Raw genomic sequence first — 72,089 nt, 5'->3', positions numbered from 1 at the left:
TTAACAGGTACATTTTATAAAGCTTCAAGATGTCAAAGGTACAGCATTATATTTACACTATATATATATATATACACATTTTTTTTTATAAAGAGTGCTTACGTTTAAAGGGGGCCTGTCACCCTAAGAAATATTCTAGATAATTTTCTATGATGTTAGTTGAGCAAAAGAATTTATATAGTGCAAGTAAAGTTTATTTACATTTTTCCCTTACGTCTTCAAATTCACAATCACATAAGCAGGCAGGTACCATTTTGTGGGCACTGTTAATACGGTGTTTTGTATTGTATCACTCCAAATGAGCCAGAATTGGGTACCTATTTCCCCTGGCCATACACAGGCTACATAATTATAGAATCTGAGCAGCAACATCTAGAAGGGCTAATGGAAAAGCAATTGACTGCCCAGACTTTCTGCTTGAGGCATGGAGACGGGCCAGGCAATACATGATTGACAGCTCAGATATGAAAATACATTTATAACAGTTATGGACGTTTTAACTAAACAAAATGTAGGTTTCATGTTTAAATTGCAAAAGATTATCCAGATTTTAATCTGTGGGTGACCGGTCCCCTTTAATGTAGACTGAGGACACTTTATATATGAGGTGTAAAGGATGCAAATAACAAAGGTTTTTTGTGGTTTTACAAATAGTTTTTTTTTTTTATTGTTTTGTTTTTAGCAACAGGCTCAGTTTACCAATCCTGAAACACCAGGATATGTTGGATTTGCCAACCTTCCAAATCAAGTTCACCGCAAGTCTGTAAGGAAAGGCTTTGAGTTCACGCTAATGGTTGTGGGTAGGTATGATCTTAGTCAAATTACTTTTCTAAATTTTTTTTTACAGAATCCTGCTCCACATGTAATCCTATATACAGTGGTTTGAGAAAGTAGTGTCCGGTTTTCTCATTTTGTTGAATAATAAGTCTATATCTGCGATATTTTTTTTTCAAATCCCTGTGATGCCGGTTTGTTAAAATCTTAAAATATCGTAAAATATGGCCTTGTGATTGTGACTATAATCCAGCTAAAAATCACTTTTAAGTTGGTTATCTTACAGTATTTTCCACACAAGACTAGTCCACTCCTCTGTGCCATTTCATATACAGTATATTCCTTGATGGGCAGAGCTGACTGCTGTCATTTCTCTAAGCACAATTTATGTAAAGGGTATGTAGTTAAGGATGAACCAACTCCAGGATTCAATTTGGGATTTGTTGTTTTTTTAGCAGGATTTGGATTCAGCCAGATCTGCTTTGCCGAACACATGAGTTTTTTTTTTTTTCCTTAGCCTTATCTGCATATGTTAATTAGCGTTAAGATTTGGCCAAATCAGTCGTATGGTTCTGAATCTATTTTTGTTCTTGCAGGAGAGTCTGGGCTGGGAAAATCCACTCTGATCAACAGCCTCTTCCTAACAGATCTGTATCCTGAGAGGGTAGTTCCTGGAGCAGCAGGTAACTTTCTCTTCTACAGGCATGTTAATATGCTTGAGCAATTTCCACAATGTTGTAGACCTAAAGCTTTGTTAGACACTGATACATAAAGGGATTCTGTTATGATTTTATAGTGCAGTTTTTATTTCTAAATTACACTTTACACTGCAAATAATTCACTCTACCATGTAAAATGTAATTCCTGAACCAGCAAGTGTAATTTTTTTTAATTAATAATATTGGTGTGTAGGCGCCATCTCGGGTCATTTCGCCTGTTCATGTGCTTTCAGAAAGAGCTAGCACTTTAGGATGGAACTGCTTTCTGGCAGGCTGTTGTTTCTCTAACTCAATGTAACTGAATGTGTCTCTGTGGGACTTGACTTTTTACTATTAAGTGCTGTTCTAGGATCTACCAGGAGCTGTTATCTTGTGTTAAGGAGCTGTTATCTGGTTACCTTCCCGTTTTTCTTTTGTTAGGCTGCTGGGGGAGCGAAATCACTCCAACTTGCAGTGCAGCAGTAAAGAGTGACTGATGTTTGTCACATGACTGGGGGCAGCTGGGAAACTGACAACGTGTCTAGCCCCATATCAGATTTTAAAATTAAATATAAAAAAATCTGTTTGCTCTTTTGAGAAACGGATTTCAGTGCAGAATTCTGCTGGAGCAGCACTATTAAATGATGCATTTTGAAAAAACATGTTTTCCCATGACAGTATCCCTTTAAAGGGGTTGTTCATCTTTGAGTTAACTTTTAGTAATATGTAGAGAGGTATATTCTGTGACAATTTACATAAATTTGCAAAATTTTTTCATTTTTTTATTTTCTGTAGTTTTTGAGTTAACCTTTTGTTCCGCAGCTCTCCAGTGTTCAATTTTAGCAATCTGGATGCTAGGTTCCAAATTACCCTAGCAACCGTGAACTGATTTGAATAAGAAACTGGAATATGATGAATAATGAGTAATAAAAAGTAGCAGTAACTATACATTTGTAGCCTTGCAGAACATTTGTTTTTAGATGGGGGTCAGTGACTCCCATTTGAAAAGTGCAATAAGTCAGAAGGAAAAAGGCAAATAACTTTAAAAAACAAAAAACTAATTATTATTAAAAATAAATACATAAATAAATAATGAAGACCAATTAAGAAGTTGCTTAGAACTGGCCACTTTATCACATACTTAAAGTTAACTTAATGGTCAACCACCCCTTTACGTGTTGGCACAATATTAGGTGTATCACCTTACTGTAAAGCTTATGAATGGCATTTCTAATGTAGTTTTATTATGTAAAGCCTTACAAATGAGTCTTTTTTTTTTATTAATTCAAAATGGAGACGTAACTTGTTTGCAATTCCAACCTGGATGTTAAATGTGCATGTTTGTTCATTTTTAATCTTGTAAATATAGGTTAACGCAAAGTCCTTCTGCTTTTTTTATTTTTTAGATAAAATTGAAAGGACAGTGGAAATTGAAGCTTCCACTGTAGAAATAGAAGAGCGGGGTGTGAAGCTGCGTCTCACAGTAGTTGACACTCCAGGCTATGGAGATGCCATGAACTGTGTGGATTGGTGAGTGTCGCCATTTGGAAGTCTTTAGGGTAGGGCCACACGGCGTGATTTCGCCGCGATTCTGCGCTGGGCGAGTTGCGATTTGCGAGTCGCTGCGGTTTTTAAGCCGAAATAGCTTTGTTAACTTTGGCGCTGGCGTCAATGCAAATCGCGGCGAAATCGCTGCGCTAATTCACACGCGGCGATTCGTTTTCTATTGTCGCCCGAAGTTGCCTCGCTGGGCGTTTCCGGGCGACAGTAGAAAACGAATCGCCGCGTGTGAATTGTGCTTGAATGTTCTTTAATGACCAAACGGTAGCAACATTCCAGCATTTGTCATGCAAATCTCACTGTAGCTAAGACCATGGACTTTAGATAAACACCCAAAATTATTATGTACCATATATCTAATATCTTGTTTTTTTGTGCAGTTTTAAACCAATCATCTCTTATGTGGACAACCAGTTTGAGCGATATCTGCATGATGAAAGTGGCTTGAACCGACGGCACATTGTAGACAATAGAGTTCATTGTTGCTTTTACTTCATTTCCCCTTTTGGACATGGGTATGTAAAGGGATATATTATGGAATGCAATTCTGCTGTTACTTATCTTTAAGTATCACATAATTCTGCTTTTGTGTTATAAATATGTGTTATTCTGTTTGTTAAAGGGGTTGTTCTCATTCTAAACTTTTCTTTCAATTCCGTGTCTTCAAATTATTCAAAGTTTTGTTGTTTTTTGTAGTGAACTATTTAAAAACAACCAAACTACAAATACATAATCAAAGTGTATTAGCACCATAGAGCTCCCTGCTTTGCATTGTTTTCACAAAACTTAATTTCAGACCTTTTTCAGTTGTATATAAACTAAATTAACATATTCACTGGGGTAAAGTGTTTGTACACATTTCAACACTTTTTTCAGTTTTGTTGTTTCAGATAGAAGTCTAATTTTTCACCTTCTAAAGGAGCTCTGGGAAGGGGGGTCGCCGACCCTGTAAACTATTCTAAATTGATACATTTAGTTGATATATTTCTTATTTGTCCCTGCTGTGCAGAATCCCTGAGTTTCATTAAAGCCAGCTGTTAGAATTGATACAATAGTTGCTAATATTGCAGAGATGTTGCTGAAAAATCAACTAATTGTATCAACTAAATGTAGCAAATTGTAACAGTTTAAAATGCACCTGGATCACTGAGCTGCCAAACTGAAACACCAGAGACGTTAAAAAAACACCAGGGACATTAAAATTTAAACTTTTTAAACCCTAGAATATGAATAAGTATGAAGTTTCATTACCATTTTTGCAAGAATAAACTGAATTAAAAAAAAAAATGTGTGTGTATATATATATATATATATATATATATATATATATATATATATATATATATATATATATATATATATATATATATATATATATATATATATATATATATATATATATATATATATATATATATATATATATATATATATATATATATATATATATATATATATATATATATAAAATCCAGCGCACTCTGTTCACAGGTACAATATAGACCCAGGTGCTACCTACTGTGGCTGTAGTATCCAATAATCCAAGAAAAGTAGAGGTGCACACTGGGATTTGAAAAACAGTTAAAACTTCAGCTTTATTATAAGTTACATTAAAAAGGAACTGGTCGACGTTTCGGTCTCTGTCTAAGACCTTTCTCAAGAAAGGTACATATATACACACACATTTTTTTGACGAATTAAGCACTGATATAACCTCTAATTTTATTTTCATGTTAACCTTTTGTAAATAGACCCCATATGTAATCAGCAATGTGGCTCCCACAACTTACAAAAGTGATGTCACGTACCCCTGACCTCCAAAGCTCTGCGCTAGGCACAGCCCTTCGGTTGCCTATCAATTAGTACGGCCCTGCATTTAATAAAGGCATAATGTTTGCCCAGGTGAAGTAACCCAGAGCGACCAGAAAGATGTTTGTTTTAAGCTGATCAGACCAGTAAATGCTACCTGGAAATTGGTTGCTATAGGTAATAAGAAGTGTAGTAAACTTTGGACCTTCTATTACATAACCCTTTTTTGTTTTTCATCAGTTGTAGTATAATTAACGGTCATAGCTTTTACGACAATTACATTTATAGGGCAAACAATTTATAATCTATTAGAAACTCTAGCAGAGAACCCCATCAGATAATTACCAAAATTGCACCAGTCACCAGAACCATAGGAGAGAATGGAAAACAGCATGCAAAACTACAGTACTCAGAAACACACTTTTTTGCATTTCTTTAGGTTACTAGACTAGAAACAAAATTATATTGTTGTTTAGACGATATTCAGCAGTTTCAGAAACAGGTTGTGATTTTTACCTATTCAAAAAAGCTTTCATTTGTTTCAGAAACAGGTTGTGATTTTTACCTATTCAAAAAAGCTTTCATTTGTATTATGTAATTATGAAAATGCATTTTTCAGCCTGAAGCCTCTTGATGTGGAGTTTATGAAGGCTTTGCACAATAAGGTGAACATTGTCCCAGTCATTGCCAAAGCTGATACTTTGACGTTGCGGGAACGTGAGAGGCTAAAACGAAGGGTAAGAACCACAAAGATGCAGTTGCTGGCTAATAGCCTTGCTTTTATAGGGCATTTAAATAAGTAGTCCACAGATCATCTCTCAGCATAATGGACTCCTGCTAATAAACCAGTCACAACAAATGGTGAAGGCAAGGGCTTTACAGACAAAAACAAAGATTTATTGTGATTTAAAGAGGAAAAGTATGTTAAGTACAAGCCCTATTCACTGAACAAAGAGCTATACTGCCATTTTAACTGATGGTTATACTGCATTGCCCATGATGTCTGCGGCATTAAAATCCTTTTGTGTTCTAGCAGATTTGGTTTGAGCTAAATACGTAGTCCAATGATGGCAAATGTAGATGGAAAATCCGCTCACACCTGACTGTGTAATTACTAGTTCCGGTGCAAAAAGAAGCAGTGATGTAAAAGGCAGTTTGTATTTTCAGGTACTGGATGAAATAGAAGAACGTGGGATCAAAATCTACCACCTGCCAGATGCAGAGTCAGATGAAGATGAGGACTTTAAGGAGCAAACAAGACTATTAAAAGTATGTGGATATTTTAGCATATGTCTTAAAAGAAAAGGATACTACAAGTGTAGCTATATTTGTATACATGCTTTATTATTTTTACACAAGCACACAAATGATTGATAGTAAAAAAACACACATACACACACAAACAATATTCTAGTGTGTCTAATACATGTTATGTAGTTGAACTGCAGTTTACACTTGGTTTACCCTACAGTGGATGCCGCAAAATCAATTAAAGCAACGATTCAGTGTAAAAATAAAAATTGGATAAATAGATAGTATGTGCAAAATAAATGTTTCAAATATAGTTAGTTAGCCAAAGAAAATATAATCTATAAAGGCTGGAGGGAGCAGATGTCTAACATAATAGCCAGAACACTACTTCCTGCTTTATATCTCTCTAACTCTTAGTTAGTCAGTGACTTGAAGGGGGCCCATATGGGACATAACTGTTCAGTGAGTTTGTAATTGATCTTTCTCATGGCTCTCCGATTCAAAAGGAAACAGTTATGACCCGTATAGCCCCCCTCAATTCACTGATTGGTTGCTGCTTGGTAATCAATCGGTGGAAACCAAGAGAACTGAAAATCACAAAGTAGTGTTCTGGCTATTATGTTAGACATCCTGTCACTCCAGATTTTATATATTACATTTTTGCCTAACAAACTATGTTGAAAAAATGTTTATTTTACACAGCCAATCTATTCCAGTTTTTATGTTTATAATGAACAATTCCTTTAAGACCAATGTTGTGTCTGGAATGCATTGTTAAGAAGCATCGTAGAAATCCTGTTTCTGTTCCAATTTTTACACTGCCTATATCACTGTCACTTCTTCTTGTGCATGGACTTTTCCTGTTTTCTCTGTAAAAGTCAGTGGTGGCCCTTCAATTTTCTATATATATCTCTATGTGAAAGTATGCATTTTCGGCTCAAAAGCTGCTCAGTGTAGCTGCACACAGACCAGTGGTGTAACTATAGAGAAGCAGACCCCACAATCACAAGGGGGGCTGGGTCACAGGGTCTGCTTCCTCTGTAGCTGCTATAGTTCAAGAATATTGGACACAAGCTTGTGAGCCATCAGGGAAGATTTTTCACATAGCGTGCCCTAAACCTAACTTGTAAGTTACAGTTTCAGCCTCCATTCGACAACAGTAGGAACTGAAAGAGTATGTAATAACCGCCATGGGCTTCAGGTTATTAAAAAACATGATGATCAAAGAAGAATAGTGAAAAGTAATGCATGTTCGTTAAAAGATTTTAATATGTCTTGTAGGCCAGCATCCCTTTTACAGTAGTTGGATCCAACCAACTCATTGAAGCTAAGGGTAAAAAGGTGAGAGGCCGGTTGTACCCCTGGGGTGTGGTGGAAGTAGAAAACCCAGAACACAATGACTTCCTTAAATTGAGGACCATGCTGATGTAAGTGCTGTTTTGTCATAATATATATATTTTTTTTTTTTTGTTTAGAAACAGAAATACAAACTGTTGTATAAAAAAACGTATTTTATATAACATACACGTGCAGCATTTAGACTATTGTTTTAAAAACTTGTAATTTGTTCATAAGTTATAAAATGTCTTTTCCATGAAACTTGCATTATTTTTGAAGAGGGAAATTGAATCCAACTTTAAAGAAAAAAAAAATTGCATATGTTATATTTTATATACAGAGTTTACTTTAGCAGCCTGGATGTTACTTAGCCCTATAACATTAATGATCCATGCATTCAAAGCTGCCCATAACAGCAACTTGACTTGGATATTGTAAGGCCAATTCTGAGTTTCCGTGACCATTTACATTCTCAGTGGGCTGCTGTTGAGAAGCTAGGCTTTAGGAACGCAACTTATTAGAAGGAATTACGGTTACATATGTCATAGTAGCTTATGCTACAGTGCTGATTATTAATCCGTTATGATGCAGAATGCACTTGTTTTTGTGTACCATGTAATGCGAGTCTCAATTTATATTGTTAGTCAGTCACTAAGCGGAGGTAAATGACAGCAGCCCAGAGCATGTTGGAGGCATCTTCGGAGTCCTCAATCTTCATTAAGTCAAGTCCTATGGCATAGTAACAGGAACCAAACCTGTTGGCATGTATTTCCTTGGCAAGGCTGGAAGTTCTATTCCCTCTGCAATTGTTGCCATGGAAACCATCCTAGAAATTAAACATTTACTAAACAAGCTGATGAGTTCTCCTGGAAATGGGAAAAGTCCACCTGTGTGCTGCGGTGACGGTTCACACCGAAACATTTGCCACGGTTTTCATGTCTGCCATGATGATGTTTTACAAGGTGACCGTTGCAAAGATTAATGTAATGGGTTTCATGCTAAAGGTTGCCATGATCAGGGTTTTGCGATAAAAATGGTTTGTATCAAAACATTGGTGATCATGTTTTTTTGTTTGTTGTTCGCAGTTTTTGCTACAAGTTTACAAAAAGATCATTTGTGACAAAAGTGTGTTGTGCCTTGTTTTTTGTAGTTGTTTTTTCCTGAGCAATCTGCTTATACCCTCTTACTGTAGCACACACATGCAGGACCTGCAGGAGGTAACCCAGGATCTGCACTATGAAAACTTCCGCTCGGAACGTCTAAAGAAAGGTGGTGCCAGGTACAGTGCAGAGAGTTTCTGTGACTATTTCTTGATCATGTTTAATTTGCAGGAGCCATTTTTACGTAAACTGCTATTGGTCAGCTGCAGACCTATGGCCTTGGTGCAAAGTATGGTGTTATGTTCCTTAGCCTCTTACTAACACATGGAGTTATGACTTCAGCCATTTTCTGAGAGCAAATTGAAATGGTCAAAACATCCTTAATCACCTCTTTCAGATGAAAAGGGTAAATGATTTACCTATTGAATATTCAGGCAGATACTGGTAAGTCATTGGGTGTTCCATTAGTCCTAGCACTGTGTTCCATTTCCTGTAGAGCGCTCTGTGGACTGTTTTGGTGCAGTACGCTACATGCTTACTGTCCTGTAATGTAATGTGTTTCTTAAAAATAAATACATCATTGTATGTTTGCAAGACTTATTATAAAAATTCTAATATTTTTCCAACCTTTTTTCAATTTCCCTGCAGCAAGGTAGAAAATGTGGAAGTGACAAAGGACCAGATGCTCCAGGAGAAGGAAGCAGAGGTAACTATAAGCCTACAAAGTACTGGCCTGTACACTGAGTTTTCTCCTTGTCACCTTTTTTTAAAACTATATATTGTTGATGTTCAGCATAAACATTTCCTTCTATTGCTGCATTTCCAGGCAAATCTTTATGAAAAGGCTGTGAGCTGTAGTTTTACTGCAGGAGGAATGCCGTTTTGATATACTCTATCCGGTCACCTATACTAGGAAACAGAATACATTCTTAGTGTTCGTGGAATCAGTAATTTTTATTTGTACGTTGCAGCTCCGTCGCATGCAGGAAATGATTGCAAGGATGCAGGCACAGATGCAGATCCAAAGTCAAAGTGGAGATGTATAACATTTGTAATGGTGAGAAAAAATATTACTTATTTTTAAAGCACCCGCATATTCTGTAATGCTGTGTATACACATAAACTAAGCCAGCCAAAGGGGTTGTTCACCTTTAAATTAACTTTTGATATAATATATAGAGTGAAATTCGAAGACAATTCACAATTGTTTTTTATTATATATTATTTTTTATATGTGCAGTTTTTTTTAATGTTTTTATTCAGCAGCTCTCCAGTTTGCAATTTTTAACTATCTGTTTGCTGGGTCCAAATTACCCTAGCAACCATGCACTGATTTTAATAAGCAACTGGAATATGAATAGGAGAAGCCTAAATAAAAAAGATGAGCAATAAAAAGTAGCAATTACAATATAATTGTAGCCTAAAAGCATTTGTTTTTAGATGGGGTCAGTGACCTCCATTTGAAAGCTAGAAAGAGTCAGAAGACAGCAAATAATTAAACTATAAAAAATGAAGGCCAATTTAAAATGTACTTAACTTTTAGCTTTTAAAGAATGGCTAATTTTAACATTTTTATGTTACTCCCCAGTTTCATTTATTTTATTTTTTTTTTTTTTACATCTAAATTGCTTATGGGTAAAAAAATAAAAAATAAGGTGATCTAGAGCATTCATCCCATGTATGTTTTTTTTTAACATACTTAGATTGTTGCGTCACTTTAATACTAATACCATAATCTGGTAAAAATCCCAATTAATACATTTTAGTTTTGTGTTGTGGCCCAATACATGGTAGGGAATACATATGCAAGGCACTGTACATCTCCTAACACCCACCGACAGCCTTTGGAGACAGCCTATTAGAGAATGTTTAGTTTTTTTTGGTTCAGCATTGGTTAGAGTAATGCAGGTAATAAAAGAGGTAGTTCACTATTAAGTTAACATTTTGTGTTCTAGAATGTCCTATTAGCAACTTTTCAATTGACCTTCATGCTTTTAATAGTTTTTGAATTATTTGCCTTCTGTCTCATTACAGCTTTTGTCAAAAACAGCTTGCTCTGTGAGGCTACAATTCGGTGGTTGTTGCTACATTTTATTACTTATCTTTCTATTCACTACCTCTACTATTTATATTCCAGTGTATTATTCAAGCCACAGACTGGCTGATAAATTAAGTTGAGTAAATTGGACCCTAGTTACCAGAAGGCTGCTGTAATTCCAAGCTTGAGAGCTGATGACAAAAAAACTACATTTTATTAAAAAAAAAAAAAACACACACAAAATAAAGACCAATTGAAAATCATCAAATTATAACGGTCTACATCATAATAAAAGTAAAGTTAAAGGTGAACTTTTGTACACAGCCTGATGCCTTTTGTTGGCTGCAGCTGATTCTACTCCAGAGGCGTTATAACATGTCATTTTGACAACCTTAAAAATCTCTTATATTAAGTGATGTTTTTCAAAAAAATTTCAGGAATGTGTTTTGCTATGTGGCTACCTCCCCATAAGACACCCAACCCTCTGTCTCACCACAGACCCCAATTATGGACCTGTGTTGGTCTCTAACGCGGCTTCTATCTGCCTCTCAGTAGCTGAAGTTACACTTGGAGGGTGGGATAAAGCCGGACAGTCTTCGGACAAATACAGTGTGGCAGCCCACATTGGGCCACCTCTTCAAAAAGTAATATCAACTAATGAGACATCTGAGAAAAAAACTGCAGCACTAGTCTGTAAATGGGTGCAGTGTGGGGGCAAAGTTAACCCTGAAAAAAAGTGATAGTGACACATTGCTGATAAATTTGGAAAGTATAGCTTTGCTTCTTCTTATAATTACAATACAGCAGGACATATTTAGGATTTAGGGGCCCTTACACTTATGTTTTTGTTTGTTTTTGCAGGCCTTCGGTCAATATTTAGAGCCAAAGCGTTGGGCTAACAAGAATTCACCTGTGGCCTGCTGTACTGTACACAAAGTGCTTTTTTTCTGGATCTTTCAGATGCCACTTGCTGTTACACTGCCTGTTTTGTATGCTGTCTGTTACAAGTTTAGCATTTTCTAAACACAGCCTATAAAAATATAATGCAGCTTTATATTTAGATGCCAAGTATGAATGATGAGACTGTACTTCTATATGCTTATCGCATCTTTTAAACAGGAAAATGTCCTTTCAGCACTTCTAGCCTTAACCCCCTTTAACCCTCTACCTAAATGTTCTATGTCCTGCAATGCAACTAAAACCCTGCAAGGGATTACGCTAGTTTTTTTTTTTTTTTTTTTTTTTTACATTATGCACGCCGATTTCGCTTGCAGAACGACCGACTTTAGTGAAGTCCACCAATCCTTGGAAATTATCGTGCGGTTAGTGGAATTCGAACGATCGAACATCTTACGATTTTTCGCCCGACATCTGTCAGGAAATTGATTGGCCAGGTTAAAAAAATCTTTGTCGGTCCCAGTGCAATCTATCTATGTTTGCAGGGCCAAGCAGGCAGCTACCTTTTTGTTTTCCTGGCAAATTGGTCTTTTTAGTTGATGGACAATTCGTATGATCATACAATTGTTCCGAGATAATCGTGGTCTCACAATGATGATCGGATCTTTTAAAACTCCCCCTCACTCCTCCCCCCCCCCCCCAAGCCTAGCTGCTACCCTGGGCAAATTCCCCTAACTTTTTACTTACCTCTTGGTGCAGATTCAGGTATCCGAGTTCACAGCAGCCATCTTCCCGGTCTTCGTGACTTCTTCCGGCGATTTCGACAATTTCCGTCAATTTTGGCGCAGTTGTTGTGAAAAATTGCTCCAACTGAGCATGTGCTGCCACACCGGTCTCATTCTCAGATTACCGAAGACCTGGAAGATGGTTGCCATGAACTCCGTTCCCTGAATCTGCACCGAGGGGTATTTAAAAAGTTAGGGGCATTTGCCTGGGGGTTAAGGCCATAGAATGGGCCTAGAACAGATAGATTAGAGTTTCAAGAACATTGGAAATCATTGTCATGTGCTTTATTAGGATTTGATCTGGGCTGTCAAAACACTTGATTTCTGGTTATGATACTGAATGGGAAGGCTGGAAAAAAACCATCAGAGATGTTCTCCTGTTCTTTTCTATTTTATATACAAGTTGAGATTTGGAGTATGTGTAGATTAATGCTGTTTTTGATGTTAGGTTTTTTTTTTACATTTTGGTTAGTGTGCATCTTTTGTATTCACCATTCATCTTTTTGTATTCTTTGATATAAAAATTTCACTTCAATACAGTGCATATTAAAATAGAACTTGTTATATTTTCATTGTATGTGTGCATTTTCTTTTGTAATCACAACTGTATAACAGAATTCTCACTTAACCAATAGGACAATAGACTGTAAAAGAATCAAATGTTCCTTTTGAATGTAAATTTGATGATTTTTGACATAATTTGAGAATGTTGGTCAGAACCTTAATAATAATAATAATAATACACACAGGCTCTGTTTACTAGCAAACTTTACCTAATTGTCTCTTCCTTTGGAAAAACCCATACTTATAAAGGTTGGTGCTGTGTGTAAAATGTGTTTTCAACAGCCATTCCATAAAGATGACTCAGGCCATATAGTGCCCAGGCTTAGGTCATGTGTAGGATTTTCTGGTATTTTATCTCTATTGCTTTTTTTTAGGGCCAAGTCACACTGGGCATTTTTCCCACCACAGCCTTTAGCTGTACAACAGTGGCAGACAAAACACCTTTCTGCTCCTGCTTCACTTCAGCATGTGGGAGTAACAAAATGTGATCAAAATGACTAGGACTTTGCAGCAGAAGCACTTTCCCAATAAAATAGTTTACCATAAAATCACTCTAATGTTATGAATAAAGTAGCCCCCCTAACTTTAGGTCTATCCTCCTCTTCCACAATATAAATTCAGCGATTGTCCGTTGGTAGATAGGGCAATGTATTTTTAAGCACTTAATGCACACGCCGACCCCTATGTAACTGTCGAACAGCCAATTGGATGCATGCTATACAAGTAGTAGTTGCAACTACGCACACGCACTAGTGCATACATCTCTTCTGTAAAATTTTCTACTGGCTGACCATTTCTGCATTGTGATTAACCCATACAAAGGATAAACTGATGCAATACATAATAATTTATTTCCAAAATTTTCTTTTGCAAAAGGTTAACATCTTCTGTACTAAATGGACACAGTACAGTTCATCCTGTATCTCTCTGTCTAGTATATTGCATTAATGGGGGGATATAGGGCATTAACATGGTCAAAATATGATAAAAAAAAATGTTTTGCAGGGTTAGGCAGAAATCGGTATACAAATGGAATATGCTGATACTTGTGATTGCTACCACAAAGAAGGCTACCATTCCCTGCTGCACTGGCTTTTTCTTGAGTAGCAGCTGAGCAATTTGTGTGTCATCTAAATGCATTAGGCTTCAGCTTTAGATTTCAGATGGCAAATAAGTCTAAGTTGGCTATGATTGCTTAGCTCTTGCTGTGTCAAACTTCTATATCCAAAGCCTGAACCATCACCCACTATAGAGTTTGCTCAAGGTGAATTCGGGAAATGGCTGAAACCCGTTTACCACTGTGCAATGTAAATCTTGGGTTCCCTATACTGCAAGCTCATTTTATTTTATGGGATATACCACTTATTTGCTTAAGATGCATTTGTATATGAAACTTAATTATTTAACCCCATGTTATCAGAGTACAAAAAAAAAGTTATGTTGGATACATACCTTTTGTATTATATCTTTTTTTTTTTTTTTTTTTTTCAATCAATAAAAGCATTTACTAAGTAAATTATACCTTTTGCCTCCAGTTATTGCAGGTTTACTTGACTCGTTTTGGTATTTACCAGAAAATTTGTATGGGCCTCCAGTTATTGCAGATTTCCTTGACTCTGCATGGGCTACCAGATATTTCCAAACTGTGTGCAGGCCCTTCAGGTACATTCTTAACTGAGGATGGGCTTCTATCCGCAGTCTCCTGTTGCTTGTCTCTAAGTTGCAAATGTAAAAACGCTGGCTACTGCCAAACTTACTTTGGATGTGCATCAACATTTATATAATACCAGCAAGTTGCACCTTCATTTATAACAAGCGTGGGTCTCATTAACAAACAAGATTTACAAAATATAAATAGAATTAGAGGTCTCTTACAATCACAAGGCTGTACAAGAATTCTGACTGTACATAAGCCTTGGTTTATTGCCAGTGTCTACTTGGGCATAAGTCGCTTGTAATAAGCGCACGTCCAGTTGTTGCAGATTTAATAGACTCAGCATGGGCCTGATGATTTTAGCAATCGGACTGTAAATACATCTCTAGATAACTATCTAGATATGCCTCTATCACAAGTCTGATTGTGCATGGGCCTCTAGTAAGTGCAGATTTACTTGGCTGCATGGGCTTTCAGCTTTAGCCATTCTCTGCTGAGCTTGAGACTATATTAGTTATCCGTTGTAAGGTGCATATTTTCATCAGTACACAGGCCTCAAACAATCATCTCATGGGTCTCTAACCATTGCAAATCTGACTGTACACAAGCCTCGTGCTGTGACAACACTGAATATGGCTGCACCTCCTATCACCAGTCTTGGCCTATATATTTAGTTCAAGTGTAACACATTTTCAAAATAAAAAAAGGGGAACATATAAATACTGGTGCCTATTATTTTTCATTGGCTATTCCCACCTGACTCATGCCCAATCATGGTTTTAGCCACTTTTTTTTTTTCTATTGTCAAAGGTGTCATTTACTATGTGCGTATTGCCCCAGAGAGGCCACAATTTAATGCAGATTTCTGCACAATGCCCTGATCGAAGGATAAGTAAACCTTTAATATAAGTGAATGTAACATTGATGAGAGTGCTATTCTTAGGACTTTAGCAATTTACATTCATTTTCTTTTTTCCCCCAAGATATTAAGGGAAATTTGTACTGTTAATATGAATGTATTTTGTTACAACAGAGCCACGTAATGGTCAGTTTCCGACCATTCTGACCACCAAGTAGTAAAGGAAGTTGTCAGGAGAAAGAAAGAAAAATCTAGAAACCTTTCTGAAATCTTTCCTAAGCAGAAGAACATCAGAGCAGCCTATTTCTTTCTCCTGACTCCGAATTTATCTCATATTTTTTTTTTTTTTCAAAAAAAAAAACCATGACCAGACTCCCATGCCCAATTTGACTTTATTGATAAAAAAAAAAATACCTCATTAATTGGTTCAGGAAAAAAACATAAAATCGAGCGAAAACCCAAAACTTCTGATTTTTTTTCTGACTTTCTCCGTGGATCACTTTTTTTTCTGTTTTTTTCCCTGAAAACCACAACATTTTTCTGATTTCCAGGCTAAACTCAGCACAAACCAGTCTTCAAATTGAGATTGGTGCCTCTCCCATTCTAAGGGCTCATGTATGCGCCGAACCTGGTAAAATGCAACATGCTCCGTCCCAACCTGCATTTGGCGCTTACATGCGTCTGTGTGAGTACAGCCCCATTGACAATAATTCAGTGCGTCTTTTCCTGCGCTCCCCTGCAGCTGAACGGAAGAAATCGCAACGCAGGGGAGCGCAGGTAAAACCACTCTTCTGTAAGAGCCCTTAAACAGGACCTCGACAGGTCTGAGATGCCTTGGATTTAGGGTTGCCACCTTTTCCTGAAAAAAAGTACAGGCCATCCTATATATTTATCTTTTTTCCCTATTAAATGGGACCCGTCACCCAAAAAATTATTCAAAATCCTATTTTATTATTAGTCAAGCAAAATGAACTTTAATTACACTATATAAATTATTTGAATCGTGTTTCCTTCAGTCTGGGAATTCATAATTATAACAAGCAGACAGGAGCCATTTTGTGGACATTTTTATTAAGATAAGCCTTGTATCATCTCCGAATCTTGTTTGTGCACCAGAATGGGGGACCCGATGTCCATCCCCATGTCCTGGCTACACAATTAAATGGTAAAGAGAACAGGGGAATGTGTGGAGAGCAGAGACATCTAGGAAGTGCTGAATGGAAAGTGAAAATAATTGTCTGCCCCTCCAATATTTGATTGACAGCTGAGTTGTTTAAAGAGCTTACAACAGCTATGAATGCTTTAAGAAAAAATAGAAATTGGATTTCATTCTTAATTTAAAAGAACTTTTATTATTATACAGATTTTTGTGTCTGGCCCACTTTAAACATTGGAATCAACCATTCACTTTTACCGGCCATATGGCCACCCTGCTTGGATTTGAGTTATAAAAAAAAGTTTTTGCCCCCAAAAGTCCCACCAGATAAATTTGAGGTTTAGTAAATAACCTCCAAAGTTCCAATCAGGACTGGACTGGGATTCAAAATAGGCCCTGCCATTCCTTCTACACAGAGGCCTGCAGCCAACTTAATGGTCACTTTCGATGGCATCTTACAGCAGCCCACAGATTGCCAGTTCTGGCCTGGTTTCAATGTAGAACTAAAATTCGATTCAGAAGCCCACGTAAGGGCAGTTGCCGAAATGAAAAATGGCTGCCAAAGCCACAGCCTATTCACCAATAACAGCCTAGTACATCGCACCCACTTCTAAACCAATCACAACGCAGCCAGCTTCTTGCCCCGGGCCAGAAACCCACAGAGAAAAGTTTTACCAGAGGGCGCGTCCGCTACTTTTGTTACCCCGCCCTAAATCACCGCCGTGATCCTGCCAATCATTCATTCTACTGGAAACGCCTACGTCTCAAGAGAGCGCAGGACATTTGCTCAGCTGCTAAGGGCGGAGGAACACGAAAACGTCACGCCCACTTGTTGTTCCCACCCTTTGCCACAGAAGTGGCCAATCCTGAATGCAACGGTTAGTGTCGCTTGGAGTTTCGGAAGAGAAAGGTGTGGGAACGGGTGAGCGGCAGAGAGCTCAGGTAGGAGGTGTGGCCTGCTAGTAGCTTCGGCCCGCGGCGACTGTACACTGTGCTCATATCATGGTGTATTGGTGATATTGTATTAGGCGCGGCTAATCCACATACGAGTGCGTTTCACTGATTCGGCTGCTGGGAGGATTTAGGGAGTCTCATTGCTGTGCCAGTGTGTGTGGTGATATCGCTTGTGCATATGATTTCACCCCATGATTCCTTACACTGAGGCGCCTTACACTTCATTTTAACTAAACGACCTCCTTTTACAAAGAACTGGTCCATTTGAGTAGAACTGAGTGAAATACCTGGATCTCTACTTGTCCAGTGACGTATTGAGGTGAGTGACCTGTACACTTTTCAATTCGATTTTTTTTTTCAGATAGTTATTTTGGGCTCCTTCTAATAGAAGTTACTGCTTGGCTGCAATATGGGTGACTAGCTGAAAAGGAAGCTCATTTTCTTGGGACTATTTATGTGAGCTGAAGCAACATGGAGTAGTGTCTGTGCAACTGCACGGGGGAGTAGTGTCTGTGCAACTGCACGGAGTAGTGTCTGTACAACTGCACGGGGGAGTAGTGTCTGTGCAACTGCACAGAGTAGTGTCTGTGCAACTGCACAGAGTAGTGTCTGTGCAACTGCACAGAGTAGTGTCTGTGCAACTGCACGGAGGAGTAGTGTCTGTGCAACTGCACGGAGGAGTAGTGTCTGTGAGGAGTAGTGTCTGTGCAACTGCACGGAGGAGTAGTGTCTGTGCAACTGCACGGAGGAGTAGTGTCTGTGCAACTGCACGGGGGAGTAGTGTCTGTGCAACTGCACGGGGGAGTAGTGTCTGTGCAACTGCACGGGGGAGTAGTGTCTGTGCAACTGCACGGGGGAGTAGTGTCTGTGCAACTGCACGGGGGAGTAGTGTCTGTGCAACTGCACGGGGGAGTAGTGTCTGTGCAACTGCACGGGGGAGTAGTGTCTGTGCAACTGCACGGGGGAGTAGTGTCTGTGCAACTGCACGGGGGAGTAGTGTCTGTGCAACTGCACGGGGGAGTAGTGTCTGTGCAACTGCACGGGGGAGTAGTGTCTGTGTAACTGCACGGGGGAGTTGTGTCTGTGCAACTGCACGGGGGAGTTGTGTCTGTGCAACTGCATTGGAGCATTGTATGCAAAACCATATCAACAAGGTTATGCAGTCGTTCCATGTTCACTCTTTTTCCTACTCTTCTATTCCAGACGTTTCTATGTCATGGAATGTGATTACACAGTGTGCATTGTACCTTAAACTGTGTTGTCAGTCTGGAAACAAGAAAGTGGGTGGAAATGCAAACGCTATACTGTAACTTACAGTTTTATAACAGTCTGTTTAAAGGAGAACTTAAGCTTAACTAAAGAAGTAGGTAGAAATGTTGTACATTATGTTGTGCTTCTGTACCAGCCTAAGGCAACCACAGCCATTTAGCAGTAAAGATCTGTGTCTCCAAAGATGCCCCAGTATCTCCCCATCTTCTTTTCTGCTGATTCACTGCACATGCTCTGTGCTGCTGTCACTTACTGAGCTTAGGGGCCCACTCACAATATACAGTACACATAAAATATAAATGTCACAATATAAGGCTGATTTGTAATCAATACAGATAATTACTACATGGCAGCACAGAAACCAGTGCAATTAGTGTCAGAATTTAATAATCAGCCTTGTAGCATCAGTTTATATTACAGGCCAAACTCAATTTGTTACGACCCCTAAGCTTAGCTTCTCAACAGCTGCTCAGAGCCCACTGAGCATGTGAGTGTCACAGACAATGTGGACTACGGTTGCCACCTGTTCCGTTTTGACCCAAACAGTTTGGTTTTTGTAAGGCCTGTTCAGGTCTGAACTTTCTGTTTGGTTTTCACCGTTCTGAAACCAGAACAATAATCTGGCCAATACATAAAAAGCATTTGAATACGGAGATACTCACCTCAACTTGGCTTAGTTACTATCAAGTACAGTTCATTTCTTATTATTATTACAGATACAAAAACAGCAAATCAAACAAAAAAAAGTTTTTGTTTTTTTCTAGATTAGCATTTGCTGTATTTCAGAGCTTTCTGGATAACTGATTTCTGTATAATAGATCTCATACCTACACTAGTCCATGTTCGCGCCCTTTGTTGCTCTCCCCTCCATCCCCTCTGTTACGCATAAGCGGTTTACAGTTGGGTGCAAGGGCACGGTAGGGAGCGCGGTGGCTGGCCGAATTGCCTAGAGTGCCCGGTCGGCTTGGCCTCAACCTGTCTTATGTTCTTGAATTGCAATCTGCCATATTTTGGGTGGTAGGCACTTCACTCTGCATTGGATAGCAATTAATGACACATTTATTTCAAGTCGAAACCTTAAAAATACATTGTATATTATATATATCATAGATTTATCATGCAGTTATTAGGGCAGGTAGTTTAGCAGTTTCCTTTTCCTATAGAAGAGTTGACCGCTAATTTTAAATAAATATCAGCGAGATTGGAGCCAATTTTAATCTTTTTCTTGTTGATTCAGGAGCTGGCTCTACATTAGAAGACCTACTTGACCGCCCAGGTCACCAAATAAGTGGTTATTTCGTTGGTTCATTCACCTACCTGATGAAATAAATAAGGCTGATTGCAATGCTGGACCCTCCTGATAACCACATTGCTCATGGCCAGTGCAATCTCCTGGATCAATGAGATCTCCTGTCTGACTTGGTTCCTATCTGAACAAACAATGATCTTCTGATTTAACAAGGAATATCTGAGAACATATTAGAGAATGATTTATGCCAAGGAAGGCATCGCTAAAGGTTTTGGTTCATATTTCATATCTTTATGCAGCCTTCTCTTCCCTTATAATGAGTTCCACTTTCACTCTACGGTGGTTGCTGACCAGATTCCCTTATTAACCAATGACTAAAGCAGCTCTGCATGAAGTATACATTCCTAGGAGAGGTTCATTTCTTTTTACTGGGCCTTATTGCATCTCATCTCATACTGTAAGCATGTGGTGTCCAGACAGTGCCTATTTTAGCCTAAACAGCTTTTTGCATGCTAAAAATAGGGGCACTGCTTCGTTTCAATAATGCTTGTTCATTTCTGTTTAATTGAATCAAGCCATGTTTACTTGTGTTGTTGGATAATCATGTGATACCAAATGTGAATCCAACCCCCTTTTTCATTAACTTTGTTTGCTACAAATATGCAGACAGTGCATAGCATTCTAGACATATAAATATGAACATAGCTAGTGTTCAGCAAGAGATAAAAAGCATACTGTTATTGGCTTTAATGGAAACATGTAGCATGGGTAGATTACAGAAGCGGGAAGTTTACTATATTCCCCATAAGTTTACAGCCATAGTGAACACAGAGAAAAAAATGTCAAACCGTATGTAAAATAATCCTGTCTGCAGTCTCTATATCCACATGTTTTTTTGAACGTGATATGACCCTCTGTTTTATGCAGGTACACAATGGGAGAGATTGAAGGTACTTACCGTATACTACAGACACCGGGCACCCGTCTGGGCATGCAGAAGAATGCTGGGATAAACACCTTGGAACCTGGCCAGAACCTCAGTACAGCTTTCACCACAAAGTCCCAGAACTATGATTCTTACTGTAATGTGTTGCTGCTGGACGGTAGCACCCTTCCTTTGGAAATAGGGGTAAGAGTATAGGAGAATGCTAAATGTTGAAACAACTTTTCTTATGTATGAGGACAAAATGTGAAAAAAATGTGTTTTTGACAGTATCTGAAACAGTGACTAGCTTGTTTGGAGTAGGGATATTCCACTAGCTAGATAAGTAATCCTCAACCAGTGGCTCGTGAGCAACATGTTGCTTGCCAACCTCTTGGATATTGCTCCAAGTGGCCTCAAAACAGGTGCTTATTTTTGAATTTCTGGTTTGGAGGCAAGTTTTTGTTGAGTAAAAACTAGGTGTACTGCCAAATAGACCTTCTATTAGCTTGCCAGTCCACACAGGGGCTACCAAAAGGCCAATCACAGCCCTTATTTTGCACCACCCATGAACTTTTTTCATGCTTGTTTTTCTCCCCAACTCTTTTTAAGTCTAAATGTTGTTCACGGGTAAAAAAAAAGTTGGGGACCCCATTAACTAGATGAAGGTCTGTTTTCAGACACTTAAAGAGATACTGACACCAGAAAATAACCCTTTTTTATATCCATCATAACATTATCTTTGAATGCTATTTATAATTTTGCCATAAAAGTATATGCCTGATGCTTTTACATTACCTTTCTTATCTCCATGTTCCTGTATGAGGGGGCTGCCATATTTGTGCAGCAGTCGTCGGTTAGCATTAGAAACTCTTATTGACAGACTGTGATGGGACAGTCAGGTTGGCAAAACAATCTTCAAGAACTTCAAGTAATAATTACTTACAAAAGCAGAACTATCAGCAAAATATGTTTCAATGTGACCCAAATGTAACTTTTAATGTAGATTAATATTTTGAAAAGAAAATTTTTAGTGTCTGTATTTTAGTGTCTCTAAGTGTTTGTGCAAGAAAAGTTGGCAGTCACAGGAGATAGTGCCATGTGACAACTATTGGGCCAGAAAGCATAATATTATGCAGTGCTTAGAAGCAATATGGGGGCACATATCTATTCATTTAATTCAAGGTAACCAAACGATTAGGTCCTTAATCGGTTTGGCTACCAAAATGCTGGGCCAAGTGGCATGATCCCATCAGTTGGCATCCAGCCAATGATAAGAAAATAATGGGGGCCTAGAGAGACCCATCAGGAGGTGACTGTCTTAAAGATATTGTATCTTCTACTGTGCCAGATATCTGGCTGATTTCTCTCCAGGCATTGTTTGGGCAACCATTGGTGGTCTGAAGGGGCCAAGTTGGCAGCTTTATTTGCCCATGTGTGGCCGCTTTGAGAATATGAGAAGAAATTAGGATAAGGGAAATATCTTGTTTTATTTACAAATTGTTTGGATTTGTCTTGTATACAATAGCATCTTTGTGTATTCTGCCTTTGGGCATTTCTGTTGTATGGCAGCAGTTAGTTTGATGCAACGATTTTCTTTAATATGCCCTCACTTATCACATGAGTGTCTAGGAACGCAGCACAGACACCCACACTGAATTACAATAAAATAACCTGTGGGTGAAAAACATATAGCTGCCAACTTCTGACATGTGTTCTGCCTTATAACTAACCTGTGCCTGTACCTGTATTTTGCAGGACTGCATTGCAGAGGCAATTGAACTAACCTAAATGCTTGTACTTTTGATGCTTGGTATAGCCTCGCCTCCTTATTTACTAAATATGCAGCGGTACTCCATGTGTGTACTTGCATTTATCCATATCAATGGAAGCAGCACTGCAGTACTTTGGTGGCATGCTGTTAAAAGGTGTTCTCCACCCAAACACATAAGGAGAAAAAATATTATTGCAAGCAACTTCTTTTTAATTGATATGTATTCATTAAAATGTCCAGCGGTTTTAAAACGATTTGTTAATTTTAGTGCAGTTGGACGCAGTATTTGTTTATCTTGGTCTGTTATCTAGTTCTGACTCTTGAAACAATGTAGCAGAAGTTAGTTTTCCTTAGGCAAGTAAGAGGGGTAAGTAAAGAGTTAGGGGCATTTAGCAAAGGTACCACCTAGGCTGGGGGGAGCAGGGAGGGGGTCTATGTAGAGTAGGGGATTTTAGTAACAAGGGTTTACTTCTCCTTTAAGGACTTTTTGTCTCAGGAATCCAAAACATAAGTGCAGAAACTTAAACAGCCAGACAGATAATGCTTTTTAAGCAATTACAATTAACTTTAAACAATTAAACATTTCAGTTAAAGAATTTTTGGAAAGTTGCATAGAATTATATTATCTTTCATTGTGCAAAAAAAAAGAAAAAGTAATGCAGTATATCAACTTGGCAGACTATACTGATAAAATGGAGTTTTGCAAAGCCAGTTACTCAGGCCTGCGTAGTTACTTTATAAGGGAAATAATTGTTACTTGTTTTTATTATGTTTTTTTAAAAGTAAGGCATTATAGTTATATGTATATGCAGTACCTTTTTCTGTTTATTGATCTTCCATATGAATTTTCTAGCATTGTCAAGCATTTAGATGCAAATAATGTTTTTACATAAGAAATGGGTGCTGTCTGTATGTGTGTGAACGAGGGAGAATGAAATGTTTTGAAAACATGATGAAAGTACTGATCTCTGTTGGTTCAGACCCCATGCTGATATACTGAAAAGAGCATAGACAAGGCATTGTGTGCTTCCGAGATGCTTGTGTAGAAGTTCAGTCTGTTAGAGCAGTGTCCATTGTGTCATTATAATCATTTAAAACATCTCAGCCATATACTGATGTGTATTTGACATGAAAGAGCACTGCAAACTGCTCTGCTTTTACAGCAAGTAGTAGGCAAGTGGAGAAGAGGAACCACACAGACATGGGGAGAACATATAAACTCCTTGCAGAGAGCGCAGAATCGGAGCACAATCAACCTCAGCACTCCAAAGCTTCAAGACAGACATGCTACTCATAGATATTTAGCCAGAGCCCTCCCTAGGACCCCATGCATAAATGGCATCCAGAGCTCTGGCCCAGACCATTTTCCAAACCACAGTTCACATTATGCATGCAGGTAGGATTCACTATTCTACTATTTACCAAACCCACACTTATCCATCAGACTTTCAGCAGGTAAAGTGTGATTTGTCCGCTAGAGAACGTGCTACATCAGCTCCAGAATCCAATGGTAGTGACCTGCACACCAGCTGAAGTGTAGGCTGAAGGTAGGCTGTTGTGTGGCTGCTCAGCCTTGTACCCCTTATTGTTATAAATAGTTCCTGTGCTGATGTTGCCTTTAGAAACAGCTTGGGGCTCGGAAAGTATTTTAGCTAAGATAAGTGGTTATGACACATTTCAGCATTCTACAATTCTTTTGTGTGAGTGCCATGATAAGGACATTTAAAGTTCACCCAAGACTATTATACCGTCCAGAAAAGAATCTGACGTATCTTAGATACAATTTCCTAACTGTAAAGAAGTGACAACATCAGAAAAAATGTGGTTTGAGAAATCCAGAAATGCTAAAGGCTAATTAATCTCAGGGCTCATCAGGAGAAATTCAGTCAATTGCCAGACTGTTAAAATGCAGGAAATTACATATACCTCCTGGAAAGCAACAGTCTGCTTGTCACTTTCTACAATAAGATGTTACACCATTTGTCTTGTAAGGGCTTTTTAGGGGAAAATAATGTCACCTTTTATGTCTCCACTAGTGTCTTACAGGCATAAAAATGCTAAGGCACTTCAAAGGGAATAACTGTTTGCTTTTCTATTATCTTGTCTTTCTGAGGTTGCCACAATGTTTATTGACTGCGGGACCAAAATGGAACCTATTAACACCTGGTTTGGTGTAGAATTTAGCAGTTTCACTTTAGTTTGGAAGTACTTAGTGTAACAAACCTGGGATAAACCAAATCCTGGATTCTGTTTGTGATTTAGATCATATAATTTTTGTGGATTAATGTTACATGCAAAAATTAAAAAAGTAGAATTAAAGTTGGTAAGTGGAGAAAATTCCTTGTCATGGCAGGTACCACTTCCCTGCATTATGTACAGCTCAATCAACCATTGATGTTTAGCTCCACCAATTCACAAAGCAACTGATTGAAATGAATAATTTCCTTGTTGTTGTAAGAGAGTTAATGTTGTGGAATATTTTAGGCTTGTAATGGGATGTTGCTGTTACTTCAATTTGTGAGTGAATATTCTGAATTCCAGAGAGAATTATGTCCAGATGCTAAGATGGCTATTCTTACACCCAAACGTCTCAAAACTTACTATGCGGAACATATGTTCGGGCGTGTACAGTTGGGCTTGAAAGTTTGTGAAATATAATGTAACATTTTCTATTTTTATATCAGTGTGCCCTAAAACATCAAGCAAGTCCTAAAACTAGATGAAGAAACCCTATTTATGCACATGAAACAAAAATTATTATATTTGGTCATGTATTTATAAAAAAAAAAGTGTGCCAAAAGTGTGTGAATCTTTAGGATTATCATATAATTTGAAGATGAAATTAGTCTGGTGTTTTCAGTCAGTGAGATATCAATCAGGTGTGAGTGAGAGACCCATCCAGCAAAGCCTGATCACACATACAACACATTTGTGGAAGTGTATCATGGCTCAAAGAAAGAAAGTATCTGAGAAAAAAAACAGTAGTGGCTCAAACAAAGAATGTGTCTGAGTTGTTGATACCCATCAAGATAGAAAAGGTTACAAGCCTATCCCTTAAGAGTTTGAACTCCACCATCAACAGTCAGAAAGAGTGTGTACAAATGGAAGAAACTCAAGACCCGTCTACAGTTTGCTAAAGATCATGTGGACAAACCAGAAGTTTACTGGAAGATCGTATTTTGGATGGATGATGCTAAAATAGAACTTTTCAGCTTAAATGAGGTGTATTACATTTGGAGCATAAGCATAAGAACCTTATCCCATTTGTGAAACATGGTGTTGGCAGTGTTCTGGTTTGTGCTTGTTTTGCTGCATCTGGGCCTTGACGGCTTGCCATCATTGATGGAACAATTCATTCGGAACTGTACCAAAACATCTGTCCGTGAACTCGATCTCAAAAGACAGTGTGCCGTGCAGCAAGACAACGAACCTAAACACACAAGTCGTTCTACCAAAGAATGGTTAAAGAAGAATAAAGTGAATGTTCTGGAATGGCCAAGTCAAATCCTGACCTTGACCCAATTGAAAAGTTGGGGAAAGACCTAAAGCGAGTGGTTCATGTGAGGAAACCCACCCATATCCAAGAGCTGAAGATGTTCTGTATGGAGGAATGGGCTAAAATGCATCCAAGTCGATGTGCAGGCTGATCATGTTGCTGCAAACTTTAGCTGTAGTTATTGCTGCACAAGGGGGTAACACAAAATACTGAGCAAATACTAACACTCCGATTTGTTATTGGATCTTTTTTATTTTTTTTTTTTTCAATAAATACATGACCAGATCTAATCATTTTTATTTAATTTGTTTCACTAGGATTTCTTAATCTACTTTTAGGACTTGTTTGAAAATCAGATGATGTTTTAGGTCACATTTATAAAAAAATATATAGAAAATTTTAAAGGGCTGACAAACTTTCAAGCACCACTTACCGTTGATGTGTAAAACGCACTCTGGTAAAAAAAGTCATCATCTTTTAAAGGAGAATTTAACCTGTGGGGAAAAAAGCCCATACCCCCCACCCCAGGTAGACCCCCCTCCCTTCTTCGCCCAGGCTAACTACCCCCCGGGGAAATGCCCCATACTCCATACTTACCCCTCGCCACATATACTTCCAGCGGAGTTGCATGCATCCATCTTCCGCGTCTTCTGTAAACTGACTGAGAGTTCAGCAATTTTCGTGTAATTCCGCACATGCACAATTGTTGCATGCCGGCAAACTTCTCCAACTGCGCATGCGCATAAATACTGATCTCTCACAGAGAGCATTTACTGTGTGAGAAAGGCATGGGGCAGATCAATAAGGGGAGAAGTTAGTCTCTAGTAGTGAACCCAGGAGCTATTTTCATCTAGCAACACTAAACTGCATTTACACTAAATTCACATTTTCTTGCAATTAAAGGTAATTTAATTCTTCCTATTACTAAAGACAACACAGTTTTTATGCTGCACAATCTGTGTTTTTGGCATTTCAGAATTTTCATGGTGCGGTTTAAAATGTAATGCGACACATCCAACATAAGGTCATTGATTATGAGAATGAAAGTTGAGCTGTGAACCCATGGATAGATCTGCTTATTTCTCAATAATGGAAACCAAACTGATCATTGCCACCCAGGTGGTCAGTTAGAATGGCCAGATGCAATTGTTTTGCTCCTGGCCAATTTAGTATGATCCAAGCCTTCCCGAATGCTAACTTACTGACCCCCCATCTGATATCTGTCAGTGTGTCCATCATTTTGCCACCATTAGTAGCTCAATAAGCTGCCAACATGGTCAGTGGGGGCCATGTCCATTTTTGAGGAAGGGGCTGATACCAGAAAAAGTTTCAAGCACATTGCTCCTTGTATTGATTCAATGTTTTAGTAAACCCCTTTTAAAAGAAGATGAATTCTCCTTTTGGTGCACTGTGGTATATGTTCACCTTGAGATATAAATTTTATCTTAACTAAATATTTTTAGAGTTATTGCAATGGTTAGAAATGGTTAGATATGGAAAACTCCAGACATTTAGAAAGTTCCATTTTTTTTTCCACTGAATGATAAAACCAGTCTATGTCAGAATAGACACTGTATTTACTTGCTGTAATATTCTTTCATCCTGTAAGATTTGTATGATTTTATTCTGTTTACTATTTCTAAATCCTAATTTATTGGAAGGATGAGAATGTGTCTGTTTTTTTTAGTTCATCCTTTTTTTAACTTGACTTTTTATGTGCTTTTAGCCGAAGACCACAGGACAAGCCTTGCTGAGCCAGCTGTTCACTCATCTCAATGTGGTGGAGACAGACTACTTTGGCATTGAGTTTGAGACCTCACAGTCACAGTGGGTAGGTACAACTGTACTAGTTTCTGAGCTTTCTCTGCTTTCTTCTAACCCCACACTGCTCTTGCTATTAAAATATACTATATATTAAAATATCACTTCAAAGTAATATTAACAGCTGAAAATGATGAGTCATATGATCTATTATTCATATGCACAGTCTGTACAAATGTATAGGAACGATACCATCCTGTGAGCAATTCATGACCTAAAGCAGTTAAATTATAACCTGGTTATAGCAAGGTATGTAATTTGGTTAATAAATTGTGAAGAGGACTTCTGTATGGACAAAATAGTTTTTCTCTGTATATTTGTATTTATATAAATGTATTGGCAGACGATTCCTTCACATATTTCAACAGAACATTGCATTTTTATATTGCCAGCAGTGATGCTGTATCGCTGAAGTCTCTTAAAGTGGTTTTTCACCTTCCATGCACTTCATTTTTTAAGATTGTTCACCAAACATTATTATTCCAAAGTAGGGATGAACCGAATCCAGGATTCGGTTCGGAATTCGGCCTTTTTCAGCAGGATTCCGATTCGGGCGTATCCTTCTGCCCGGCCGAACCGAATCCAAATCCTAGTTTGCATATGCAAATTAGAGGCGGGAGGAAAATTGTGTAACTTTTTGTCACAAAACAAGAAAAAAAAAAAATGTTTTCTCCTTCCCATCCCTAATTTTGCGTATGCAAATTAGGTTTCGGGTTTGGTTCGGTATTTGGCCAAATCTATCGCGAAGGATTCTGGCATTCGGCTGAATCCAAAATAGTGGATTTGGTGCATCCCTATTCCAAAGTTTAAAGTTCCTGTCTGGTATTTGTTTGGCAGCTCAGTAATTCAGGCGCAGATTCTAAATTGTTACAATTTTGCTACATTTAGTTGATACATTTCTCGGCAGCATCTGTGGAACATTAGCAACTATTGTATCAATTCTTACAGCTGCCTTTAATGAAACTCAGGATTCTGCTCAACAGATAAGAAATGTATTGACTAAATTCATCAATTTAGAACAGTTGCAGAGCCAGCGAACCTTCCCCCCCGCCCGAGCTGCTTTAAAAAAGACATAAGATTTGAAAAATTAAACTTTACACTTCAATATTAGAAAAATGGTCACAAATACAAAGTGATTGGAAAAAGAGTTTATTTCTGGTGAACAATCTGAAAACAAGCAAACTGAAAAAAGTTTTAGATGGTGAACAACCCCTTCAATGTTCCTTTCAGTCTGTTTTAGTTTGGAAGATCAATATTCCAGGAGCAGATTCTGAAACTGCTGTTATAATTTGCTACATTAGTTGATACATTTCACAGTAGAATGTGTAATATTAGCAACTATTGTATCAATTCTAACAGCTGCCGTTAATGAAACTCAGGGATTTTGCTCATAAGAAATGTATCCACTAATGTTCTAAATTGATAGTTTACAGTCGGTTACCCCCCCCCATCTGTTTCAGAAGGCGATAAGAAGGTGAAAAATTCAATTGTAAATTTCAATATTCGAGAAACAAAGACAAATAGAGAGGGTGAACTATCCAAATACAACTGAACTAAAAGTGTTTGAAGGTGAATAACCTGTTTAAAGGAAGCAATGCCCTATTTCTAGGTAACCATCCTAAATATTTATAATTTCTTATGAAATCTCTTTTCTAAAGTTGCTAAGATACATGAAGTATATGTTAGAACAGATATTGTATAAGCTGTATAATATTAAATAGAGTTCCTTATGTCACTTGTATATATACATAGTAGCATAGTAAGTCAGGTTGAAAAAAGACACACGTCCATCAAGTTCAACCTTTTAGGTTTATATATAACGTGCCTTACTGCTAGTTGATCCATTTGAAGCCTCTCCAATTTTCCTCAGAGGGGGATCAACTTGTACTATGAGCTATCTTCCATAACCCTGTATTCCCTCACTAAATAGCCATACAACCCCTTCTTAAAGCTATCTAATGTATCAGCCTGTACGACTGATTTATTGAGAGAATTCCACATCTTCACAGCTCTCACTGTAAAAATCCCCTTTCGAATATTTAGATTGAGCCTCCTTTATTCTAATAGGAATGGGTGACCTTGTGTCAGCTGGAAAGACCTACTGGTAAATAAAGCATTAGAGAGATTATTATATGATCCCCTTATATATTTATACATAGTTATCATATCACCCCTTAAGTGCCTCTTCTCCAGCATGAACATCCCCAAACTGGCCAGTCTTCCCTCATAGCTAAGATTTCCCATACATTTGACCAGCTTAGTTGCCCTTCTCTGCACCCTGTCCTAAAGTTTGTCCATTCTGAAAGCAGAATCAGACTCTGGTCTGTTGTAATTCACTTATGTTGCTATGAAAAGCTGTGTACTCTTGTAGCGAAGAAATCTGGGGCAGGTAGCAACATTAACAGCAATCAAATTATGTGTCCCCACCTACCCAATAGTTTGGTTCAATAGCTAGGAAAGAATTTAAAGACAATCATAAGCATGGTCATCACAAATTATGTCCCTTTAGACCAATGATCGCCAACCAGTAGCTCGTGAGCAACATGTTTCTCTCCAACCCCTTGGATGTTGTTCCCAGTGTCCTCAAAACAGATGCTAATTTTTGAATTCCAGTTTTGGAAGCAAGTTTTGGAAGCAAGTTTTGGTTGTATGAAAACCAGGTGCACTGCCAAACAAAGCCTCAATGTAGGTTGACAATCAACATAGGGGCTACCAAATGGCCAATCACAGCCCTTATTTGGCACCGCAAGAACATTTTTCATGCTAGTATTGCTCCCCAACTCCTTTTTACTTCTGAATGTTGCTCACAGGTTGTAAAGGTTGGGGATCCTTGCTTTAGACCAATTTTACCGATGAGCATCATCCAAATGTAAAAAGAGTTGGGGAGCAACACAAGCATGAAAAAAGTTCCTGGGGGTGTCAAACAAAGGGCTTTGATTGGCTATTTGGTAGCACCTATGTGTACTGGCAGCCTACAAGAGGCTGTGTTTGGCAGAACACATGATTTTTATACAACCAAAACTTGCCTTCAAGCCAGGAATTCATAACTAAGCACCTGCTTTAAGGCCACTGGGAGCAACACCCAAGGGGTTCACAAGCAACATGTTGCACACGAGCCACTGGTTGGGGATCACTGCTTTAGATAGTACATTACAGGTTTTCTTTTTAACTTGGTTAATAATCTATTTTGTTGGATTGTGCCATTTCTGTTCTGCTGACTTGCTCTGTGAAATGGTGCTGAACGTGGAATGTAGAGATAAGTGCAGAGTAGAAAAAAGTAGTTCTTAAAAAGGTCCTATGTAAGCACCAAGTGCAAACTCGGCAGATTTGTGAAGTCCGCTTAATGCCTGATGGAAAAGTAAAGAGAAACAGTGCAGTTATTGTTCAGTGTGTTCTGTAGGTGCCTCCGTACATGATAAAATAAGAGCTTGTTACTGAGAAGGGTGTGTCAGCTTGCAATTATGTTGGAACAGATTGGAAAATAAACACACCCAGGTTTTTGTCATGAAGATAACTATTGGTTATATCATATATACTTTAAATTGTATGCTTTATATTTTTTTTAATGTAAAGTTTATATGTTAATCCAGCACCTTCAAATAAACTCTTGGCAACAAATGCCCCTTTTCATTTTGTAATTCTGGAGAGGGCTGTTGATGTCATTTTATTTGCGCAACACCTAAAACCATTGTGTTCTACATACCTTTTCTACTGTGTAAATGTTTGCATTATATGAGCTTGAATGACTGACCAATGACTACTCAACGGCTTATTTATATAAACTGTAGTAGTGTTTCTAAAGGAGACCCACAGTTTTTACAGTGCAGGCTAAATTGTCAGGCCCGTAGGCGCAGTTTAGGTGAGGACCAAGGAGGAAGGTACAGTTCGTGGTACAGGAGGGAGTGGCAGGAGGATGGTCGAAGACAGGCAGAGGTCGGTTCAGGCAGCAAACAGGCAAAGTCGTAATCCAGGCAGAGGTCGGTACAGGCGGCAAACAGGCAAGGTCGTAATCCAGGCAGAGGTCGGTACAGGCGGCAAACAAGCGTAGTCAAAATCAAGGCAGGAGTCGTAACCAGAAGTCGGAATATCAATATAGCACCCAGGAACTTGACAAGAAGGAACCTATAAACGGGCATAGGCTGAATCCTGCAGCGCCCTTAAATAGTCACATCTTCGCGCCAAGATGCGCAGGATTGCGTCAGACGCCGAGCGTCAATACGCTGCGTCGGCGTCAGCGTCATCACTGGGCGCGGACGGTACGCGCTGGCGTCCGGCGGCCACGTGGCTTCCTGTGGGCGCCGCCATCTTGCCCATGCCGTCGGACGCTCCTTACATAAATATAGTCAAACACTGGCTTATTCAGTATTCCATGCCGAAGGCTGATATACATGTAACCATATGTTGCATGGCCACCTTTTAAACAAGTGCCATTTTCTGATGCTAGATGTAAAAAGGTAAATTAGGAAAGGTAAGAATCTTGGAAATTTTAAATTACAGACTGCTAACACTTTCTTAAAATTAGGGATGCACCGAATCCGCTATTTGTTATTCAGCCGAATCCCCGAATCCTTGGTGAAAGATTCGGCCAAATACCGAACCAGATCCTAATTTGCATATGCAAATTAGTGTCAGGAAAGGAAAAAGTGGAAAAAATTCTTCTTTTGTGATGAAAAGTCACGTGATTTCCCTATCCACCCCTAATTTACATATGCGGATTCGGTTTGGCCAGGCGCAAGGTTTCGGCCGAATCCTGCTGAAAAAGGCTGAATCCCGAACCGAATCTTGGATTCGGTGCATCCCTACTTAAAATAGCCTCACCTGTAAACAGCTCTTTTTTAAAAACAAGGTTATAAAGTGAAAGTTAAAGTTAATATTGCTGCCCCAACAGACTTCTGCACTGAAATCAGTTTCTAAAAAAAGCAAACAGATTTGTTTATATTTGATTTTTAAATCTGACTTGGGGCTAGACATATTGACCATTTCACAGCTGCCCCCAGTCATGTGGCTTGTGCTCTGATAAACTTCAATTACTCTTTACTGCTGTACTGCAAGTTGGAGTGATTTCACCCCTTCCTTTCCCCCCCAGCAGCCTAATATCAGAACAATGGGAAGGTAACCAGATATCAACTCCCTAACACAAGATAACAGCTGCCTGGTAGATCTAAGAACAGCACTCAATAGTAAAATCCAGGTCCCACTGGGACACATTCAGTTACATTGAGTAGGATAAACAACAGCCTGCCAGAAAGCAGTTCCATCCTAAAGTGCTGGCTCTTTCTGAAAGCACATGACCAGGCAAAATGACCTGAGATGCACCTACACACCAATATTACAACTAAAAAAAATACATTTGCTGGTTCAGGAATGAAATTTTATATTGTAGAGTGAATTATTTACAGTGTAAACAGTATAATTTAGAAATAAACACCACATCATAAAACTCATGACATAATCCCTTTAGTAGAGCTGGGAGTTCTTTACAGCCATCACAAAGGTAAATTTATTATCTTCTACTGTTTCAACATCAGTGCGATGTGCCTGAAAGTGACAGGAACACATTACACCAACATCACTCAGCAATGAGAGGTGGGTCTGGCTGACCTTTCTGCATTTATAAAAGAACATGTTGGATAGATAAGACAGGCACAGTGGTGCAAGGAAGGGAGGCTCCCACTCCTGTTTCCCATTTCATCTGGACATACTGTACTTCCATACAGGGTATATGTGGGAAAGGAGAAGGAAAGGTTAAAACTAAGTAAGTCTTATCAGAAAGGTCAACCTAAATATACCAGTAAACCCCCAAAATAATGCTGCTCTGAGTCCCCTGTCAAAAGAAACACTGCATTTCTTTCCTTCTATTGTGTACACATGGACTTCTGTATCAGACTTCCTGCCTTCAGCTTAAACCTCCTTGCCCTGGGCGTGAGCATGCTCAGTTTGCTCCTCTTCCCCCCCCCCCCTTCTCTGCTGTAAACTTAACCCAGAGCTATGAGTGAGCAGGGAGAGACTCGGGCAGGAAGTGATTTCACACCAAGCTAATACTGCAGCTGCTATCCTAAACAAACAGAGGGCGTCTGGAGCTTTTTACTTGGGTATGGTAAAACATTCCATAGAATAAATATAATATTATATCTTGCACTATTGCAGCTTATCTATTGGCAATAAAATGCCTTTGTAGCTTTCTTTCTCCTTTAATATCTGTTTAGTAAAATACTAGGGATGCACCGAATCCACTATTTTGGATTCGGCCGAACCCCCGAATCCTTCTTGAAAGATTCGTCCAAATACCGAACCGAATCTTAATTTGCATATGCAAATTAGGGGTGGGAAGGGGAAAATATTTTTTACTTCCTTGTTTTGTGACAAAAGGTTATGGGATTTCCCTCCCCGCCCCTAATTTGCAAATGCAAATTAGGATTCGGTTCGGCCGGGCAGAAGGATTCAGCCGAATCCTGCTGAAAAAGGCAGAATCCTGGATTCGGTGCATCCCTATAAAATACACAGTATGCTGGAAAACAAGGCTTCTCATCAACAATTTTAAAATATTTATATCCGCTTGTTACTGATGTAGAAAGCAATACATGCTTTAAATTTCTTCCTATGAAAAAAAAAAACACATTCTACAATTTTCCTGCTAATCTGGGCAGCAGGCTTCTTTTTATTTGCCTTAGTTTACTTTAATGGTAAATCATGGCTGCTTCCACTGTTAATTTCTATATAGTTTGTGAGTAGTAAGAGCACTGCAGGGATCCTTTCAGTTCACAGCATAGTGCCATGGCTGCCTTCTCAGTTCTTGGGGCCCTTGTGTTACTTAGTGGGCCCAGTCCAGTTATCAGCACAGTGCCCACCTGTCCCCCTAGTTAAACATGGTTAAAAACAGCTGTTCACAATAGACCTCATCCCAGGTCCATCCAGCCTTGCCCCTCATGTCCATGCATACTTCTGATATGTCTAAATTCTTTCCAATCTTCAAAAAGCCCTTCTGCAGTCTGCAAATCTGAACCAATAGCAGACATGCGTTTGTCTGGGACTGTATGCCCTTCATTGCATCCCTGTAAAGGGCTATGTGAGTAGCTTGCAAATTCATGTTGTAACCAGGGCTTATTGTGAATTTATAAACACTTTATGCATACCTCCCAACTGTCCCGTTTTGAGTGGGACAGTCCCGCTTTTGACAGCTCAACCCGCTGTCACGTATTTATACTGATAAGTCCCGGGTTTCTCATCTGCTGCACTGAACCGCCAGAAACAGATACAAAGTTTCTAACTTAATTGCTTCTTGGCAGACAGCCCAGAATAGATACTTGACATACTTTTGTGACAGTTTGATGAGATAAAAACTTAAGACTCACAGCTGAAGGGTAGTGGCACACTGGGCGATTCGGGGACATTTAGTCGCCTGGCGACTAATCGCCTCGTCTTTGCGGCGACCAATCTCCCCGAACGCCTTCCCTCACTCTTGCGCTGGCTAAAATGAAAAATCAATGGCGCTAAAGCATAACCGGAGATTCGTTTTCCGAAGTCGCCCAAAGTTTCCTCGTGAGGCAACTTTGTGTGACTTCGGAAAATGAATCGCTGTGTGTGCTTTAGTGCTGGCGATTTTATTAATAATTATTATAAATATCATAGTACAGGTATGGGACCTGTTATCCAGAATGCTCGGGACCAGGGGTTTTCCAGATCTTTCCGTAATTTGCCTTAAGTCTACTATAAATTCATTTAAACATTAAATAAACCCAATAGGCAGTTTTTGCTTCCAATAAGGATTAATTATATCTTAGTTGGGATCAAGTATAAGCTACTGTTTTATTATTACAGAGAAAAGGGAAATCATTTTTTAAAAATTTAGATTATTTGGATAAAATGGAGTCTATGGGAGACAGCCATTCCGTAATTCGGAGCTTTCTGGATATCCGGTTTCCGGATAAGGGATTTTATACCTGTATTTTTGTTATCATTCAAACACTTTGCCAATCTTGGTTATTCTTGTTGCTCTTCCAGGTCTGGTTGGAGCCTCTGAAATCTGTTAACAAGCAGCTGCGCAGTAAGTAACTACTTTTTTTTATAGAAGGAATATGGCCACTGTTAATGTAAGCATGAAGCTCAGAGTTGGGCATACTGTGCCTGCGGCCCCTATAGTGGGTTATAGTTAAAGGTAATTGAGATCGCATCATTATTAGTGTTACCTATTCCAGTAAAAGTAAAAATAACAAAAAAGCCAATAAATACATTTTTATATTTATGTTTGTGCAGGACCAAAAAATGCCAAACTGCGCCTGGCTGTGAAGTTTTTCCCTCCAGATCCTGGTCAGCTGCAAGAAGAATATACAAGGTAAGGATTTGCTTTATGTCTGTACAGTAGAACCCCTATTTTATGTTTTTCAGGGCGACCAGAAAAAAATGTTGTAAAATTCAGGAAAATGTAAAATCATGGAAATGTATTATGCAAAATATAAATGTGGGACCTGAAAACAACAATGTAAAATGAGGGAAAACTTAAAATCAGGGAATGTAAAATTGAGGTTCCACTGTATTTAGTTTGGACACAAAAGATACACGAAATTGTACTTCCTTTAGGTACCTGTTTGCTCTGCAGATCAAAAGAGATCTTGAGGAGGAGAAGCTGGTCTGCTTGGATAATACAACAGCGCTGCTGATTTCGCTGCTCTTGCAGTGTAAGTAATGAGCAGTTATGTTCCCCATGCTTTCATTTTCATCTCAGAATGTAGTGCTGTGAGTGTTTCAGTCTCTGTAAATGTTTTTTTTTTTATTATTAAGTGAGATGCCAATACTGAATAGTTGTTCTGATTGCCATAGAACAGGGGTCCCCGACCTTTTTTACCTGTGAGCCACATTCAAATGTAGAAAGAGTTGGGGAGCAACACAAACATGAAAATAATAAGGGCTGTGATTGGCTATTTGATAGCCCCTATGCGAACTGGCAGCCTACAGGAGGCTCTACTTGGCACTATACTTCGTTTTTATGCAATTAAAACTTGCTTTCAAGCTTGGAATTCAAAAATAAGCTTTGAGGACCCTGAGAGCAACATCCAAGGTGTTAGAGAGCAACATGTTGCTCACAAGCTACTGGTTGGGGATCGCTGCCATAGAATAATATTTCAGATCTCATAGCCTTGTTTATGCTAAGGAAGTGTGAAGGCTAGTTCTTTATAATCCAGTGCAGCTCACACCAACCAACCAGGCCCAGATTTGTGGCGAGGTCTCAAGGCCTGGGCCTGGGGTGTCAAGATTTTAGGTACAGCATGCTGCCCATCTGCATTCCAGCCTTGACCATACTGTAACTGTGCCAAAGTCCTCGCAAGATGCTTTTCTAATGGTGATGGCAGACAGTGAGATTTGTCACCCGTGGTTAAACCTGTGTTACCATGGGATACAAATCTCCCAAAAATGCTTTCCTACCAGCATTAAAGTAAATAGCATGTGGGAAACATACACAGTGATTTGTTTTGCAAAGTTGCCTGTAGGTGACTGAATTTTGGGCAACTTAAATAAAAACAAGTCACTGTGTATTTTATTGTTGGTGGGAAAGCATTTTCAGTATATTTCAGTATATATAGTGCAACCAATGTGTGCAGCCATGACTAGACTAAAGTTCCTATTTACATTCTCGTTTACCACTGTTCTTTTATTATAGCGGAGATCGGGGATTATGATCAGAAAGTTGATCAAGAGCATTTGCAGAATATATACTATGTTCAGCGGCAGCACACCCTAGAAGATCGGATAATGAATTACCATCAACAGCACATGTGAGTGGTTTCCCTGCCTACCCCAGTTCTCAACTTTTGCAAGCAACAGTATGTTTGAATCCTAGTGTACATGGACCTTCCTGGGAAAACTCACTAATCACCATCTGGTAACCCGAGTCACAAATGCACTATGTTACCACCTATGTTCAGATTTCTTCTGCCACACTGAAATTTTACTTTTCTCTTCTGGACTTCCAACATCTAGCTGTGCCCAAGGGTGTGTCAGAACAGCCATGCATATAAATAGTTTTTTGTCTTTTTTTTGTCTAACCACCATGACCAAGTGCTATAGTGTCATTGCTCTGTTGCTGCCTAACTTGTTTATTTAGCACATGACAGCTTTGTGCTTGAGTTCATTAGATGTAGCCTCAGTTAAGGCTTGCAACAATCACAGTGTTACAGGATGTCCAGGTGACAAGTTTTAAATCACCTTGTGTGGCATTTCCATTTAGAACACATATTTAACCATTTATAGATCTTTGTATTCAAATGTGTTGCATCTTTCTTGTGAGTGGCTGTGCAGTGCAGTTATTCCTGTTTTGCCTGCTGCACATAGTCAACAAGGTCTTTCTACTTACAGTGGCATTTCTCCTGGGGATGCAGACTTTCAGATCCTTGAGATTGGTAGGAGGCTGGATCTGTATGGGACCCGTTTTTATCAAGCTTCTGACCGAGAAGGTGCCAAAATTAACCTGTCTGTGTCACATATGGGAGTGCTGGTTTTCCAGGTACATAACTACAAACTGAATTGGTATTTTAGACAAAGATTAGCTTTCTTAGCAATCTGAAAGACATTCATATGTACTGCAACTGACCGTGCCCTCTTTTTGCTTTATTGTGCTTACAGATGTTATATCAGGCTTTTAGAACTCCATAGCATGCTGTGGTACAAATCCCCGCGTTCTAAAACTCCCCGCGTTCTAAAACTCTGCGCATTCTTAAACTCCCCGCGTTCTTAAACTCCCCGCATTTCTAAAACTCCCCGCATTTCTAAAACTCCCCGCGTTCTAAAACTCCCCGCGTTCTAAAACTCCCCGCGTTCTAAAACTCCCCGCGTTCTAAAACTCCCCGCATTCTTAAACTCCCCGCATTTCTAAAACTCCCCGCATTTCTAAAACTCCCCGCGTTCTAAAACTCCCCGCGTTCTAAAACTCCCCGCGTTCTAATCCCCCAGTGTTATAAACTCCAATTACTTGCAGTTGTATGCAACAGGTTCTGGAGAGCAGTGGGTTGAACATCCTTAGGCTTTATACTGATTTATATCCGTTGTCCTTGCCAATTTAGATCCCAACTGGTACATTATAAATATAAATTCTATTTCCTACCCTCTCATTAGACAATATGTCTTAAAACTGCAGGATTCTATTGTGTGAATTGCACTTCTGCTCTTTCCCTCCTGCAGGGCAATACAAAGATAAATACTTTCAACTGGTCAAAGATTCGAAAACTGAGCTTCAAAAGGAGACGCTTCCTAATAAAGCTGCATCCAGAGGTTCATGTAAGTGCTGCAGGAGTCTCTCCTCAACCTCTTCCACAGTTCCTGTTCAGCAATGGTGTCCCAACAAAATTCAACAAGTGTAATGATAAAAAGGGAAAGATTTTATTTATATATATATATATATATATATATATATATATATATATATATATATATATATATATATATATATATATATATATATATATATATATATATATATATATAATGGTATTTTCCTTTCCATTTCCAAAATGCTTTATGGGTTTCAGTAGCTATTCTAGGTGATATATGTAGTTTAGGTTATGCTATAGTAGAAGGCTGTAAAAATACTTTCCCTTTAATAGGGCACCCTCCTTTAAAATGTTCTGAATTCTGTAAGGTGGGTATTTATTTAATATTATCATGGCTTGGGAGATTATATAGTATATGGGATTCTGCTGAATGCTGAACTTGTTTGAGTTTCCTTGCACTTTATAGGGTCCATATCAAGATGCTCTTGAATTTCTGATTCAAAGTCGGGACACGTGTAAGAGATTCTGGAAGATTTGTGTGGAGTATCATAGCTTCTTTCGCCTTCAAGATCAGCCCAAACCGAAATCCAAACCAGTCCTGTTAAGCCGGGGTTCCTCTTTCCGATATAGGTAGGAAAGCTGAGGTTAGCCATGGAAGATTTACATCCACATAACATGCAATCCAGAGGAGGTGGGATAGGGGCATATATGGAACAATTTTCAAGGTGCAGCTTTCAGATGCCAGGCATTATATCTTCATTAGATGCTTGTTTTTTAATGAATTTCTAAAACCATTAACTTAAATTGCTTTTTAAAAAATTTACCTGCTATTAACAAAGGTTTTGGGAGACTGAGGGTTAGTAAATTTTATATTAAAAAAGGAGCCTTCATTTCTGCTCTCAGATAAACAATATGTTTGGGTACAGAATTTATGGTACACTTTATTCCTGATGCCATATTAGCAGCATAAAGGACTGTGCCTTGAATCTACATAAGAAATACATGATGAAGGGACCCATTACATATGAATGCATTTGAAACTGTTTCCATATGTTGCTTACCGCAAATTTTAAATAGATGTAACCATATTCCTATTGATAGTGTTATGTTTTTTTAATCTCTAGCAGGATAAAAAGAAAGCATGTGATCTGTCCCATATAAGGCAGAATGAGGGAAAGTGTCTTTCTCTGTGAGGTCATAGTAAAGTCATATAATTGTCAGACTTCTTGTTGGGAGGTGGATAAAAATTAGTGTCAGTTTACAATGTTGCATTGAGCAGAACTAAATTTAGGCAGTGCTTATTGCCCCCAGCGTAGCTGCTACCCCGGGCAAATGGCCCTAACTTTTTACTTACCCCTCTGTGCAGATTCAGGGATCGGAGTTCACAGCAGCCATCTTCCTGGCTGCTGTGGGGTGGGGGGGAAATAACGTGGCCCGGAAAGCAGAGCATCTACTGTATTCACGGGTATCCCTAGGAAATATGTGCAGTGAGTATTTTCATGAACAGTGTGTTTCCTTTCAGCGGGCGAACACAGAAGCAGCTGATTGATTATATGCGAGACACAAGTGTAAAGAAACCATCGTACGAGAGGTTAGTTCTACTCTGTGATATATTTAAAAGTAACTGTTTCTTGTACAGTATGATATAACTCTCCGTTCCTCAGACACAGTATACTGCATTCCAAGGTTATAAGCTATTCAACTAGAGTAGAGTATTTACAGGTGATTATTTTTTTAAGAGCAGTACATGTATGTATATATATATATATTTACTGTCCATACAGTTCAGGTATGAAGATACAAATTATGAAAAGACCCATTATCCGGAAAACTGCAGGTCCCGAGCATTCTGGATAACTGGTCCCATACATGTATTTCTTTTGACCCCCTCGCTGCAGTGATAGCTGTTCTTTATACCTATGTAATGTCTACTCTATGCCATACACGTTTGCCATTTCTTCAATGCGTTGTGCACAAAATACTGTATTTGTTTGGTTCACAAATGTGCCATATTATTGTACTTGCCAAACATAACCTAGTTACTAAATTGCCACATTCTGGGTATAACTGAAATGCCATTCAGTAATATTTATACTTGTATAATCATTTCAAACACTCTATAGCTAACGACTAATCTGGTTATGGCTTATCTCAGTGGCTATGGAAATACTTTCTTGTCTCCATGCACCAAATGCTGCCAGATTATCCTATGCACCTGAAGTCGTACTTCAATTCGTATTTTGATTTGTCTTTTTTTTTTAATTACCTTTCCTCTATGATGTTATTACATGTGAACTTTCTGGAAACTACTAGAAGAGCATCTGAGTTTTAGCATGGATGTAAAATCAAGCAAGGCTTATTATTTGCTGGAGGCAAATTTCAGTGATTTTTCACATGAGTGCCTTTAGAAAATTATACAATCTTCCTGTGTCTTATGGGCTAGACTTATATTGTAAGCTCCATGGGGCAGGGTCCCTGTTCTTAAAATAATTGTAAGGGATACAGCACTGCCAAAAACTGGAGGTGCTGTTCCTGCTTTACCTTTTTCTATCTCTGACCTAACTATGATCTGACTGACCAAAACTCCATTGATGTCAAACCATACAACCTTGGGCCTGGCTGCTGTCTCCTTCTAAAGACACTGCAGGAGGGGCTATATGGAAACTTGCTTCCAGACAGCTTATTCGAAATGTAAGTGTCAGCATTTCTGAGCAACAGTCTCCTGACCCATGAATGCACATGCAGGTCCAAGCTAAATGGCATTTTGTCATCCGCTTGCTATTCTTGTGAGCACAACACGCAACATTTTTCCAGGTTGTTAAGCCATCAAATCCAGTGCTTTTATCAGTTAGTTGTAAATGAGCATGAATGTACAGCCATCAATAGATGGGCAAAGTTGAGAAACTGATGGTCGCTGCTTAAATATAATCAAGAAGTCGTATGGAGAGTGAATATTTCATTATGGGGTTGCTGGGCTTTAAAAGAAAGAAAATTAATGTAAACCTTCGCTCTAAATGTAAAAAGCATTTAGAGCTAAGGTTTACATAATTTTTTTTCTTTTAAATATGAATAGGAGTGGCTTGAATATAAAAAAGTAGCAATTACAATGCATTTGTAGCCTTGCAGAGTATTTGTTTTTTAGATGGGGTTAGTGACCCCCCAATTGAAAGCTCGAAAGAATCAGAAGAAGAAGAAGGCAAATAATTCAAAAACTATAAAAAATAAACAATGATGACCAATTGAAAAGTTGCTTAGAATTGGCCATTCTGTAACTTACTAAAAATGAACTTAAAGGTGAACCACCTCTTTAAGTTTTCCAATACTGTATGCAACTGTATTACACTCAACCTAATCTAATAAGTGCATTTTTAAGAGTCACTGATTACACCCAATAATATGATACGTAAACAGTTTGCAGTATGAGAACGACATGATCCCCAGTGTGAGATGAGTCCCATTATGAGCTGTGCATTATTTCATTTGTGTTAGCTTGCCTTAGCACTGCTTCTATTTATAAAAGTGCTATTTAATACCTAATGCTGGATTAATTCTGGGTTCGGTGTGTCAGTGGAACTCTCCTGACTGCATTGCTGTCTTGTTCCACAGGAGACACAGCAAAGCCAGAGTTTCCCCTTGCACTGCGATCCCTGACCCTCCAAAGCAGGTGCGTGTAGCTTTACAGAATTGGATGCCTCTCGCTTTGCTGCCCTTCTCGCTTGGGTGCTGGGCTTAGTTTATCCTGTTGTTCTTGTGTTGTAGTGCTTAGACTGATTCCTATTTGCTTCTCTAATTTCCTGGTACAGCCTTGTTGAACCAACCTCTGACTAAGCTATTTCTTTTACCTTTCATGATTTAGGGTTAGGGCACACGCTCAGATTCGGGGAGATCTCTCTTCTTCAGGGCAACTAATCTCCCCAAATTGTAAATCGCCGGCCAGATGGCACTTGGAACACTTTGTCTTCCTTAGTTGCCTGAAGTTGCCTCGCGCGGAAACTTCGGCCGGCTTCGGAAAACAAAGCACTCTGATTGCCATCCCCCTGGTGATTTATATTCTAGCCGGCAGGAGGCAGTTCGGGTAGATTAATTGCCCAGTGACTAGCGTGCTTGTTCCCTGACCCTTACTAATAAAACTAATCAGGGGTATCCTGATGATTCCTGCTCCCTTTCCCAACAATAGGTGGTCCATAATTTTTATGTCCCTTATCTAAAATCATTGTGATAACTTCTGGTGCTTACAAACTAAACTTTCCTTTAGACAAGCCTTCATCGCAAACTTAAACTGTAGCTGTGCTGTGTCGTTTTGCTTCTCAGTGGCTGCACTGCACTTTGCTTTGTGCTGACTATCTACTGGCTTTACACACATGCAATTTCCTATTCATGGCACTGAATTGCAAGTCTTTGTTATATTTTATATTTTTGTTTTATTTCCTTGCAGATCCTCACTTTCACTGAGAGTTTGAAGACTCCTTTATCGTCTTCCCCACCCACCCAACCCCCTCATTCATTTTCCAGTGTAACTGTGCCATCGCCTCAGAAGAACATGCCTAGAAATGATAATGCTGTGTCATCTCGACTGCAGGAAGACCCTGTCGGGAAAGCTGCAGAAGATTCCACACTACCGATGCACTCATCATTACCAGGTCTTAGCCCCCATCCTACCCCTTTCTTGAGTAGTGAGCAGGATTCAGATAGAATCCGTGATACAGATAGCGACCCTCAGAATGAGAATGTTAGGTTATGGGTGTCAGGAGTCTCTGATCCTTTCCTCCCAACAGAAGAATACATAGATGATGATCTGGCTGATATATGCTTTGGTGGAGGGGCAGAGCTGTATGATTATGGTGGGGATGTGTTACCATCTGTTGATGAGGACCATTCAATGGAAGAGTATTACCTTAAGGAGGAAGATGAAAGTGACTTCAATGGCAACTCAAGGCCCACGGATGCTAATGAGTTATTTCAAGTGAAAGCTCAGGCAAGTTTGATGCAAAGTCTGTTGAACCCTTCAGAGAGCAGCTCCCTTGTTCAGCATCGTTCAGAGTGCAGCTCATTGCTCCACCATCACTCCGAAAGCAGCTCCCTTTCCAATCTCAATGGGATGCCTCCTTTTTCCCGCTCTGCCAACCACTCCACTGCTAGTTCCATGATCAACTTCCCAGCCTGCTCTGTGAGATCTGAATCTAGCTCTGCATTCCAGTTTGGTGACATCTTGGACCAACTGGAGCAGCTCAGTTACCCCCCAACAACAACGGAGGACTCCAGCAGCTCCAATGGCGACTCGTGGGACTCTGATGGGGAGCCACCCCTTGACATAAACTTATTCTTCAGCAATCCTCTGACAAATTATCACGCAAATTTAACCCAGCTTGGGATGCCAGATAAGAAGGAACTAACCGATCCCTAAAATAATGAAGGGCTTTCCATAAAAGCACATGAATACACAGTCTCTCTTTCTGGAATATTGCTATCTGTTCTGTACAAGGGTACAACAACTAGATTATTTCTTTTAATGTCATTTACTGTGTGCACCGACATGGTACTTTGTAAATCCCGAAGCATGAAATATTGCAGGCTGAGCATGTCCTAGTTTGCAGCTCATTACTGCTATATAAATGCTTGCCTTCATGGTCTTTCACCCTCTAGTCTTGCACTGCATCCGCACAATTGCCTCTTTTTGTTTATGATTTGCTAACGTAGCCTGCATAACCTTCCTCACATAGACTTTACTTTTACTACTGGATTCTGCACAAGCACAACTTCCACTTTCATTACTCTTAGCACTGCACAAAGCCTCAATCATTAATCCTGCGCCTATGTCCCACTTTAGACCAGCCTGTCTCTCTCAAGTCTTCAGCTGTCAATATGCATCCTCCAATAGGACATGAGAGATTTGACACCTTTCTTTTCTCTGTTGAGTTAAAAAAAATTTCCTTCTTCTAAACTATAATGGTGGTTATGGGTGAGGACACACGGGCAGATTCGGGGAGATTAGTCGTCCCGGTGACAAATCTTCTTTTTCGGGCGACAATCTCCCCAAACTGCCTTCCCCTACCTTCCTGCCGGCTATAATGAAAAATTGTCAGCGGCGCTTCTTTTTCCCGAAGTTTCCTTGTGAGGCAACTTCGAGTGAGATCGGTAAATGCAGCACAGCGAGTGCCATCCCGCTGGCGATTTTTCATTATAGCCGACTGGAAGGTAGGGGACGGCAGTTCGGGGAGATTGTCACCCCGAAGAAGAGGAGATTTGTCGCTGGGCCAACTAATCTCCCAGAATCTGCCCCGGTGTCCTTACCCTTAGGTAACTTGATTTCTAACACATCTTAAAACATGTTCTGGGATGACTGTATTTGCCATAGTTGGTGCCAAGACTTTCTTAGATGTTAATATTTCAATCCCCTCACATCATAGGAAATTTTCATTGATTACATAGGGGATCTGCTTAATTTGTTATTGAATTGCTTTGAACTCACTGTAGTTAATTACTACATGCCCTTGAGCTGCCTTACAAAGCAGTGTTTATACTACCTTCATTCAGTTTGTTCTATTTTATAATTGTCATAATCTGCAGTTCCAAATAGACACCCTTGCCTTGCTTTGCAGCTCAAAATATTGCCTTGGATTTGCTGATATATCTGCCCTTTTCAGCTGGGCTTATTTACATGTATCTTTAGGTTGTAAAGCATGACAAATAACTTATGGTATTTAAAGAATTTTCCTGCTGCAAGTATTTGCAGTACAGGTGTGGGATCCGTTATCCAGAATTCTCCGAATTACTTAATGGTTGTCTCCTGTAGACTCCATTATAATCAAATAATCCAATTTTTTTTAAATGATTCCCTTTTTCTCTCTAATAATAAAACAGTACCTTGTACTTGATCCAAACTAACATATAATTAATCCTTATTGGAAGCAAAACCAACCTATTGGGTTTAGTTAATGTTTTCATGATTTTCTAGAAGACTTAGGGGCAGATTTATCAAGGGTTGAATTTCACTGTGATGGGAGTTTTTTTAACTCCGTCAACTTGAAATTCAAATAAAGACCAACCAAAAATTTTTTTAAAAAAAATCTAAGTTTTTAACTTCGGGTGAATAGGCTGTATTTGAATAGAAGTTTTAGCGCATTTGATCGAATTCGAATTGAAGTATTTGCCCAAAAAAAACTTTTCAAAGTCCACCAAATGACTCCAAATAGGTTCTAGGAGGTCCCCCATAGGCTAAAACAGCAATTCGGCAGGTTTTAGTTGCCAAATGGTCGAAGTAGAAGTTTTAAAGAGACAGTAAATGATACATTTCGATATTCGAATATTCAAATTCTTTTCAAATTAGAATCTAATTTTAGCCTTTTCGATAGTCTAAGTTCACAAGAATAGCTCGAAATTCAAAATTTTTTACTTCGAATTTTCACTTCAACCCTTGATACATCTGCCCCTTAATCTATGAAGATCCAAATTACGGAAGGATCCATTATACGGAAACCCCAGGTCCCAAGCATTCTGTATAACCAGTCCCATACCTGTATTACTTTATAGGTTGCTGCTCTGTTTCTAAGGCTACACACCTTGGCAGCATCACAGTCGGTGGCCATTAGATGATGCTGTTCTATTATGGCAATGCAGAATTAGCTCAACAATATGCCGGCTCCCACTACAAATAACAGAAATGTTTTGAAAAGTCACTGGCCTTTGCCCTCATGCCCTGCCCTTCGGATATGGGATAAATAAAAGGAAAAATCCTGCTTGTAAAGAAGGCATATTTTCTCACTGACTTGTTGATAATCATATTAGTTACAAAATACTAATATTAAGCGAAACGTAAATAATATCCTACTTTTATTTCATATTTTGCAAATATGACCTCAGACACAATCCCTTTATTTATTTCCCCCAGTTTCCTCTTGGTCACAAAAGAATTCTTTAATTTTTTTTTTTTTTTTAATTTTTTAAACGTTCAAATCAAAAAGCAATATCATAAACACTGGTATATCAGGCATTCAGTTCCAAGTACAGGTATAAGATCCCTTATCCGGAAACTCGATATCCAGAAAGCTCCGGATTACAGAATGGCTGTCTAACATAGACTCCATTTTATCCAAATAATCCAAATTTTTAAAAATTATTCCTTTTTCTCTATAATAATTAAACAGTAGCTTTTACTTGATCCAATCTAAGATATAATTAATCCTTATTGGAAGCAGAACCAACCTATTGGGTTTATTTAATGTTTAAATGAATTTCTAGTAGACTTAAGGCATGAAGACCCAAATTATGGAAAGATCCGTTATCCGTAAAACCCCAGGTCCCGAGCATTCTGGATAACGGGTCCCATACCGCTAATATAATTCCATTCCTATGCCAGAGGTCTGGGTTCCATTAGGTGATTTGTTAGTTTACTGACATTGTGACATGTGCAGGTTGTACTGTGTCTTGGGCTAGTGGGGACTGTCCTACCGATACAATATTATTGTTTTCAATCGTGAACTAATATTTTTCATGAGCTGATCAGCTGCACATTCTACAGGTTCTCTGCAGCTTCTGTTCCTTGTCACCCAGTTTATCTGAATGATTCCCAATCGTTAAACAATCCAACCAACTGTTTTTCCTGAATGTGTAGTGGAGGGATGTCAAAGCTGTGGCCTTCCAGCAGTTAGTGGACTACAACTGCCATTATCCTGTTAGGTTGTGCTGAGGGTTGCCACTGAACAACAACTGGACAATCATATAGTAACATAGTAAGTCAGGTTGAAAAAAGACGCACGTCCATCAAGTTAAACATTCGAACTATTTTTTTAACCTGCCTAACTGCCAGTTGATCCAGAGGAAAGCAAAAAAAACCCATCTGAAGCCTCTCCAATTTGCCTCAGAGGGGAAAAAATTCCTTCCTGACACCAAAATGGCAATTGGACTAGTCCCTGGATCAACTTGTACTATGAGCTATCTCCCATAACCCTGTATTCCCTCACTTGCTAAACACTATCCAACCCCTTCTTAAAGCTACAGTATCTAATGTATCAGCCTGTACCACTGATTCAGGGAGAGAATTCCACATCTTCACAGCTCTCACTGTAACAAACCCCTTCCCAATATTTAGGCAGAAATTATTTTCTTCTAATGGGTGACCTTGTGTCAGCTGGAAATACCTACTGGTAAATAAAGCATTAGAGAGATTGTTATATGATCCCCTTATATATTTATACATAGTTATCATATCACCCCTTAAATGCCTCTTTTCCAGTGTGAACATCCCCAATTTGGCCAGTCTTTCCTCATAGCTAAGATTTTCCATACCTTTTACCAGCTTAGTTGCCCTTCTCTGTACCCTCTCTAAAGGTGGCCATACACGGATAGATCCGCTCGTTTGGCGATGTCGCCAAACGAGCGTATCTCCCTCCGATATGCCCACCTTGAGGTGGGCAATATCGGGCTGATCCGATCGTGGGCCCTAGGGCCCAACGATCGGATCCTAGCGTTCGCCAAACGGGCGGTCGGATCGCGGGACCGCATCAACGAACAGATGCGGCCGCGATCCGACGGGATTTTTAACCCCATCCGATCGAGATCTGGCCGACTTTCGGCCAGATCTCGATCGGGGAAGCCCGTCGGGGGCCCCCATACACGGGCCAATAAGCTGCCGACTTGGTCTGTCGGCAGCTTTTATCGGCCCGTGTATGGCCACCTTTATACAATAATGTCCTGTTTGAGTGATGGAGACCAAAACTGTACAGACTTGGGGCTGTATTCAGATTTAGATCCCTCTTTGTGTATCAGCTATTACTTTATGTGCTATTAGGATTTGGCAGGTCATAATATAGCTGTTAAAGGAGAAAGAAAGGTTAAAACTAAGTAAGCCTTATCAGAAAGGTCCACCTAAATATACCAGTAAACCCTCAAAGTATTGCTGCATATCTTTCCTTGGGCTTCTGTATCAGACTTACTGTTTTTAGCTTAAACCTCCTTGCCCTGGGCATGAGCATGCTCAGTTTGATCCTCTTCCCCTCACTTCTGATCCACTAATCTGAGCCCAGAGCCATAAGTGAGCAGGGAGAGACTCAGGCAGGAAGTGATGTCACACCAAGCTAGTACTGCAGCTGCTATCCTAAACAAACAGAGAGCTTCTAAAGCTTTTTACTCGGTATGGTAAAACATTCTACAGAATAAATATAGCATTCTAGCTTGCACTTTTGCAGCTAATCTATTGGCAATAAAATGCCTCCATAGCTTTCCTTCTCCTTTAAATATGGTAAGGGTTTTATTCATTCCTCACTCCTCAGTTTATTAAAAAATCGATTTTTTTTTTTTAAAAATGGGTTAATAGGATTAAGCTGCAAATTTGAATCAAATTCGATTCAATTTAGATTTTTATTTTTTTTAAAAGTCCACCAAACAACTCCTATTTGATTGTAGGAGGTCCCCCACAGCCTAAAACACCAATTTGGCAGGTTTTAGATGGCAAATAGTCGAATTCCAATTCTTAAAGGGATAGTACATGATAAATTTCAAAATTCAAATCAAATTTGGTCTATTCCCTAATCGAATTGCACTAAAACAAAGTCAAAATTTAAACATTTGAATTTTCAATTTGACCCTTGATAAATATGCCCCTTAAAGGAAAACCTTACCCCCAAAATGAATACTTGAGCAACAGATAGTTTATATCAAATTCAGTGGCATATTAAAGAATCTATATATATATATATATATATATATATATATATATATATATATATATATATATATATATATATATATATATATATATATATATATATATATATTTAAGTAAATATTGCCCTTTTACATCTCTTGCCTTGAACCACCAATTTGTGATGGTCTGTGTGCTGCCTCAGAGATCACCTGACCAGAAATACTTCAACTCTAACTGTAACAGGAAGAAGTGTGGGAAGCAAAAGACACAACTCTGTCTGTTAATTGGCTCAAGTGACCTAACATGTATGGATTGTTTGTGTGCACCGTGAATCATAAGATCCCAGGGGGTGGCCCTTATTTCTTAAAATGGCAATTTTCTTTTTATGATTACCCAATGGCACATACTACTAGAAAAGTATATTATTATGAAAATGGTTTATTAACATGAAGCAGGATTTTACATATGAACTGTTTTATGTAATATCTTTTTATAGAGACCTACATTGTGTGAGGGGTATAGTTTTCCTTTAATCATGAAATCAAATCATGAAATTGATGAAGTGAAGCCTCCTGGCTGGAGGTGAGTGTGGAACTAGAAAGAGACAGTTCTATGAGGGACAGGATGGGGGGGGCAGTTAGGACTTTCCATAGAGAATTTAGTAGAACACAATTATTTGGGAGGGTGGTACAGTATGTTCATCTCCCATACTTTGGGGTTTGGCTGTACTTTTGGAAAAGAAAAAAAATATACTCTTTAAACTCATAAAGGGATACCCTTAATTAAAAAAAAAAGTTTTAATTATTTTTTCTGTTTAAAAGGAGGAAGTCATTTCCTGCTACTTCTGTTGCATAGTGACATTAGTGGAGGCTGTATAAATACACAATCAGACTTTTGATTAAGTGCTTTGCCTCCCGTATAATTGTTAGTGAGGGTCTGTGGCATTTTACAGCAGCCCCTGTGTTATTTGCCAGTACATGTATCCACAGATTGCAAGTGATCTGTACATCAGGGAGCTTGTGTTTTGCTCTGTCTGCTTCTGAGCTACAGATTGCCTAATACCTACTGACATTGAGGGCTGCAAAGCTCCTTCCAGAAGGTTAGAGTAGAATAGTAAAAACCAAAGCACCCAGGGTCAGGTTATGGTGCTGGCTTCACTAGAAAATATGGCTACTGGGGTTTCCGGAGTGTCTACACAATGGTAAATATTATGTGCCTTGGGGGGAATGTATTTTAGTTCTTGCATTTGTATCCCATTAATATTATCAGCCTGATTGGGGAATTACATACTGTGCCTGTATTATGTAACTTTTTGGTGCCAATATCTCTGCAGGAAAGGGAGTGTTTCCAATACTTTTTGTTTTGTAAAACGGTTTATTCCTGATTGTCTATGAAATTAAACGAGGAGTGTTGATTCTCTCCTTTTTACACTTTTTTTCCAGCTGTTTTGTTATTTTCTTTATGCATGGAGGGATTGTCTCTATGCTGAGACAGAGATGGCTGAATTCTTTACCACCAACCTGCAGTACAAGCTTTATAGCAGTGATCCCCAACCAGTAGCTCTTGAGCAACATGTTGCTCCCCAAACCCTTGGATGTTGCGCTCAGTGGCCTCAAAGTAGGTGATTATTTTTTTAATTCCTGGTTGGAGGCAAGTTTTAATTGCATAAAAACAAAGGTACAACTAAACAGAGTCTCCTGTAGGCTGCCAGTCCACATAGGGGCTACCAATAGCCAATTGCAGCCCTTATTTGGCTTCATTCAGGAACATGTTTCATGCTTTTGTTGCTCCCGAACTCTTTTTACATCTGAATGTTGCTCACGGGTGTAAAACATTAGGGATCCCTGCTTTAAAGGAACAGTAACACCAATAATGAAAGCATATTAAAGTAATGAAAACAATTGGTGTCTTTGCTACAGAAACACTACTATAGTTTATATAAACAAGCTGCTGTGTAGCCATGGGGGCAGCCATTCAAAGCTGAAAAATGAGAAAAAGCACAGGATACACAACAGATAACAGATAAGATCTGTAGTATACAATGGGATTCTTCAGAACTGATCTGTTATCTATTGTGTATCCTGTGCTCAAATTGCTGCCCCCATTTCTACACAGCAGCTTGTTTATATAAACGATAGTAGTGTTTCTGAAGCAAATACACCCGTTTTACCAGTGCAGGGCAACAGTACATTTATATTGTCATTCCTTTAAAACACTTGTTTTGCTGTCCCTTTAAGAAGCTGATTTTTATAGCAGTCAGGATAAGGAACAACATGCCATAGTGTTCTGAGACCGGTGTAGTTATTTATGGAAATCATTTATTTATTTCATATGGTAAGCAGTATAGCAATTCTCAGGCAAAAGCAACTTTCATAGTTGGTTCACTGGAAATAAAGAAGGGCCATGGTCATAATCAGGCCATTTTCCCCTTTACTTTATCATATCCCCACTGATCAGCCAGGAAAGAATGATTACAAGAATAATTAAACTTATAACACACTTCTTTAATTCAAAGAGGTCTGGCAGGCATTCCTTTGAAAAATAGCCGGTATTTTGTCAGGCTCACTTGGTTATCTGCTCACTAAATGAATTGAACTGATAATTAGCTCTGAGTTAGAAGTTACGAGCATAAATCTCTGGGTATATCCAGCGCACAAGCCCATGTGACAGCATTTCTGTGCGTGTTTCTCTAATGTAATATGCATATAAGGTACTTGTGTCCCATTTTACATAGCTCATAGCATATAGGAAATTAGTTGGCTATATCCTCATGGATAGGGGGATGATGGAGCTTCATACACTTGTGCAAAGTGATTTCCATTAAGCCTTAAGTGAAAAACACAGAACTGGTTGGGAAACAGAGAGGAAGGAAATTCGAACTGGAGAACTTTACTGCGAGTGAAATGATGTAGCAGGGACACCTCCAATGGGAGCAGAGCAGAAGGATCTTTCAACTGGATTACAAAAGATCTGTGTGGGGGAAGGAATGTTTTTAGGTGATCTGATGTAAATGTAAAATATTCTCTCCCACCAATATTTTAGAGATGAGTTATTGAAGATTACTGCCCATCTATTTGACTACCCAATCCTTGAAATGAAAGACTTTCTCAATAGTGGACAGCAGAAAGTTATCCCTAGAAAAGGACCCCATGAAGCCTTCATCCGCTCCATAAACTTGTTGTTGCCATAAGGAAAAGCTTGTGTTTGTGTTTATTGTACATAAGGAAAATAACATACTTTGATTTTAGCATTTGCCAAACTGCCTTTAATATGCCATGTTTATTGATAGGGCTAATAGCATTTAAATGAACCCCTATTGTAATGTTACGGCTAAAGAGGGTGAAACCTTCTCGTAATGTTACTGCTAAAAAGGGTAAAACCTTCTCGGAAGTTACGGGTTCCTCTGTGGGATTTACCTTTAGTATTAAAGGTTTTAACATCAGCTCCGTTTGAACCTCAGATTGGCATGTTACAATGAAAGTGCTTTTTCTTGTAGCAATCACTTCTGCTTGCAGAATAGTAGAGATCCAGGCGTTATCGGCGAGCCAGATGCAGTGATCTTTTGAGACAAAGTTATCCTAAGACCGGCATTTGCATTTTTTCCTAAAGTGATGTCACAGTTTCATCTGGACTTAGAATTAAACTTACCATTATTCTGTCAAAATTCAGGTAACAAGCAAGAACGTGAGTGGCACACCTTGGATCAAGTTTGAGCAGTATCCCATTACCTAACTCATACAAGTCCTTGGAGGAAGACTAATAGATTATTTGTTATTCCTTGAGGTCCGAGAAAAGGAATGGCTCCTTCAAAGTCAACGATTAGTTATTGGCAGGCAGAGAGGTTCGTGGAGACTTAGGGGGAAATTCACTAACGGCGAAAATTTGCCAGGCGCAACTTCGCACAGACAACAACGCTAATTCACTAAGTTGCAAAGTTTCGTCGCCAGTGCCGAACAATTGTGAAGTTGCGCTAGCGTTAGATAATTTGCATACGGCGGGAAGTTAAGTTTCATTGAACGTAAATGTTGCAGCAAATACATTACACTACACAAGTCCAGGGAACCTTAATAAAATAGTTGTTATAATGCCCTACACATGAGCCCACTGTACAGTTTAGGTGCCAGATGTTAGGATATGTAGGGGGGAAGCCGGGTACCCTAAAAAAAATTACGATCTTTTTCAGCCTATCACCCTGAAAAAAGGAAAAGAAGCCAGGTTTTTATAGGACTTACTTGAAATTTTGTTGAAAACTTTTCTAAGTCCTATCTACTCCATTGTAGATCAGCAAAATAAAAAACTTCATGAATTTGCATAGTTACGCTCTTTCGCCAGAGCAAAAATTCACCTGGCTTTAGAGTGCGAAGTTACACCAGAGTCTCTCTCCTTCGCTAGTGAAATTACGCCAGCCTTAGCCACTTCGCCCTTTAGTAAATTTGGCCCGTAGGGTCACGGCACATAGGCAGATGTGGGGAGATTACTCGCACATTGACAAATCTCCTCTTCTTCAGGGCGACTAATCTCCCCGAACTGCCGGCTAAAATGTAAATCGCTGGTGGGATGGCACTCGGATCAATTTGTTTTCCGAAGTCACCCAAAGTTTCCTCGTCAGGCGACTTTGGAAAACGATTTCACCATGTCTTTTTTTCAACAATGGGACTTCTTTCCAACAGCTTGGTTTCACATAGGCGTCTTCTAATTGTAACAGTATCACAGGTAACACTGTAAGTTTCTGGAGTGCTGGAGGAAAGACAAAGAGTACATACAAGCCCCTTGCAGATGCCTGTATGCAGTGAAATTCTCCCATCATTTACTGCTGTGGATAGGAATTGTCAGATGGTCCCTAACTGCTGAGCAGGGAAACAATCATACTTATGAACAGTAGGGGGAGCCCCCACCTTACTTCCCAGCCATGCAGAACTCAAGCAGCTTTGTTTATGACGATCCCTAAGCAGCCCAGACCACACTGAGCATGTGCACAGTCTTAGTCTTGCAAAGATGTTTAACAAAGTTACAAGATGGTGTAGCCAACTTTGAAAGCATAAATTATTTGTTTGATTAGACTTGTGGTGCAGTAAGTTCCTGTTTATGTTTAGTATACAAAATACAGCATTTCTAGCCTTATTCTATTTTAGACTTTACATGCCCTTTAAAGGGGAAGGAAACCTAGTCGGCGCAAACCCCCCACCCCCCCTCCCGTTTGTTGCCCACCCTCCCTCCTCCCCCCTGGCCTACCCGTCCCGCTGGGCAAATGCCCCTAACTTGTTACTTACCCTTCTGCGCAGGTCCAGTCCAGGGAGTTCACCGACGACATCTTCTTCCACGTGATCTTCTTCCTGTTTTGACCGGCGCATGCGCAGTAGGATAATTTCGCCGGTACGGATCTACTGCGCATGCACGTGACTTTTGGCGCATGCGCAGTAGATACGTACCGGCGAAATGATCCTACTGCGCATGCGCCAAAACGCCGTTCACAGCAGGAAGAAGATCGCGTGGAAGAAGATGTCGTCGGTGAACTCCCTGGACTGGACCTGCGCAGAAGGGTAAGTAACAAGTTAGGGGCATTTGCCCAGCGGGACGGGTAGGCCAGGGGGGAGGAGGGAGGGTGGGCAACAAACGGGAGGGGGGTGGGGGGTTTGCGCTGACTAGGTTTCCTTCCCCTTTAAGGCCAGGTGCATTCAGAGCAGATCTCTGAACTCTGCCTGAGTTTTGTATGCAGGCAGAGGAAAGTGGATCTGATTATGTGTAGCTCCATTGACAGGCACAGCGTCACCCTGCATGCTTTTATCTGCTCAGTGTAGCTCCACACAGACTGATGCCGTGCCTGTCAATGGAGCTACAGGACGAAGCACATTACAGCAGATCCACTTTCTCCACCTGTGTGTGCTCTTAGCCTAAAGGCTTCAGTACATTATATAGTTTATCAGTGTTATGGTCAATCTTGGAGTTGGCCATAGTGGGTCTATATAGTGCAATGTTTTAACTGAAGAACACCAGCCCAAGGCTTTGTGGCCTCTGATTCACACACACCTGGGCAACCTGCAGTTTTCAATTTAGTTGATAGGTCACTGATACTTATAGTTCAGCTATATCCACAATGACCCTGATGATATGAGGTGCACAAGTCCTCTAGTAACTTTCTCTGGTATATGCAGTGCTCAAATCCCTGGGATGCTATTCTTTACTTTTTATGATATCTGAGGTGCACAAGTACCCTGGTCACTATTTTCCTTTAACTTTCAGCCAGTGGATGAAGCCTATTACATTACCAAAGAAATTTTAAGCACAGAGACCTCTCACCTAAAGGACAAAGAAGTTATTAGTGTGGTAAGTGTAGAATCCCACTAGGGCTGTTGTGCTGGCAGCCTGGGAAATAGATACGACTGTCCAAGTGATTTCATTGACCAAAGCCTACCCAATTATTTTATAAACTTTTTGTATAGCATCATACCCAAACCACTGGAAATAATATACTGTAGATCCCTTATGTAAAAAAGTTGAGTATTTAAAATCTGCATCTTGGTCAATGAGGCCTGTTAATCAACTATGTGCATTATGACGGATGCAGAAAATCCATTATATTTGGATTCCTCCAAATACCAAACCAAATCCATACCCTAAATAAATACATGTCTTTCTTTGAGTGTGAGACATAAAAACCATGCATCATCCTCTGATAACAAAACTAAAAATTGCCATATTCATTTGTCCAAAAGGAACAGTAACACCAAAAAAAGTGTTTAAAATATAATGTACTGTTGCCTTGCACTGGTTAAACCAATCTGTTTGCTTCAAAAACACTGTTATAGTTTTTCTAAACAAGCTGTTGTGTAGCCATGGGGGCAACTGAAATTTAGCTAAATGGCAAAGGTTAAGGGCTAGTCCACACGAGGAGATTCGGGGAGATTTTTTCAGCTGGCGACTAATCGCCTCGTCTTTTGAGCGACTATCTCCCCGAACTGCCTCAGCGTTTTTCCCCATAGGCTGCAATAAAAAGTTGCTCAAAAGACAAGGCGATTAGTCGCCAGGCGACAAAATCTCCCTGAATCTCCTCGTGTGAACTAACCCTAAAAAGCAGAGAACAGATAATCTCTATAGAGCACCATTATATTATACAGATCTTATCTACTATCTGTTCTGTAATCTGAGGCTTTTTTTATTTTGAATGGTTATCCTCATGACTACACCGCCGTTTATTTATATATTACAATACAACTATAGTAGTGTTTTTGAAGCAAACATTATTTTTACCAGTGCAGGGCACTGGTATTAAATTGTTTTAAAACACTTTCATTTTTTTTATGTTACTGCTCCTTTAGGAGCGCATCTATGCATTTAGGTTCATGAAACAGCAACAGTGGCGGCATAAAGTTCTCAGTAAAGGCGGCCTTCTCCTGGGACAAGATGAGCAGCCGATGAAACCTTTGTTTTCAAACACGGCACCCGTGCAGCAGTTTCACTAGGACTTTCTGCAGCAGCTTGAGGATATTGTTCTTCTCTGGTAATCAATAAACATTCAGCCTTATCTGTTTGCCTTTTTCTGTATTTGTTCAATACAAATGTTAACATAAAATGATTTCTTTTCTTTCTAATGCCCTGTTCTTTATAATGCTAATGCCATATGTGGCTCTGGGTTCACCATTATATTCTGCAGGGAAATCCTGGTGAATTTGCAATGATTATCTTCTTTATCATTTACTTTATAGCACTAGTAATGTTATGCCAAGCTGTTCATTAAATATATTCCCCTTACAATCTCTGTCCTAGACACAGGGAGATAGTTATCCAAATTCACACTGAGCTCATGCAGGAGTAGAATCCACACCTGCCGCAGTCAGTCTCCACAACTGAGCCATGCCTTGCTGTGCCATGCCTTGAGAGATTTGTTTTGCTGAGTCCAATGTTTATATAAGACATTGCTATAGTTTATTTATACAGCACCAACTTATTCCACAGAGATGATACATCTGCTTCATTTATCCTCTTTTGTGGTTTTCATTGATCCCATACTAACTTTGTCAAGAAGTGGCACAGGGGCAATGTTCCCTCTAAGGCAGGGGTCCCCAACCTTTTTTACTCCTGAGCCACGTTTAAATGTAAAAAAGATTTGGAGAGCAACACAAGTATGAAAAAGTCCATGTCAAATAAGGGCTGTGATTAGCTATTGGTAGCCCCTATGTGGACTGGCAGCCTACAGGAGACTCTGTTTGGCAGTACCTTTGGTTTTTATGCAACCAAAACTTTCCTCCAAGCCTGGAATTCAAAAATAAGCACCTACTTTGGTGCAACTGGGAGCAACATCCAAGGGGTTGGAGAGCAACATGTTGCTTGTGAGCTACTGGTTAGGGATCACTGCTCTAGGTTTACACATGTATATATCCAATTTCTGGCAATATATTGCGCATTTCATGTTTACATATTTATTGTGTATTTTTAAGTGCCTTTTTGTGATATGTACTAGCTGGAACCACATCATCTCGTCTCACTGTGTATTCGTATACTGCTGAGATGACAATAAAGTTTAGTTTGACTTCGACTCAAAAGCTCCCCATAGACGCGACGATTCTTCTTGCCGAACGACCAGTTTTAGGGAAGCCCGACCAATCATTCGAAATTATCGTGCGGTTAGTGGGATTCGAACGATCGTACATCTTACGATTTTTCGGCCGACATCTGTCAGGAAATTGATCGGCCAGGTCAAAAAATCTTTGTCGGCCCCAGTGCAATCTATCTATGTTTGCAGGGCCAAGCAGGCAGCTCCCCTTTGTTTTCCTGGCAAATTGGTCTTTTTAGTTGATGGTAAATTCGTACGATCCTACTGAGAAGATCGTGGTCTCAAGATCAGGATCTGATCTTTTAAAAATCTCAACATCTATGGCCAGCTTAAGGTGTGCGCTTGTGCATGTACACAAGCTTTGAAGGCAGTGCACACAGCAAATTGTGGTGCACACAAAGGGGTATATTTATCAAAGAGTGAAGTTAGAGATCGCCACAGTCCTCTAGAGTGAAATTCCGTCCACTCTCCATTTATTTCTGTGGGACTTTGAAAGACATATTTATCAAAGGATAAACTTTCACTTTCACCCATTTATAAATACTCTTTTAAAAATCCCATAGAAATGAATGGAAAGTGGAGGAATTTCACTCTAGAGGACTGTGATAAATATACCCCAGTGAATTTTGAGTGAAAACTAGGGATGCACAGAATCCACTATTTCATGAAAGATTTGGCCCTATACTGAACCAAATCTGAATCCTAATTTGCATATGCAAATTAGGGACAGGAAGGGAAAAAGTGGGGACATTTTTTTTACTTCCTTCATTTGTGACAAAAAGTAACACAATTTCCCTTCCAGACCCTAACTATGCAAATTAGGATTTGGAATTTGTCCGGCCAGGCACAAGGATTCAGCTGAATCTGGCTGAAAACTGAATCCTGGATTCAATGCACCACTAGTGAAATCACCATATTTTGTATTACTTCAAACCATTTTAAAAACTGCGCACACAAGTATAAAATGTTCGCACAATATGATTTTTTTTGTGCAAATTACCTAGAAGAAATGCGAGGGAACAATGCACAGGAGCCCTAAAATGCTGATCTTGGCAACAGTTGTCAGATTTAGTTTTTAGATTTTGTTACTGATTTTTTACCACCTTTTCAGGCTCTGCTGCCTCACCTACACAAGCTGGAAGATGTGTTCCTCGAACTGCAGAGAAAATCCCCAGGGCATCAGAAGTTGGATGTTTTCCTGCAGGAGTTTGAACAGCAGAGGGTCTGTCACTTGCCCCTCGACTCTCTCTCCTGCTAAAATCCTTGCAGCGACCCCTGCAGTATGAGAAACTCCTAGAGAGACTGTGTCTCATTACCCTCCTTCACACAATGACTACAACAACTGCCAGCGTAAGCCATTAGTACCATTAAGCCTGGAGACTGATCTACAGCAACTAGAAGAATGATGTGTTTTAGAGGGTGGTGAAGGGGCCCTTGATTCTTTGTGCCGCTTAATGGGGAGCTATTGTTAGAGATTTACGATGTAGGCTTGTTGTCTATGAAAAGAGAATAAAAATAACAGCAGTTCCAGCTTTGAAACTTTGTACATAACAACATCACTATTGACAATGTATTTTTTCTATTACAGTTCCCATGCCTTAGGAAATGAGGGCACACCCTCTAGTTATTCCCGGTAATTAAGGTAAATAAATTGAATAATTAATATTAAAAAGTGTTGAATGGCATACAGTTTTCTGTTTGTGGGAATGTGCATGTAAGCACACCCAGTAGCATTATAGTACCCAGACGTGTTTATATTCATCCTATATATATATATCAAGTACAACATTTAGACAATTTGACTCGGATACTTTCAGTTGATAATACACAACTGCTCTAAATTATGTACTGAATAAATGGCAGAATAGGCAATGATAAACAAAAATATATACTAAAAAAACAACTTCCACTTGGGATGGAAATCAGTGGTTGTGGGTGAATGCAAGGATTTATGAAGGTGTAGAATCAGCTAAATAGTTGGGGGTTAAGTCATTTCTGGACCCCTTTATTGTACCTGCAGTTACCTTTTTCTCTAGTAGAGAAGACCATTGCAGGGATATGGCCCTGGAAAGCAGTTCTTGCTAATGTTGTTCCAGTGATTTCTAGGTCTGTAATACAATGTAAATTGAAAATTGAAATGACTATTTTGTTTGCAGGGGCATTGGGAGAGGCCGGGGCATTGGGAGAGGCCAGTGCAGTGAGTTCCAGACTGCGCCCCTGCCTGTTGCACCTGCAGAATCTGCAAAGATTGGATCAGTTGCAGAGAGATTTGCTGGGAGGAGACCACTTGTCATCTCCAGGGCGGGTGTGTGCATATAACACCAAGCTTTGCATTACTGTTACAAAACTAGATATCCTAGGTCAGTGGCATAACTAAATGTTACTGGGCCCCACAGCAAATTTATTTTAGGGCCCCCATATCCAGAGGTTGTCCTGTTTTACCAATATAAATATTGAAATTGTTCATTAATTAGGGCCTCATGGGGCCCCCTATACCTCCTGGGCCCCCCTGCAGCCACAGGGTCTGCTTCTTTTATAGTTACACCCCTGCCCTAGGTATCCAAATACCTATCATATATATAATATGTACTGATTCTATTTATACATATTCCAGCATCACTGGATGTAGGACAGTTCTGTAATGATTTTGTTATCTTGCAGGAGTTGACTGTCTGTACAAACTGACCAAGAGTGGCCTGCAGCAGTGCATGTTCTACCTGGTAGGTTTGGCCATGGTGGGAGAACCCCAGTAGTTCTATATGACGTGTGCATACATGGAATAAACTCCCTAATTACCACTGAATGAATAAGATGGCTGAGTCTAGGATTCAACAACTAACACAAAAACTGTTGAATTGTTCTTCGCATGCTTGCATACTTGCATATTTCAAGGATTTGAAACCTTGGGCAGAGTAAGCACCCCTATTGGCACGAAATGCATTAGGCCTCCATTTATTGTGTCCTAATAAACAATTTTGTATTTTTATAAACAACATGCTAGTGTTTGGATGCCCCAGTGGGCACAGTTGTGTCAGTTATCAGGAAGAAGAAGCAGCATCAAACCACCCAGGTTGGGCTTCAAAGCACATTGCGCAAACAAGAGGGATACTTCAGCTCCCCATAGACGCGACGATTCTTCTTGCCAAACGACCGATTTTAGGGAAGCCCGACCAATCCTTCGAAATTATCGTGCGGTTAGTGGTATTCGGACGATCGTACATCTTACGATTTTTCGGCCGACATCTGTCGGGAAATTGATCGGCCAGGTCAAAAAATCTTCGTCGGTCCCAGTGCAATCTCTCTATGTTTGCAGGGCCAAGCAGGCAGCTCCCCTTTGTTTTCCTGGCAAATTGGTCTTTTTAGTTGATGGTCAATTCGTACGATCGTACGATCGTTCTGAGAAGATCGTGGTCTCACGATCAGGATCTGATCTTTTAAAAGTCTCAACGTCTATGGCCAGTTTTAGGAGAGAAGCCAACCATTACTTTGAAGGCGCTAAAGGTGCATAAGCTACCAGTCAACCATATCAAGAGCTCTGCATAACACTGGCCTGCATGGGAGTGGGAGGGAGGCACAATAGAAGCCATTAAGCAAAAGAAACCAGAGAAATGCACTTGTGAATGAGAATGACGCAGATGAGACAGAGCTTTTTAGCCAAGTCCAAGTCAATGTGTTGGATGCTGTTCACACCTCAAAAACCTGTAATTACATAGTGTGGTTATTCTAGTATTATGATGTGAGGCTCCTTTTCAGCAGCAGGATCCTGGGCATCCTGTTATAATAGAAGGAAGACTGAATGGAGCCAAGTGCAGGGAAATGCTCAAGAGACCTTGGGGCTCATTTATCAACACTGGGCAAATTTGCCCATGGGCTTTTACCTATAGCAACCAATCAGCTGTATTTATTGTTTTTCTTGCAGCTGGCTTTAAAAAGCTAATCACTGATTGGTAGCTATAGGTAACAGCCCATGGGCAAATTTGCCCAGTGTTGATAAATGAGCCCCCTTGTTTCTTTCGCTACAAACAGTGACGTTTGGGTGAAAGTTCCCTTTTCAGCAGGACTGTGATCCCAAACACAAGGCTAAGGTAACACTGAAGTAATTCAAGAACAAAAAGGTGAACAATCCAACCCTGATTTCTATCCATCTGAGAATCTGTAGCATTGTTTGAGGGTCCAATTTCCAGAACCCACCAGCACACCCTGGCCTCTCCAGCATAAGTTGGCCCGGTGCACAGTCAGAAGGGATCGGCAACCCCAATTGTAGTCAGCGTAATAAAAGAAAAACTGGCACTCAGAGCTCGATGCATACGGGCAAAGCCCTGCGTGTTTATTACAATGTAATTTCAGTATTACATAATGTTTTAATGTTTATACTGAAATACTATTTAACTTTGTTCACAGGATTTGCTCTGTATCGAAAATATTTTTTCTACATTTTTTTTTTTATTTGTTTAAGGTCTTGGGAACTGTATTTGGACTTTTTATTGAACTTTTTTTGTGCACGATATTTTCACTGATGATGTTTTATCCACGAATGGAGTTGCTAATTGTAGTAACTAAGGGTTAAATTACCAAACATGTGTGGGTTAATTTATGCATAAGTAATGTTTAAAAGGTTCACTTTGTGGTGTGATTTGCTGTCTGACGAAGGGGCCCGCCCCCGAAACGTTACATTGTAATAAACACGCAGGGCTTTGCCCGCATGCATCGAGCTCTGAGTGCCAGTTTTTCTTTTATTACGCATTGTTTGAGGGAACACCGAACCCTGGCACTGAAGAGTGGGGGGCAGAAATGTCCAACTAACACTGAACAGCTGAGAGTAAATCGGCCTGCAACAATAAGTCAGACTCAAAACTGCTACATACCCTAAATAATAAGGGTAACATCTCCTTGTGGAGTTTAGACAGTGTTATTTTGGAAGCAGGGAGGGAACACAATTCAGTATTTACAAGGATTTCCCGTCACTCCAGATCAGTTTCCATCTCTTTAATATCAATGTCCCTTATTATTGACCTTTTTGCTTCTGTGTGGTTCTTCCTCATTCTCATTGTCTCTTTGTGCCCATCCTACTCTCTCTGACTTGCAGCTGGATATGAGGCACCGGTTGGATGATCTGAATGTTGCAATAAGTCGCGCCCCCAGATACAGTGAGCTCTCTGTCCAGTCCCTTCAGCGTAAGTCTTCCTAAATAATACATTACTAAACCACTGGATCTTTTCAATTCTTAATATTGACCTTAAAATGGACTGACAAAAATACTTTCTGTCATATAAACCATTGTAATCTTTCCCTTTTATTCAATGTATATAAATATAGAGTCCAATGTCTGGTCACTAAACCCTGACATTTGTCCCTGAGGAAGGTCCCATTTAGAAAGAAGGAAATAACAGTTGGTGTTTCTAACACAGCAAACCCTGGGTCACTATGAAAAGATGTGTACGTTTTGTTAAAAAATGTCACAATCAGGACTTCATAACTTTAAGGGTGATGTGCAAGGTTCACTTTCAGATATAGGGTGCCACTTGTGTAAGCACCCCAAAAATGCCCACACTGAAAATTGCAATTAGTTGCCTGAAAGTGTTTCAGTAAATGCAGGTGATATAAGCCTGAAAAACTAGTGCAGAGCTGCAGGACCAGAGAGTTGAGAACAGAGATAGTAGGAAACCACAGAGAATGAAGCTTTTAAGAGTGGAGAATGGAGTTTAAACTGTAGGAGCGGAGACTTGAGATTGTAGCTACATGACAAGTGAGTGGAGAAGGAGGTTCAAATCTCTAGGAATGGAAATTAGAGCTGCAAGGCAATTGAGTGGAGATAGGGGATTGGAGCTGTAGGAGCAGAGAATGGAGATTGGAGCTGAATGGCAAAATATTGGTAAAAGGGAGATTGGAGATGCATGGTGAGCAACTGGAGATATGAAGACGAGCTGTAGTAATTGATAACTTAGATTGGAGCTGCATGACAAGTGAGTGGAGAAGGGGGTTTGAAGCTAAAGGAAAGAAGATTAGAGTAGCAAGGGAAGTGAGTGGAAAATAGAGATAAGAGATTCATGGCAAGAGAGTGGAATACGGGAAATTAGAGATGCATGGCAAGTGACAGGAGACAAGGGATTAGAACTGTAGAAGTGGATAATGAAGATTGGAGCCGCATGGCTAGAGAGTGGAATAAGGGACACTGGAGCCGCATGGCAAATATAGGGAGACTGGAGCTGAAGGAGCGGATAATTGAGTTTCGGGCTGCAGGATTGAGCAGTGGAGTTTGGAGTTTCAGGACCAAAGAGGAGAATGTACTATGATGCGTGCCGCATCGCTCGGCGCACAAAAAAAATAGGTGCTACGCGCATGCGCAGATAACGCTGCACAACGCCTTTTTTTTCCCCGAATCTGATTGGGAGAGGGGACTGGCCCGGTGGGGGCCCATTAAGGGTCGGGGCCCCCCGGGTTATTTCCCAGAGTCCCAGTCCGTCACTGATTATAATAAATAAAATACCCCTGTTACAAAATATAAAGATATTAGAAGTTACCTCGGACTTCGGCCTCGTGTTTTTATATGGTCATGAAACTCCTCAGTAACTTATAATATCCTTATAATTTACAAAACGGGGAACTTTATTCACTATATAAATAAGAGCCATGAATATCCTGTAAAATATATCCTTAGAAACAGTCCTTAGCGATGTCATCAGTTATAATCCGTATAATCATTTCTGCCACGTTATTCACCAAAACTTGTGCATTATTAAAATTTTTTTTAAAAAAGTACCATCTGTTGTAAAATATGATCATGGAACCCCTCTTCACAATAGGAGGCACATTATTCCCCATATATAACTGTGTTGATAATTGCCAGGGAACACTTAGGGATGCACCGAATCCAGGATTCGGTTCGGGATTCGGCCAGGATTCGGCCTTTTTCAGCAGGATTCGGATTCAGCCGAATCCTTCTACCCGGCCGAACCGAACCCGAATCCTTATTTGCATATTAAGAACAGAAATGGGTGGCAGCGCCTGAGGGTGGTCTTTACCAACTTTTGCCTTTTCTTCTACAAAACCCATCAGGTAAAAAAGGCAAGTTTATTTTGCAGTGAATTGCAGGTGGGGTATTAAATTCATATAAATGTTATATCCCTGGCTCTTCTCATTGGCTGAATACAATTAATTAATTATATTCCTGTTCAGAAACATTTTAAAAGGCATTTTAAAAAAATGAAGGTAAACTTGCTCAAGGTTTTTTCTGAGCAGTTTGCATTTTATACATAAATATAGTATTCTTACTGGTTTCTGAGATAGTTGTATTATTAGGCAGCTAATATAAGGCTTTTGGCTCAACTGAGAATCACTAACCAAAGGGTTAACTGAATCCTGCATAAACAGGGTCGCTGACACGCTGGGTTACGATGTTAAGATGAAGCCTGTCTAACAGGATAAAATTGCTAATATCTCAGGAACCAGTAAAATTAATGTAAATTGAAAAAGTTTACATCAATTCATTTTTTGAGCTCTTTAAAGGGCATTTACAGTCTAAAATAGAATAAGGCTAGAAATGCTGTATTTTGTATACTAAATATAAACATGAACTTATTGCACCACAAGCCTAATCAAACAAATAATTTATGCTTTCAAATGTGGCTACAGGGGGTCACCATCTTGTAACTTTGTTAAACATCTTTGCCTGACCCTGACCCTGCACATGCTCAGTGTGGTCTGGGCTGCTTAGGAATCGTCATAAACAAAGCTGCTTGAGTTCTGCATGGCTGGGAAGTAATGCGGGGGCTCCCCCTGCTGTTCATAAGTATGATTGTTTCTCTGCTCAGCAGTTAGGGACCATCTGACAATTCCAATCCACAGCAGTAAATGAAGGGAGAATTTCACTGCATACAGTCAGGTTTCTTATAAAAATGGTACACATTTTTTAATTAAAGTAAATTGGAGATAGGTTTCTTTTTCATTAAAGAAAGTAAAAATGGGATTTAATTTTTTTGCCTTTACATGCCCTTTAATACATGAATTCCCTCAGTAAATTATTTTCACATACAGAGTTCATACTGTACCTGAAATGAACACTATTACGGTATAGCTACTGGGAACTAAACAGCACAAAACAAAAAGCCCCCAATCATTTTTAACCAAGTCACTCCTTGCCCCTCCACACATACACATTGGGCAGACTCCATAAATGTAACCCGTGTGCCAAGTGTAGTGTTGGAAGCTGCCATGTTTGGCTGAATCCCATCATGTGCGAGTTTCCTCTCTGATTTGTGCTGCAATGTGATGAGGATACTTCTGTGCACTATATATAGTTAGTATAAGTATGGGTATATATAGTTAGTATAGATATGGGTATATATAGTTAGTATAAATATAGGTATATATAGTTAGTATAGATATAGGTATATATAGTTAGTATAGATATGGGTATATATAATTTATGTGAAAGTAGGGAGGGGTGTGTGTATGGATGCTGGGTTTTTATTTGGAGGGTTGAACTTGATGTGATGGACTTTGTTTTTTTTCAACCCGATTTAACTATGTTACTATGTAACTATATACTGCCAGCTGGGAAACTGCTAATATATCTATATATTACTTCAGCAGGAGGATGTGCCGCTTGTCTCTCTGCCTCTCCTGGAATACACTGAGTGTCCCATCCATCTCCGATCCTGTCCGCTGTCAGAATGTATTCAAACTCCATTTCAAATCACACGTGTATTTCTTCAGAGCAGACAGCGGGTATACGTGGAGAAGGTTTGTATAAATTACACTGTTGTATATGCCCAAGGCAGCTGCAAAGTATCCCTTATACAACAGACAAGATAGCGGCGCACCACTCAGTAGAACAGTGACCCAAGCAACAGGCTGGTTTGTTTTTCAAGCAAAGTGGAGCGCCTGCCTGGGGTCAAACATTAGCAATTTCAATTGCTGGGGGTTTCTAGAAAATTGCCAGCCTCAGTGATTAACCCTTACATTGTCTTTAAATATGCTGTAAATCCATACTTGTACAACCGGTCACAAACGGAGCATCCACAACATATATAAACTTTATCACCTTTTGTAAGCTGAAGTCACAATGGACTTTTTATTCGTATTTAATTTCTTTACATTGGTTGGGATGGTTTCCCCAAGGGCCAATTGTATCAGTCCAATATCGCCCATTTCAATGTGGGCATATGGGGGGGGACACTTGCTTAGAGACCTCTCCAAATGAATGGATCTTTAGGTGTATGGTTGTTGTTAATTTTAAATCTCTACTGTAGGATGGGACAAATTCTGAACATCAGTGAATGCCTCAGCAGAGACAAACAGTACGGCAGCTTCCATTAATACTAATACTGGCAATGAGCAGGGCTGCCTCACTCATGCAAAATATATTCTTAGAAACAGGGTCTTTTCCAGTAAAGGTATTGGAGCTGTTATCAAGAATGCTTGGGACCTGGGGTTTTTCAGGTACTTTCTGTAATCTGGATCTTGATGCCTTAAGTCTACTAGAAAATCATGTAAACATTAAATAAACCCAATAGGCTGGTTTTGCTTCCAATACAAAAAGGGGGTTGTGGGTGCACTCCTGAGGCTAAGTAAAAATATATTAAAAGTATAATGGAAGTGCGACTGACTTGGCCAATTAATCAGTACACATTCCCTATGCCCCTGTCTAAGTAATTCAGTAGATATACAAGTGCATTTGTTAACAAAGACACGGGTTTTTAGTTACAACGTTATGATCATAAAGTTGATAAGCCACTTTTTTTTTTTTTTGCTTCCAATAAGGATTATCTTACATTTTAGCTGTGAACAGGTACAGGGTTCTCTTTATTATTACAGAGAAAAAGGAAATCATTTTTAAGGGTAGGACTACACGGCCGATTTAGATGCGTTACCGTCGGATCCGACGCTAGGCGACAAAACGCACGCATCAAGTCGGATGCGACAGGAACAAGGTAATATAAAGTCGGACAGAGTTGCAACGGTATTCCGATGCAAAAACCTCTGTTACCAAGCTAACAGTTTCAGTGTTGAATGATCCTGCTTTTAGCTTATAATTGTTTTCTACTGGAAAGTCTCAAGACAAAAGTTAGAATCACTGGGGAGGTGCCAGACTGTTTGGAAGCCCTACTAATTCTAGTTACTTACCTTGTAGCAGATGTTGATTCTCCAGGGCATTCTCCTGTGAGCTCATTGTGGACATTCTGTTCTGGTGTCGCAGGCTTCTCTTACATCTATTGAAGTTGGGTTCATGCCCATTACAGAAATTATCAAAGAAGTTGGTGGTGTTGGAAAAATTCCCACTGGTGCATTTTTTGAGGAAATTGAACCACAGGATATGCATAACAATAGGAAGTTGTGTATTTGACTGTAGGTTACATAGGAATTCTCTTTGTCTTTTCAGGTGGAGGGAGGTGATTAGACGTGGGGTCAGTTCTCCCTGGAGAAGATGGGAGCTGTGCTGTGTGATCAGACAGAATGTGTATGTGGTTTTCTTTCTAATGCTGCTCCGTGTTCATGTGAATGTACAGAAACCATTGAATCCAAAAAAACTCTGAATTACGGAAAGGTCATCAACCATAGACTCCATTATAATCAAATAATCCAAATTTTAAATAATCATTTTTCTCTGTAATAATAAAACAGTAGCTTGTACTTGATCCAATCCAAGATATCATTAATCCTTATTGGAAGCAGCACAATCCTATTGAGTTTATTTAATGTTTACATGATTTTCTAGTAGACTTATGGTATGAAGACCCAAATTACAGAAAAATAAGTTATTCAGAAAACCCCAAGCCCGGGCATTCTGCAAAACAGGTCCCATACCTGTACTAAGTATTAATTAAATTACATGGGAGACGTATGATGGCGTCAGATTGACAGATTGCATCCTGTATGTTGCATGTAGTTGCGTGGTGTGTTTTGTTCATGCATCTAAATCTGACAGATGTTATCTGATCCCACTTACATTACAGGGGTGGGGGATCACATTTAGTAGCATTTAGTTCTGTTGCACAACAACGTTTAGTCGGTAAGTCTGACCCACAAAATCTCCCATGTAGTTTAGCCCTAAAGAACTAAAAGCCTAACTAAAGACGTAGGGCAGAAATGCTGTACATTATGTTTTGGGCTTCTGTACCAGTCCAAGGCAACCACAGCCCTTTAGCAGTAAAGATCTGTGTCTCCAAAGATGCCCCAGTAGCTCCCCATCTTCTTTTCTGCTGATTCACTGCACATGCTCTGTGCTGCTGTCACTTACTGAGCTTAGGGACCCACTCACAATATACAGTACACATAGAATAGAAATGTCACAATATAAGGCTGATTAGTAATTAATACAGATAATTACTACATGGCAGCAGAGAAACCAGTGCAATTAGCATAAGAATTTAATAATCAGCCCTGTAGCATCAGCTTATATTACAGGCCAAACTCATTTTCTTTTTGATAATATTCAACGACCCCTAAGTTCAGCTTCCTAACAGCTGCTCAGAGCCCACTGAGCATGTGAGTGTCACAGACACTTTCCAAGATGGTGACCCCCTGTGACAAGTTTGAAGTCCTGGATCATTGCTGCTATTGACAAGATGAAACTTTAGGCTGGTCCAATAAGTTCAGTATATAAAATAGGGTATTTTTAGCCACATTCATTTTTAGGGTTTAGTTCTCCTTTAATGAAAAACTGCCTCCAACCAATCAAGCTGCACATTTTCTGATTTTTATATCTTGTGATATTTTGTGGTTATTGTTTAAATATTTGCATTTCTACTAGTTCCAACTTACCCAAAGTAGTCACATTATAATTAAGGTAGGAAAAAGACATACCTCTTCCAAAAACATCTGTATGAAATGTCAGTTTATTTGTACATAACAGAGTGGCTCATGAGAAACTGCTTCTGAAAAATAATGGATACATTCTTTAATATGTTATGGCGTAGTTTGTATATCTGAGCTGTCACAGTACAGTCCCAGAATTCCATGGCACATGCTTTTGGCTGGATGTAGAATTCATGGTGCCGTGGAGAACCTATAAGACAAGAGAATGGACAAAACTCAAAACAGCACTGTTATTGTAGCCTTAAAATAAGCTACTAAACAAATAAGGGGCAGATTTATTAAGGGTCGAATAGTTTGAATTTGATTTTTTTTTTTGGTGTCAAAATTCACAATTTTAACCCCCCAATTCGAATGTAAATTTGAATGTGAGATTTATCGCACCTCGTCATGGGAACAGTTCTAATTTGAATATTCACCTACTAAAACCTGCCGAGTTCATTTACAAGTCAATGGCAGAAGTCTGTTGAACCATTTGAATATGTTAATTGCCTTCCTGACATTCGAGTTCTTTTTCGGAGGGAAAACTATTGAAATTATATTTGAAATTTCAGGTTGGTACTATTCAATCGAATATTAGACACTCACATTTTTCTTAAATAACCTCCCATTTGAGTTGTGAGTATATTCGAATTTATTAGAGTAAAAAAAAAAAATTCACATAAATTCAACCTTTGATAAATCTGCCAATAAGTGTAAATTATGAACTTCTCCCAAACTTTAATGAAAAAGAGACATGTCTGTTCTTTGTTTAAAAATACTCCTCCCCAAGTTGTACAGCACCTTTTAGTACAGGTGGACAAAGAGGAGGTGTTCCCGACACTATTCTATGTGGGAGTCACTTTCTGGAGATTGGCAGGGGACAGGATAGAATAGTTCTTTGATATAAGTGAGTGGAAGGAAGAGTCTCTTACCTCTGCACTCGCTGCACCAGGTGAGAAATCAGCAAATCTGTAATTCCAGGACTCGACTCCTCTGCCAGGCTAAACGCATTTTCCAGCTCCTGCACCGAACCAAATGCCCCTGCACTTCGCTGTTCTCTTAGCTGGTGTGCAAAGAACATAAACAGACCCGTGTTCTATCACAGACCTTTAAAGGAGAAGGAAAGCTACCAAGGCAGTTTATTACCAATAGATTAGCCACATAGTGCAAGCTAGAATGCCATTTTTTCTTTCTTTCTTCATTATGTTTTACCATACCTGAGTAAACCTAGACACTGTTTCTGTTTGTTTAGGATAGCAGCTGCCATATTAGCTTGCTGTGACATCACTCCCTGCTCACTCATACCTCTGGGCTCAGATTACAGCAGGGGGGAGGAAGAGCGGAGCAAACTGAGCATGCTCAAGCCCAAGCCCTGGAGGTTTAAGCTGAAAACAGGAAATCTGATACAGAAGCCCAGAAATGAGGGGTTTCTTTTTACAGAGGACTCTGAGCAACATTAGTTTGAGTTTACTGGTGTATTAATATAAAGCTTACTTAGTTTTAACACTCGTACCGTTCCCAACCCGCTGTCTATCTAAATCCTATTTAGTTTGCTCTAGTCACCTGCCAGGGTTTTAAAGGACATGTAAAGCCTTTCCACAAAAATGTAATCAGCGAACAGCCTCTTTGAAATATTTAGATACCTGCCACTCTGGTTATTAAAAGCTTAACTGAAAGGCTGCAGCACCCCCTTAATCACTTATAATTCCTTCTCCTCCTCTAACCCACTCTGCCCCCTCCCTCAGGAATTTAGTTTGGCTGTTGGCTCATGAGCATGCTCAGTTCTTCTCAGCTCAGATTACTAAACACACCCTCCAGTCGAACAGCCAATGAAGAGATAGCATTGCTGGTTCCCATAGAAACTCTAGCTG

At 39.5% G+C, this 72,089-nt stretch overlaps 3 protein-coding genes across 8 annotated transcripts in view; 2 read left to right on the top strand and 1 right to left on the bottom strand.

Moving 5' to 3' along the window:
- Window positions 1–11,796, top strand: part of septin2.S (septin 2 S homeolog) — a 19,801-nt gene extending 8,005 nt beyond the window's left edge. For both annotated transcript variants that reach the window (XM_041564972.1, XM_041564973.1), the window contains exons 2-13: window positions 8–38; window positions 683–800; window positions 1,371–1,457; window positions 2,879–3,002; window positions 3,413–3,547; window positions 5,461–5,578; window positions 6,009–6,110; window positions 7,374–7,519; window positions 8,623–8,709; window positions 9,179–9,236; window positions 9,502–9,587; window positions 11,430–11,796. In XM_041564972.1, coding sequence (XP_041420906.1) covers window positions 30–38; window positions 683–800; window positions 1,371–1,457; window positions 2,879–3,002; window positions 3,413–3,547; window positions 5,461–5,578; window positions 6,009–6,110; window positions 7,374–7,519; window positions 8,623–8,709; window positions 9,179–9,236; window positions 9,502–9,576 — 1,059 coding nt within the window. In that variant the 5' untranslated portion in view covers window positions 8–29 and the 3' untranslated portion in view covers window positions 9,577–9,587; window positions 11,430–11,796. The remainder of the gene's footprint in view (window positions 1–7; window positions 39–682; window positions 801–1,370; window positions 1,458–2,878; window positions 3,003–3,412; window positions 3,548–5,460; window positions 5,579–6,008; window positions 6,111–7,373; window positions 7,520–8,622; window positions 8,710–9,178; window positions 9,237–9,501; window positions 9,588–11,429) is intronic.
- Window positions 11,797–17,251: 5,455 nt separating this feature from the next.
- farp2.S (FERM, ARH/RhoGEF and pleckstrin domain protein 2 S homeolog) lies at window positions 17,252–44,871 on the top strand. Of its 5 annotated transcripts, none has more exons than XM_018264596.2 (14): window positions 17,252–17,425; window positions 19,944–20,223; window positions 20,883–21,084; window positions 27,874–27,978; window positions 35,970–36,012; window positions 36,222–36,300; window positions 36,546–36,643; window positions 37,624–37,738; window positions 38,319–38,466; window positions 39,141–39,236; window positions 39,696–39,859; window positions 40,752–40,820; window positions 42,836–42,893; window positions 43,665–44,871. In XM_018264596.2, exons 3-14 carry the CDS (start codon window positions 20,890–20,892, stop codon window positions 44,631–44,633), a joined length of 2,139 nt encoding a protein of 712 aa, XP_018120085.1. In that variant the 5' UTR covers window positions 17,252–17,425; window positions 19,944–20,223; window positions 20,883–20,889; the 3' UTR covers window positions 44,634–44,871.
- A 25,257-nt stretch (window positions 44,872–70,128) lies between these two features.
- stk25.S (serine/threonine kinase 25 S homeolog) overlaps window positions 70,129–72,089 on the bottom strand; it is a gene marked incomplete at its 5' end in the record, with an annotated part of 15,098 nt that continues 13,137 nt past the window's right edge. Inside the window, 2 exon segments of the mRNA NM_001091477.1 lie at window positions 70,129–70,429; window positions 71,151–71,281. Of these exon segments, the coding sequence (NP_001084946.1) occupies window positions 70,411–70,429; window positions 71,151–71,281 (150 nt within the window). The 3' untranslated portion in view covers window positions 70,129–70,410.

The sequence above is a fragment of the Xenopus laevis genome, chromosome 5S (assembly GCF_017654675.1).
Source record: "Xenopus laevis strain J_2021 chromosome 5S, Xenopus_laevis_v10.1, whole genome shotgun sequence".
NCBI classification, from domain to species: Eukaryota; Metazoa; Chordata; class Amphibia; order Anura; family Pipidae; genus Xenopus; species Xenopus laevis.
The sequence above is the reverse complement of the archived record's forward strand: the minus strand, read 5'-3'. Positions and strand labels throughout refer to the sequence as shown.

What these genes read in the sequence shown, in the direction of transcription:
- farp2.S (XM_018264596.2), top strand. Translation starts at nt 20,890, where the DNA reads ATGGGAGAGATTGAAGGTACTTACCGTATACTACAGACACCGGGCACC. An exon ending in CTGCAAGAAGAATATACAAG is followed by an intron (nt 36,301 to 36,545) that starts GTAAGGATTTGC and finishes TACTTCCTTTAG; the next exon opens with GTACCTGTTTGCTCTGCAGA. An exon ending in AAGAAACCATCGTACGAGAG is followed by an intron (nt 40,821 to 42,835) that starts GTTAGTTCTACT and finishes CTTGTTCCACAG; the next exon opens with GAGACACAGCAAAGCCAGAG.